Source organism: Haemaphysalis longicornis, unplaced genomic scaffold, assembly GCF_048455015.1.
Source record: "Haemaphysalis longicornis isolate Haplotype H1 unplaced genomic scaffold, Haemaphysalis longicornis Haplotype H1 scaffold_5, whole genome shotgun sequence".
Classification (NCBI taxonomy): Eukaryota; Metazoa; Arthropoda; class Arachnida; order Ixodida; family Ixodidae; genus Haemaphysalis; species Haemaphysalis longicornis.
In genome coordinates, this window is record NW_027526385.1 from 70,706,536 (window position 1) to 70,778,333 (window position 71,798).

The window sequence follows — 71,798 nt, forward strand, 5'->3', positions numbered from 1 at the left end:
AAACCTTGAAGCTTATCCACCGGGAAAGAGGCTGCTGCCCCGCCTTTCTTCTTTAGTTCATCAAAGCTGGCCTCTACGCCATCTGCGTATATTCGGAAAACAAACACCCTGCAGCATCAAACACCCTCAAATCCACTTTGCGGAAAGCGGGGAGGGCTGGAAAACAAGTGGGCATTACAATGAGAGCGCCAAATGTGCTTCAACAACACGAATCAAGAAGGCCGTAATAAAAATTCACAGAGAACCCTGAGCCGTCAAGCCTTCATCGGCTGTATTGGAGGGAGAAGGGGGGAAGGGGCTTCAGAAAGAAACTGGAAGAGGGGCTGAAAATGAACCGAATTGCGGGAGAACGAGCCACCCTTACTTCCTTCTTGCCTCACTGCGCGCAACACGTTGATGAACCTGAATTGAGCAGAACTCGGCTGCCGCCGTCTCCCCTCGTTCTGCTCGAGTGAGGAGGCTCCGGCCACTTTTGATGCCTTCTCCAGTCGGTTTTTGTTTCTTTACTTTACGGCGTTTTTTTTTACGTTTCCTAATTCGAAAATCAGCGCGTTTGGCTTCCCTTCTAGACTTATTTTCTTTGTTCCGGAAGCAGTTCCGCTTCTTTAGGAGGTGCAGCTGACTCTTTTCATCATGCACATGTGTTTCTGGTGTCAGTTATACACTGGATATTCCCAACGGTAATTGTTCGCCGCTGTTTGAGATTACTGAATCCGGTTATCATATCATTGCCTCTTAACTGAAAACTACAACTTTGTTCGTGCAGCTTCAACCATTGCCAGGCAAACTTTGAGGGCAAGTGTGCACCACCAGTGAGAATGCTATGCCTCCTCTAAATTTTACGCATTAAAGCTGCTTTTCCGGACGAACAACAGTCACGGTCGCAGGATGCATGCCTTAGTGAATTCTTTTCGACGAGAAGGTTACCGAAATATTCAACCACGGCTTCGTCTTTTATTGTGGATGCCACGATGGTGTAAGCTAAGAAAAAATACGGACTGGTAGAGAAGAGAGAAGAAAGCTTAATAGAAATCTTTTGCTCTAATAAATACCTTGGCGCCGGAAACTGACGTCCTTATTAACGGTTCGTTGCAAGCGAAGATCGTTACCTTTCAGTGTACTTCATTGTATAACGGTGATTTTATTGCAACGGTGGTTCACCAAGCAGCTGTACTGGTTACTTCCCAACACAAATGGTCAGTACAGCTGTTCGGTTAAATAGGCCCTCCAGATGGCTCCGGCAAGGGGACACGAGGGAAATGACGGAATGAAACACCGCGAATATGAAAGCTAAAAAAAAGCACGCAATGTATTAAACTTGGCGAATTGTAAAGCTGGAAGTTCTTTTCAAGCAATTGCGACAGAAGTATCCCCTGTATTGACTCTACAAACGCATCATCACACCCTCATTCAGCAACACCCTATTTCGCTAGAACGGACATATTTGAATTCTCTTACTTCCCTAGCGCAATAGCTGAATGCAGTCCCCTTACTGATCCCCTATATCGTCCACAATGATTTTGTTGCATTGTTTCACTGCATTCATGTTCGCATTGTATTCTTTGCTTTCCATACTATATAAATACCCACCCTGCATGGACATTCAATGGTCTGCAGTTTGTAATAAATAAATAAACAAATAAATAAATAAATAAATAAATAAATAAATAAATAAATAAATAAATAAATAAATAAATAAATAAATAAATAAATAAAACAAAACTTAACAATTCAGAAACGGCGTGCACAGAGCGTTCTCCCGAAAGAAAAGAAGCTCTCCCTAGTCATTTTAGATGCGACGCATCTCATTGACTCACCTTGTCCCTCCATCCATCCGTAGTCCGCACGCCTCTCCCCCATTCTCCTCGCCACGCCGGCTGCGCGGTAACGCCACTCTCACCGCAGCGCCATCTTGCGTTAGCGCTCGCTCCCCTCGCCATGCCAGCTGTGCGTCAGCGCGCGTTAGCGCTCGGTTAACACATGCGCATGCGCTTCTCTCTCTCATTCCCTTCACCGTTAACGCGCGGTACATATAGACGCGATAACTGCGCCGCTCCGCTCAGTCGCTCCACCACCGCCGCTCCGATGACATCCGATGACCACCGATGATTTGAATGGAGACTAATAGGTCTGCTGCCGCGATGGTCGGTGCAACCGTAATAAGCACCGCCAAGATGCGTCGCATCACCCCATGGTTTCACCCCGCGGAAAAATGTGGTCAATTTTATTACAGCGCTAATGCTATTACTCCGATATACAACCATCCTAGGTTGGGTTTTGACTATGTCTTTTATTGCTGCTCTTCTCCAATGGAAGACGTGAAGCTTTTGAGGTTTTCGTGAAGTGTGTTTTCAGGTTATGTAGAAACACTATAAAAAATAGCAAAATAACCGAGAAAAAAAGAATTATGACACGTGAATATTTTGCAGCTTTATTTGTAACAGCCAGCATTCAAGCCTTTTAAACACAACGGTGTTCCACCAGAAAAGCTTATTAGAATCATAAGGGGAGAGCAGAAAGTTAATTTTATTGGTACAACAACCACCGGAGGCAAACACGGGCTTCCTACCTGCTGCTTTCAAATGCGGTAATGGGACATGAAACAAAAGGAGCAAGGGTCTAGATACCAAGACGAGATCGCGGCCATTTGCAAAAACACTTGCCGTAGGAAGCTAAAAAAAATACCCCCTGATAATTCGCAAAAAAAGGAAGGTAAAACAATTAAGCATCGAAAATAAAGGCCTAATATAAACGGGATGTAGCCCTTTCGCGATTTTTCGTTGTCAATTGTACGGCTTATAAGCATGAATCACCAAGATTTGACGTGGCTTGAGGCACTCCCCAAACGTCTTCTTCGACACGCCATCAATGAAGTCATATATGAACTTCCAGAGCTCAGCTTTTTCGTCGTTTTCTAGTAGTCTATAGATGATATTTGAAGAAGTCAAGTAATCTGCGCAAAAAAAACACACATACAAGAATATAGCAACACATATTTGCGCCACCCTTAAAAAGTTCGGCTAATTTTTGTACCTACTTGACGACTTCAAAGTAGCACCCATAGCACCCAAGAAGCCCTTACGTCTAGACGTTGCGCTAGAGAAGACCTTGACTACAACAAGTAAATTCTAATCCACCTTAATAGCAATGCCGCCATTGGTGTAGAAGAGAATTACCCTGAGGTGCAAAAATTGTAATCACCTTACATGAATAATCAAAGTAAATTGAAAAAGCACACAATGTAAACTTACTGAACACAAGTAACGAAGTCTGAGACTGCACATGTCGACGGACTTAAAGGGGCACTGACACAAAAATTTTGCATCTTGTTTTTTTTGTTGCGATAAGTAGCTAGTGACCTACTTATAACCTGTAGAAACCTCATTTGCTTCAGCGTGCGACGGTTGTTTAATTAGAGGCATTTTCAATGCGGCCAGTCGCAGTTTCGGTTTCAGCGAGTGCCGCGAAACGATGGATTTTGTGGATTTTGTGTGAACAAAGCTGACCACGTGACCGTCGGAGGGATATCACAGAGCAGAGCCGCCGTAGCACTGTCGAATCCGCATCGACGGCAGTTTCTGCGAATGCCCCCACGTACTGATCTCGTGAGGCGCTTAATTAAAAAGTGACCGTGGATGTGACGCAGGCGCTGCGAGTGCAAATGCTACCGCGGCTGAAGAACGACGCGCGACGCTCGAGAGGGTGGGTGGCAAGACGCGCGCTGGGAGCAGCCGGCCGGTCTGCCTACAGGTCCGCCTACAAATGTGTTCGGCTCAGCACTGCGGCGGATATTCGAGTGCCGCTCTCGTAAGCGGTGCAGATGACAATTTTTAATGCAACCCGCCATCGCATCATTAACTCCTTTCTCACGTAAGCCACCATGGTCGGGACTTGGGGACAATTTCGTGCAGCGGTAACAAGCTATCGCTCGAGCTACCTGCGCCGGCCTGGGCCACTTCGCGGCCGTGGCCGCCGCCTGCACAGCGACCATGCGGCTAGCTCAGTGAGCTTTTCGTGCCTCCGGCGCGTTTTCGCATCCAATGGTAATAAACAGTAATAGAAACAGAGTGCCTGGAATCGCTGTAGAACTTTGGTCGCGGCCAGCTGCCCGATTAGCTGACGAAATCACGGCGCCTCCGCCGCCAACGATCGGGTCGTTCGTTCTCGAGAGCAGAAGCTCCGCCCTCCGGCCCTCCGATTGGAGCGGCGAGCCGCGCGAGCCGGCGCAAAACGCCGGTAGTGCGGAAGCGGCAAACACAAACTCGTGACGTGTTTGGATGTTGTTTATTTACAATTGCGCGTGGTCCTCTGCTGGCTGCTCGGTTGCGTTTCGCACACTTCAAAACTGATTTTAAATATGTTCTAGGCTGTATTCGCCGCTGATATTTTGCAGATGATGTATGTGTGTTCCCACCAATCTATCTCCGAAGTTATCTCGCCTTCAAAATTTTGTGTCAGTGCCCCTTTAAAGGCCCCAAACACTAAGCCGCAGGACCGCAAGAACAGTGTACAAGGATGTGCACAGCTTGATCATATTTGTGTGGCAGTGCGTCTAGCTATCCGTACATATAATCTTTAATCAAATGTGCGTGAACTGTGCCCCTTTGCTGCAGTTTGCACAGCGAACTAGTCAGCACCTCACACAGCTGCAAAGCGGGATGATAGTTCCCGACGAAATTCTGGTCTTGGGCGAAACAAAAGACGCGAAGCGACAGCTGCGCCCCCTAGTACAACCACTTGAAAGTGGTTGGTCACTCTTATTGGGCCGCGACGAACGTGTTCTGCAACGAAACAGCTTAACTTCTGAGGAACGTATACGACAAAGCCGGCGAAATTCTAGGTCTTAAGAAACACGACCATCCTAGAAAATTATGTATGTTGCAACTACCAATATTGCGCGAACCATGTAGGGGTTTGTTTATTTATTGTTTGTTTTTAATGCCCGGCCGCACCCGGCTCTGTTATCTGTGTCCCATGCGAAGCGCGTGTTCCATTCTTTATTTTTATGCCGCACGGGCTATCTCATTCAGATAAGCAGAGTGTTTCGCCCTAACACCGCTAGCCCAGAATAATCTTCTGTGATCTACAATGTTCTGGATGCGAATCGACGGTTCCAGAAACTCTCACGCCGAAAGATAAAAGCATGCACAGCAGACGCCGGGGCATTCGATTCTGCGACGCTCGCCGACGCACGTACGTCACTTTGTTGACCGCTGCTTCGCCGCCTCTGTATTCTTTTCAGTTGTTAGGGGAGCACGAGTTCGCTCTAATAAACTTGTTTCTTTTCCAAACAACTGCGTCGTCCTTGGCTTGGCTTTGTGACAATATCGCAGCGCTCTAGACCCCGGCAGAAGTAATTACATCGGAGAGTTCCTACCTGATTAAGCTGGCAAAAAATATTCCCTAAAACTTGAACTCCACAATGGGGGTAGCCAAAGAAAGCAGCGATTTCTAAATGCAAAGTGTGGCCTCTCATTGCAGACGTTCCTACCACTCGTCCTGCACGCAAGAGAATTTCGTCCTTTATGTTGCCCGAAGAGTTGCTTTGTACATTGTTCTGATGCAGCAGCAGCACTGCTGCCAGTGAGCTATCGTCAGCTAAATTCTGTCTTGGAATTTCCCGTGTCAGTAAGAAAATGCTGCGGCTACTGCCAGGCGTGAATTTTCATTCACAGCGTTATACTCAACCTGTACAGAGGACCTTCGTCTTACACTTTAGTATCACTTTACATCTTTAAAAAAAATCATGGTATGCTTTAGATAAACAGTTTGTTATTCTTCAAAATAATGTACTCCTTTATTGCCTTAGACTTAGGATTGCGAGAAGTCTTCGGTTGAACCGCTTTAGTAATGCCTATCTCGAGCGGCTGGCAGATCTATAAAAATATGTTTTTGCAACTAATGACCAAAAAGTTTTGGTCTGACTTCCCCTAAGTTTGCCGGTTCCATCAGCAAAATGTGATATCCCGCGGGTTCGATTTCCGGCTGCGCGGCCGCTTTTCTAATGGAGGTGGAATGGATGTTTTCGTTACTCTTTGTAAAATGAAAATGGCAATTGTTACGAATCAGCGCGCCGCTGTGTTTCAAGCTTTGTGCAGCACTCTTCGGCATTGTGGCGAAACCTCCCCTACGTGCGCCTTTCGAGTGGACGCCTCTGTGTCGGTCACTCAGGTTTGCAAGAAGAGCCAACGGATCCCAACAAGGCCCTACATGCCTGGGAAAGGCCGGATCGCTAGCACCTCGCTGTCTTGCATGATTCAAACTTCGGCGGCGGCAACGCGACGTGTGGCCAGGCCGATGTTTCTTTTTCTAGTTTTGGTTCTATTATTGCGCTCCTAGTGGCGCTGGGCAATACTCCTCCTGTCCTTTTTTTTTCTTTCCGCTTCTCTCTGGCGCGACTGGGGGCGCGCATGCGGGAAAACGGTCACCGCAGCTGCTGCTAAAGCACGGCGAGGCGGCGAGGCCGACGCGCGTGTCATGCAGTGGGAGTTTTCTTGCGTGTGCTCGCTTGGACATTACGGTGCTCCAAAAAAGACGCTAAGGACATACGTATGAATCGTAACGCGAAGTCTCCTCTAGTGCTGTTAGCAAAAAGGTCACAACCTTGCTCGTATGCCGTGAAGCATAGCTGAAGGATAGGACTTGTGCCGTGCGTGTACTACGCTAGATGTCGGACAGTCTTGCCTGTGCTGTATTGGGCATCGGTGCTTGTCGCCGCACGTCGCCTTCGCGCACGTAACGCGAATAAAGCGTTCAAGTGATATTCGAGCTAGCGTCGTTACTGTCCAAGCGGCCTACCCCGGGCAGCGTAGCTGCGCAGGCTGCGCGCCCGTCGCAGCACTGCGGCGGTTGCCGGGTGGAAAAGGGGGAGGAAGAGGGGAGGGGGGATAGATGGGGCGGATTCTTAGTCGGCATGAGAGGGGGAGACCATGACCTCTCCCCCATGCAAGTTCCGCCCCCTCTCATTTTGCCATGACAATTATAACGCCTTCAAGGCTAACATGGCGGTGTTGTTGCCATGGCAATAATCACGCAATAATGTTTCCCCGGGCTCACCAGGGGAGAATATGGCGCTAGTGCCACAATTACCCGGACGCTGGGTTGAAGGCTAAGAGACCACCTCCTAGTGTGGATACATGCCAGAAGGACGCAGACACCGTTGTGGAGACCTCCTCTCTCCCCTCTCTCGAACTTAGCGTGCGCCACTACTACCGACCCCTCACGAACTCTGGAAAGACTGTTATGTGTGTCTGTACCATGTCACGCCGTATGCAAAAACCAGAGGGAACGTTTGTTTGACCGTTAGCGCTTTGTGTATAAATAATAGCCCCTAAGCGCTGAAGTTCATTCCTGTTGGAGCAGTGAATCAATGCTGTCACTCTAGTAGAGTTTTGTGCTGTAACCTCGCCCGTCGGCGCAATGTGGGAACGTACACCATCGTCACGCGCACTCCCCCCTCACGTTTTCGCCAGCGTCGCGCGGACGAGCGTCTCGTGCGGGTACAGCATACTGCCTTTCCGCCCCCACCGCACACTTTCGGAGAGTGCTCGCGCCGCCACGGTGAACCGCCCTCCCCTCAGAATTTCGCGACTTCTCCTCCTTACAGCTTCCTGCCCTCCTCTTCCACCGCACACTTTCGGAGAGCGCTCGCACCGCCACGGCGAACCGCACTCCCCTCACAATGTCGCGACACTCTCCTCCTTTGCTTTCTTTCACTATACGGTATTGCCATCGTTCCTGCCATGACGGCGACAAGGCTCAGCCAAGAGACGGCCGCCAAAGGGCTGAGCCCTAAATGAAAGCCACAGAAGCAAAGCAGGAACGGAAGGCGTATCCGCTGCGACGAGCAAAGCACGCATTTTCGCTCCGTGCTGGCGATAACTATAGCCTTCGCAGTGCTTCCAGCCGCGAAAGCGCTTATCGCAAGTGTTGCAGACTCTCTTTAATACGCCAACGAGTGTATCTGTGAGTGTTGGCATCTTTATTGGGGTATTGCGCGTCACGCCCCACTGCTGGAAGTGCCAGGAAGATTTGTTCCCGCAGCAGCTTGTTTCCGCAATTTTTCTACCGTGTTCATTCATTTTACTGTTTCACATCAGCCTTGACACGGCACACATGCACTCTAAGACTATCCTATGGTTCAGCTTAAAGGAGCCATGAAGAGAAAACAAAAGTTTGTTTTATTCGAAAGATTAGGTGTTTCACAGTACCCTAAGCGCTTTCTCGGAAGCAAATGATGCTTTATTCACTGAAAAATAAGCCAATTTAAGCCAAAATTTTAAATCTCCAGCTAAATTGCACATTTCGTGACGTGAACAATGGCGTCATACGAGCCGGTACATGAAACAGATACTTAGTACGTCGACTCCATATAGCACCCACACGCGGGAATCAAACAGGAACCGGAACTCGTGCCGAAACCAAGACGGCGGCCATTTTAAAAATACTAGTAAAACCTAGTGCACCCGCACCCCTAGTCATGGAATCGCCTGATCCGGAGAACAAAACTCTCGCCGAGAAGCTCGGGCTTGCATTTAACAACCTCACACCACTTGAACGCTCAATGCTTCTAAGTACACGAGCGGCAGGAGTTGTGGGATACGCGGATGGACAGGAAAGCGACCATTCCGCGATAGCCACAACAGACGAACGCCCAGCCGTCGGCACCGCTGCCTCGTCAGCCCCGTCGCGACGGACGAATAAAGACTGGTACGTACGTGCCGTATTTTTATTACGGTTAATAATAGTTCAATTTCAGTAGCAGTATCGCTTATGCCAGTTGGCCGGTGCCGTGCATGGAAAGCCGTTCGCACGAACTCTGCTCCGACCAGAAAGATACGAGCGTCAATGCGCGGTGTGTACGGCATTTTTCCCCCCAAGGTACGAGCGCTTTGACGGCGATTTGACGAAGTCGGCGACGAGCGCCAGCATGTACCAGGATTGAGCCAACGTAAGGGTCCCTGCCGTAATCACTTCCTCGGAAATGAAGCGAGCACACTTGTACTTCCTTTAGCTCTCTTTCTCCTCCGTTTGCAAAGTTCACAAAACGCAGCCACTTGCTTCGCCGAGGTTCGTCGTTGGGCAGCACATGAAAGGAGATCTCCTCACCGGCGGGGATGCCGCACTCTCTCGACGATTTGCCCGTACTACATGGGCATTTCAAAACGCAGCAACGAAATTTCATTTAAAGTACTCGAACAAACAGTTTTCAGTGGTTGTAAACTGGAAACGAGCGCCTAACAACAACAGCCAGCCAACACCACTCCGAAACTTCTGCGACGACTGTCACTATCTCGTCGCTGCTTGCTGTTCCTTACTCCCCTCGTTTCTATTTTTACCTTTGCTGGTTGGCGATATCACGGCCAACCTCCTGTGAAGGGATTACGATACCAAGCAAGGTCGCGGCTGTGCGTGCTGGGATGGTTCGTTGGCCCCGAAGAGCCTCGAACACGAAAATTCGTCTGCGCGACGGTGGCCACGGCGAGATGTCGAGTTCGGCTGGCGGTAGTTTCGTACGCATTAGCTTACACGCTTGCGTGTTTATTCGGAACTTCAACCGTTTACTCCACCGTTCTTAGTGTCATAAAATGAATGTGCAGTATGTTTAACGGGCATATAGCTCACTATGAAAACTGGTAAGCCCTGCCTAACTTGCGTTTGCTTTTGTCGGCCTCCGCCAATCGCAGAGCATTCTCATGTGACATCATAGGTTCTGTTGCGGGAAATGAGCTGGTGGGTGGCATGGTCATTGCCTTTTTTCCTAATTATGTAGTTTATTTGAGCGAAGATGGTGTTAAGAGTGGTGTCAGTATGGTTCTAATGAGGCAATCTTTCGAATGAACCAAACGTGTTTTTTTTTTTCATGGCTCCTTTAATTAACCCTGTGCGCTCGATTGACCATTCTGCGTTTTGTTAGTGGTTATCAGGAGCACAGAAAACTGGCTCCCAGCGAAGAAGGGTCATCGGTTTATTGAACGATCGTGCTTTATGCATCGTAGAAAATGGATAGATGGTGATGAGCATGCGCAGTAGACTACCTCTGCAGGCACGTTTCGTTTGACGGAGTTAAATTCCATATATTCGGCAAATATATTTTGGGGAAATATGACGCCGAGCATACGATTTGACTGAAGCGTTTGTTCCGCTGCGACATCACGGAGTGCAAGCGAGGCGTTCTGCACTGTGGAGTGACACAGCACAGATAGCATTTCTTTTCTTCCTCCATGATTTCTCAGTCTATACTTGAATACCACTCAAGAAAAATGCAGCTTTTTCTCATCAAAGCACCCCCATCCAGCCAATGATGTCTCCGTATCAACGTGGCGTCGCCGTAGACCGGCTCCACGCCACGCTCACGGAAGAAATCACAGAACATTTTCTTCCGCGCTTACGGACTTCTACAAAAATGGCCTCCTCCGCTGTCGCGTCAAACCATCGGCGTCGTCGGGCTCTCTGAGGGCGATTTTTAATATCGTTCAAGCATGTTCCTTGTTTGCGTGTTGTGTGCGGTGTTAGTAATATGCTCGGTAACGACAATCGCTATGGTGTTTTTTCTTCTGCTTTGTGAGCGCTCGGCGTTGCCGGTAAACAGCTACCGCAGCCTGCAGTTGCTCAATCTGTGTATACGCTGTAAGATACAAAGCGGTCGTCATCATCCTGTGCGGGCGTTTGGTCTTGAGTGTGAAAGGCTTCTCGTTCTACCGTTTAGCTCTTCCTGTGTCTGTGCCACCCACGTTATCGCAACAGTGTCTCCGACAGGGGGCGATAACTCCTTGTTTCTTTTTCGTAGATTACGCCAGTCAGTTGTAAATATTACTGTCATGCATAGAGCACGACGTTAACGCCATTGAGAGTTATGCACGGACCGAAACGCAAGCAGCGCGATGTCATGCGCTGCATTTAGCTAGAGCATATATGTCGAGCCATGGGTCCTAAGTTGATGCCGGGCGCAAGCGTATTCGCCCAAATTGTGATCAAGTCACCAAATACACGAAGCTGAATTTTCGCACTTTTTAACCGTGAGTGCGTACGAGCTGTAGCTTAGCTGCGTGACGTGATTTAATATGCCACCTTTTCTATTTTGTTTCTCTGTTACGCTGAGATTCCATTGTTAAATGTGTTAATCAGAACTAGTTTGTCTTGGTTGCCTGTTTTTTGTTCTAGTGGTTTAAGTTGTCGTTTCGGACAAAAACCTTTGTGAATTAAATACGAATAGGGATCTGCTTTGAGTTTGCATTGTTGATGATAATAAAGATTCCACATGAGTATTAAAACTGTCAGTTCAATTTCATGACCCGCTTATGCTTCGTGAATAAGCTGTGCCTCGCGATAGTGACATTGCATTAGCTAGATTTCACCCGTACGACCAGCTGCAACAATGCATGTGAAGACATGAAACGCAGCACTGAAATCAAATAAACCACCGTTCAGCTTTTTCTACACATGCGCATGCATATTGTGCACCAAATCAAATTCTTGAATGGGGGATGTGCATTATTGAAGCTTTATAAGCACTGCTCGCCTTGTGTTTATGTCACTTATGTAAGAATCTGCTGCTGAGATGGTCATTTGCATGACGTGCTCAGAATGGTAAATATAGCATTCAGGGTGGAAACACGTGAGCATTTCACCCATTCTTACTGTTGCGTCAAAAGTGGTTGCGGTAGCGAGAAGCTCGCTGCTCAAGCAGTGCTCAACATCTTGGATGCGAAGTCAAATAGAAAGCTGCTGCTTGCCGCAGCACATTTCGCAACTCAACACTTGCAATGTCTACACATATATTAGGAGTGTAAACCACAATGACAGCAACTCCATTTATGCCCACTTCATAACGCAGGCAATAAAGTACGTTTGAAGGGTTACTTAGTGATCTGGGCCATAAAAAGTTATATGCACTGGCTGATGCATGATATGTCGGTTGAGTGGATTCATGGAAGCACACATATGGTACACATTGCTGCACTCATACTGGTAAATGCATATCATACTTTTCTTGTTACGCAAAAGCCAAAATCGGGTCATATGTTCAGAAGGAAATTTATTATTTTGCCAAATATGACTAAATGAAATTATTCCCATACATGGGAAGATCGATTGAAACCAACCCTGTTTCCCCTTCCCAAAGCTTTTGGTATTGTTTTAACGTTGTGCTTCAGCATCTTATCCACTGGAGTATACAACAGATAAAGCCTATTTATTCTAATTTCTGCGTAAGACAGCAAATAGCCAAATAGAATCTAAACAGAATCAAATCAGAATTAAAACACTGAATCAACTTTTCTCCTCCTCACTGCTGTATCCTCAGTTAGATTTGGCTCAGACAGCCAAACAGATGCACTGCTGAATTATGCAAAGCAAATGAAACGAGAAATAGGACACTGAGGCAGATTTATTTATTCTTAACGCTCTATAAGAAGGCAACTTGACTCAGCCAGCCACACGGGCACACAATGTTCAGTTATATGCTTTCACGCAGGCATTTAATTTGCAACTTTGTTTCTGCATTCAATACGTGCATAAGTGTCCGAACAATGTAAAAAACTTGGGGTGAAAACTCGAACTAGCATCTTTTCCTGTAGGTTAAACTGGCATTTATCGCCATTTACATAGTGTCGCACAAAGAGGCCTAGAGCCACACGCTGCAGAAATGATTCTGCTTGAAGTGAATTTGTGAACTCGCTTGACTCTGCTTGCACACACCTCATGCTATACATCCGAATAGCCATCTTCCCTGTGCAGCGAAACCTATCGCAATGTGCAAGCGTGGCCTTGCTTCCAGAAAATAGTTTGGAACAATGTAGGTTTTCTCTAGCTCGAGTTGTGCAGTTTCCTTTTAGATACATCTGCCACGCAGTGTCGTGTCAGGACTGCACTCATTCTACCTAATTCCTTTACCACACTAGCAATAAATGAGATCAAAAACCAAGCACTGCAACAGGCTTTTCTCATTCTCATAGCTACATATGAAGGCAACCAAGCCTGAGCCAGCACCGCACAATACACCGCTCGGTTTGCTACAGCAAATGAGATCATACATCGATTGTTGAACTAACTTCTGCCACCCTCACTGTTATACTTGAAGATCCCTGTTGGCTCTACGACACAGCTCACAACATTGAGTAATGGCAAATGAAATAAGAAACCAAACACTGCAATAGCATCTTCTGATTCTCATAGCTACATATCAAAGCAATCGACCATGAGCAAGTTACGCACCACACACAGGCTTCTCTCTTAACTCCAGAAATAAGTCTTAATAAAGCACACAAACAGCATCTCTGGTCTTCTCTGCTGTCTGAAGGAGTTGCTTGCTCCTGCAGGTATGGAAACACACCTACTTAGGCTAAATGGCGCAGTCCACACTAACTGAAAGGGCCAAAGGCGGCACTGGCGAATAGCTGGCCGCCTTAAACATCTTCAAAGGACTCGATACCAGATAGGTCACTGTTGGAGTCCATGTCATCTTCATCCAGATGGAATGCAATAAGTTGAACGTGCGCATTTGCTCCACAGTCTCCCATGAACTTTGTTTCAATGTTGATCGCACGCTGAACAGCGTTTGCCCACTGTTGAGCTGTTACCTTGGCAGCTTCTTTCTTGAGGAGCACCTCTATATTTTCCAGCTTAAACGTGGCATTTCTGGCTGCGACACCTCCTTTCTTCTGTTTTCATATGAGCTCAATGGGATTGAGCTCACAATGGTAGGGTGGGAGCCTAAGCACAATACATCCTGCCCTTTCAGCTGCACCGTCAATGCGATACTAGATGTACTGTGCCTTTACAGAGGTTACAAGGCTGAGGAGCTCCTTGTTAAGCATTTTTTCATCCCAAGCAAGTCATTTGGGCGTCAGCCAGTCCTGAACGACCTGCTTGCGCGAAGAAGTCGTAGGCACTGCTTCTTCCAGCCGCGAGTGGTACGACGCATTGTCCTTGACAATTACACTACCTTGTGGCAATTACGGCAAAACGGCCCGAAGCCAACTTTCAAAGCGGGTGCCATCCATCTCGTGGTAGTCGCCGGTTTTCGCACCCCGAAAGATATCCAAGCAACCACTGATGAAGCCGTGCTCGCTGCCGATGTGCGTTACAATCAGGCGCTGTCCTTTTCCTCACGGCTGCATCATACCTGTCGTTAGACCACACATGAAGGCGTCGTGGGGGGAAGCAACCGGCGCGACCGTCCAAACAGTCGATAGCGTTTGTCCCGCATTCACCCAGGTTTTATTAAGGTAGAAGATTTGTCGATCTTCCATCCTGTACCTGGCGATGTCGTAGAGCCACTTGAGCTGCTACACGACCATGTCGTCCCGCTCGATCAGCAGCGAGTTCCGGCCCCTCTTCTCATACCTGAACCCAATGTCATTCAGCAGGCGGCGCACAGTCCATGGCTTGAGAAGAGTAACATCGCCGCTAGCGTTGACATCCGCAGCAATTGCCTTCACTTTCGGGATCTCCTTCGTGTGATAAAAAGGATGCAGGGACGCTCACAATGCGCATTTCGTGAAGTCGTCGTACACGTCTGTGCGTCGTCTCTTTCCGGCGCTTTGCGGGCGCTTTCGGGAGGGCGTCGCAACATTTCCATCGTCATTTTTCATCTTCTTCTTCACGTCCATCATCACGCTCACGCTGACTCCAAAAAGATCGCTCACTGTCGCGGCCGTTTCTTCAACGCGGCGCTCTGGGTGTAGATGCCGCAAGCAAACGTACGCTTTCCGCATCATCTCCCATCCGCAGCTGCAGATGACACGGCCGCTTTTGTTTTTCTCGTACCATCGGCGTGGCGTAGATGGCAACGCACTTGAATCCTCAGACTTGTTCGGGATCCATGGTGGGTAATGGGGCTGGCAATTCATAAAACCAGAAGCAAGCAGTTGAGAGAAAACCCGGAAGAGTAGAAATTCTCCATCAGGAATATAATTGAAACTCGCTACTGCACCTGACGATAAGTTCTTTCATGCGTTGCGTTATAACGGGCAAATAAAAAAATTTAGCTCAGGTTTTTATCTCCGCTCAAAATGAAAGTGTCCTGAAGAGCTACTTTTCGGCACGGACGAATTCAAGAAAGCTTGGCTCCGAGCCCTGCCTGCAGGTTCAAGGCGGTCGGCCGCTACGTCCCGTTGATAGAGCGGCACCACTGGCTGGTTGGGGGGCCTTTTACTGGGCGATGCCGCTTTTTTTCTTGACCTGTATTCGAGTATAGTGTGACCGTCACTGCAATATGCCGAAGTCGCTTTGAAGCTAACATGGACTGCTTAATCGACTGCACTTGAATCACGGGAAGTTCTCAGTGTGTAGAAGCGCACCTAATCGTAACCATGACACTTCAGAGATGCGGGGAGGTTTGGGAGCGTCTTTTGGGGGCAAAAGATTTAATTTCTCAAGTGTGTAAAATTCTGTCTTTTTTTGTGCGGCACACGAAATGACCGCCACTGTAAAGAGCAACTAAAAACTCATTTGCGATCCTAAGGGATTTGGACGCGCGCATGGACGGTAGAGGCCCAGTGCGTCACCACTGCTGAAACTCCGGATGGTCACAGTGTGGAAAAAAGTTAGAACGGTGAGTGCCCCGTGGCAAGTGAACGTGACGGCGCGGGAATAAAACAGGTTTACCTCAACAGCGCTTTACTTTATTCATGGAGAATTGATTGATTGATTGATTGATTGTAGGGTTTAACGCGTCGACGCAACGCAGGCGATGAGGCGCGCCGTACCACCTGGGGATCTTTATCGTGCGCCGAAATCTCGTACACACGGGCGTTTTTGCTTTTCGCCTCCATCAGAAAAGCGGCCGCCGCGGCCGGGAATCGAACCCGCGACCTTGTGCTCAGCAGCGCAACGCCTTAGCCACTGAGCCACCGCGGCGGGTTATTCATGGAGAAGCTGTGACTGTTTATTGTTCTGCCTGCTGTAGTATCTCACGCCGAGAGAAAAAAAAAGAACAAAAATGAAGCAAGAGACGCAAAAATGGCGTAACAGTACAAGTGGAGTTGATAAGCAGCGCAGGCATTCCTCTTTGGAGCACGTAAGCAGTCTTACAGGGTTAAAGGAGCCCTGAATAGGCTTTTGAAGACCGCCATTTAAATCGCGCAATCGCTTGAGTACCCCTTCACGACAACGGATACCAAATATTACACATCTGCGTAAATTAGGAGCCGACAAAACACGCCGAAAAGATATTCCTCTCTTTCCTCGTTTACCTACCGATCCTCGTCGCCATTGCGCCGCAATCTGACGTAAATTCATACTCTGACGCAGCCTCTACGATGCACGAACAGTACGACGCCGCTATTCATGGACGTCTTTAAGCGGTGTAGCCAATTAGCGTTCCCGGCTCTGGGGGAAACGCGGGAGCACGCTTTGGTGGTTCCGGTGAGGGAAACTCCGCACCTGCGTTAAACACAGCTGTTGGGCAAGTTGGTGCATTATGGCTGAAAAAAAATTGGCCGCGTATCTGCTCCTTTCGTTGCAAATGCCGTCAAAAGACGATAGTCTTTATCGGCTTTTGCGAAGTAAATGCCTCCCTTCGCTTTACCGCTCACCTCTCATGTTGTTCCTCTTGCGTCGCGCTCCTCCCAAGGAAAAGACGCCAAAGCTTTCCTTAAATAATTTTAAATTTCCCGCGTTCCACTGCTCCAAACCGGGTGTCTCGATGCGAACGCTGCCGTACGGCGAAGACGCACGTTAATCGAGGCGCCTTACTTCAACGTTTATAGAACCGCGTTTCCGTTGCAAGCAGAACGTGGAACCTATCTAGTGGAACCTTGCGTAACCGTTGCCGGTTGATTTCTTAAAATGGCGCCAGAAGCTATAGTAGCGCGGGCGACAGCAGGCGACGGCGGAGTGAATTCTTTTTCTGCAGTTGATGAAGTATTTAATTTCGCAAAAGTCAAGCATGTTTGATTTTTTTATAAAGGAACACTGCAAATATCACTTCTATATTGATTTGTTGTCTCATATTTGCGTAATGTCTTGTTTTTCTTCAACAATGTTGACAAGTATGAACATTACACCGGACATCGACGGGTAGATTTAGCTGTGACTATATAAGACTATTGCGCAGGCATTATTTTGCTTTGGCCGGGTGGCTGAATCGAGTCACAGACAGACAGACGAACAGACATACAGACATGCAGACAGACCAAAATTTATGGGTTTAAGTAGCCCAAGAAAGACTATCGTCTTTAAAATAGAGCGCGACTTGGACAACGAGCGCGCCTGTCCCGTCGTTCTTCTTTGTGTCGTTGTGCAACTCGCGCTCTATTTTTCAGTCAACCGCACCTGCGGCATGGCGTATCTTTTCGCAGGGACGAATGTCGATTGTCGCCATCCGTCACACGAGCTTTAACGGTTTTAACGGCGATGTTTTTAGAAACATTTCGTCTGAAATACCTTCCACCGTCGTTTTCGTCTTCCCACATGGTTCTGATACCGAAAACAGAAGAAACTGAAAAACTAAAGTTTGTAACGGCGTACCGGCCAATCGCTTTGCCGAACGTTGATTACAAAATATTGATGAAGGTGCTAGCGCAGAGGCTACAAGCTGTGATCACACTTCTTGTAGGGCCACACCAGACGTGCGGCATCAAAGGTCGCACAATCACAACGAATATACACACGGCGAGATGTGCGCTTGAGTGCTGCGACGCCGCTGGAGGCACCACCGCGCTTCCCCAGCTTGACCTTGAAAAGGCGTTTGATTGCGTGTCCCATGATATTCTGTTTTCTGTTCTTGACAATGTAAATGTGGGATCTGTCATTAGTGAGGGTGTTGGCCTGGCGTACCGACGGTGCACCACGCGGTTGATTGTAAATAATTCACTGGGAGCGCCCATTAGCGTGCAACGTTCGGTGCGTCAGGGTTCCCCCTCAGCCCTCTGCTTTTTTGTATTTACATAGAAACGTTGTGTTTAGCCATCGTACAAAACCACCAGTTTCGAGGATTTCGTGTACACTCTTCTGAAGTCAAGCTTCTCGCTTGTGCTGATGACGTTGCAGTTTTCTGTCCAGACAAGTAAAGTGTCACTCTTGTCGTAGAAATCGTGAAACGGTTCGGTGTTGCAATAGGTAGCTTTGTAAACTGGGGAAAGTGTGTGGGATTCTGGCATGGTGATTGGCTGAAAACCCCAGGCATTTTCGCCAATGTCACTTGGGTCACCCATTCAGTGAAATACTTGGGTATTCCACTGGAGTTTTACAGAGACAGTGAGCCCTACTGGCGTGCGCAAGCTCAGGAGCTGCCTGAGAAAGCGAATAAATGGAGAGCCAATAGTTTGTCTATGTTTGCTAGGGCAACTGTGTGCAACATTTTTCTGGCTAGCAAATTATGGTATGTTATGCAAGCGCTGCATTGTTCTCGGGTAAATATACAACGACTTCACCGCGTGTTCGCTTTATTTGTGTGGGCTTCTACTTGGGAGAGGACCAGTCGAATGAATTTGTTTCGACGATCCCGCGATCGTGGCTTAGCGCTGACGCACCTTTTTGTAAGACAGCTTGTGAATCGATTTTTGTTTTTGCGGGACGTTCAAGACCCTTTTCTGCGCACTGCACTTCAAGTGCGGCTAATGCGGGCTTTGCCCGAATTCGTAGTTTCTACGAGTAGTATGACAGGGGGCATCTATGGATACTTTAAAGAGATTGTTGAGTCATCCCGTTTTTTGTTTGCTCGATTTTCGATGCACTATTTGGCTAATGTCACGCGAAAAAAATTATATAAGGATGCCTGCGATGTGGTCATACCTGTACCAATGTATAGAGGTTTATACTGTGCAGGCCCAGGACAAGATATTCTAAAAAGGGTTAAGCGAATGGAAGTATCACCAGGAGCGAAGTCTTTCTTCTTTAAACTACACACGGGCACGCTTTGAGTTGCAACAAGGATGGAGGGTAACGGGATTTCTATGCCATGGGGAACTGACTGCTCTATTTGCAAACAACCGGAAACGGTGGAGCATGTCTTTCTCCATTGTTGGCAAGCAGTGTTTCTATGGGATGTCCTCCAAAGGACACTGCGAAAGGACTTTCCACTGAACCCCCATTAAATACGGTTTTTATGTATATAGAGAGAGGATGGGGTGCCGTACGATCTCGTAATGGTGTTGGGCCTGCACAGTATTTGGAGGTCGCGCATGGCATGGCTCAACTGTGATGTAGACGCGAGGCCCACGCGACAATATTTTTTCGAAACTGTTTAGAAGTTCGTTGAAATTCAGAGAGCGAAGTTTTCTGTTCCTGAGTGGTTGCCAAGGGTGGAACCCCTCGCCATGCTTAGAGAATTTTAAATGACAATGCCAGTCCACCATGACATGGCGGCCTTTTTGTAGATTGTGTGTTTTCTGTAGTACCTTTATGATGTGTTGCACTGTCGAAGACCGGCAATAAAGAAAGAAAAAAAAACAAGGTAATAATAACGCTGAAAAACAGGGAGAGTCCCTGTGAACAGAAACGCCGCTGCAAGCGCGACCACGGCGAGCATCTGCCTACATGGCTGACAAGGTGCCCAGTGTGCGGTGTATGCACGATACGGCATCCACCGAAGCAGCTAAAACTTGTCACCACCCGACAGAGAGGAGCTATTGCTGAAAATCAGTTTATGACTGCGTGAAAGGGGTTGATAGGGCGGTAAAAGATTGCGCTCGTGATCGTCGTCGGCGATGCTTCATAAAGCGGTGACTAAAACTGCGGCGACGTTCGCCGCGGCGGAAACGCTAACGGGCTGCTGGTCATCGGTGGAAATCTTGAGTTACTGTCGTGAGAGAGCATGTTGTGTTTGGGAACCCCCCCCCCCCCCATCTGGCTTTCAAACGCTCGTTTCCCCTAATCTAAAACTGACGTTCCGACTCGAGCATGCTCGACGCGAGGAGCACAACCGCCGGGCCGTAAGAGCGGGTCGACTGCCAACCGGCCCCGCTCTGGAGTAGTGGGAGGAGCTTGCGCGTCGGCTGGAGCCAAGTGGAGCCAATGGCTGCGCACTTTTTCACCGTTCAAAGGCCTTGCCCTGTTTTTCTTGGTGGTCTTGCGCTTGGTCGGTGACGGGATAGCTTCCACAGGGATTTGGAGGCGCGATGAGAGGGAAATCTCCAGGCCTAATTGCTGGCCCTTTTTAAAGAACGATAACTCGGCCTATATTCAACGCTTTTAAACCATTTTTGCGGCAGGACGTTCCTTGGATAGTACTCTAGCAATAGCGCACGTAAAATTACAACCTTTGGAACCTTGTCTAGGGCCCCTTGGCCCCTTCAAAGGGACACTGAAGTTATTTGTAAACATTGTGGAATTACTAGCGCAAATTGTAGTCTGGAGTCTCTAGGCTATGTTTCGACCACTCTCGCTGCGTTTACGCAATTTTATTCAGTAGAAAAATCAATTCTAAAATTCTACCCTCCTCACTGCATCCTCCTTGCCTATTTCCTATGACGTTTCGCATGACGTCAAAACAAGCTGGCTTGGCTTGACTGCGGTACTGCACGGCTCGCCGACCCTCCCACAGAGTCGGTAGGCCCAGTGCTTAGTAAGCCGGCGGCCGGCAGGTCGTCGCAATTCGTTCGCTCGGCTGAAACTAAGCAACGGCACGTTTGTGCCACGAAGAGTGTCCCTTTAGTTTTAGTTCGTAGACTCTGTCTAGCTCTAAGTCCAAGTCGCTCCATACAAGCGCACATGCGACACTTCGCTGACTGGTACGCTAGTAGAAAATTCTAAGTCCAAATAAAGGCAGGAGAACAGGCGAGGAAGTTAATATAGGTACGAAAGAATTAAAATCAGCCGAAACTTTTATCGTACACCGTAACAACAGTGCTCAGAAAGCCCTTTTTGCGCTGGGTGAACTAGCACAGCTGTCAGCAGCACGACCACACATCTGCGAACGCCTTACCGTCAAGGGAGTGTGGTCGCTAGACATGAGATATTGTGGGAATTCGAGGGACGGTACACGAGCTCTATGCAAGAAATTGTCATCTAAGATGCTTGAAATGCTAAACTGAATAAAAATATAAACTGGTTATACATTATATACTCCATATTTCCGCCGCCGACATCGGTGGCTAATGGCCGAGTGGTCTGGAGCAGTAAATGTACTGTTTTTCAAGTCGCAAGTTTCAATACCTGATAGTGCATGTTTTTTTGAAGATATCTAGGTTTTTTGTGAGGAGGGGGGGGTTTTCTATACTGAGTTCGCCATTTTTTCGCTGTAAAGTTCATTGCTCCCTGAACGAGGTCACAGAAGGCGTCCAGACTGACACTGACCCGCTACCGAGTTCGTGGCGAGGTGTTTCCATAAGCACCGACTCCTTGCGGGCGCAGTCCCGATTAAGCAGAGCCTTGGCCTGGTACGAACATGCCTCTTACGATACAGACCCGAGCCAGGCAAGCTCCAAAGTTAAGGGAAAAGTGCCTCGCACTTGAGCGTATGCGGTAACGCGAGGACGTTCATCCTGTACGCAGGACGACCACCCACCGCGTCGCCGTGTCTCTTAAAGCGCCAGCATAATTTTTTTATGTTAATATTTCGTCCTTTCGTTGTAGAAATGGCTTGACGTCCCCGGATAGGCCCTGCAGGAACCGAAATGAAAACAAAATGCGTTGCCAATTTTCTGAACTCTACGACGGGTCTGGAGGTAACCTGAAAAATTAGTTACCACTTTATACCTTAACGTTTAAAGTGCCTGGACAGCGAATTCCCAACGCGCGGAACAGGTTTAGATGGGATAACGTTCGTGTTCCTCAACTTCGTTGTGACTAAAATAGGTTTGATTTTGGACATGCGTCCTTCTCAGTTAACACAGCAGTAATACAGAACAATCGCCTGATGGGGAACGCGTAATGAGATCCCCTGCACCTTTGGTGTAATATTTGGAGCCAGAGTTCTATTACTCCTTGAGCAAATCCGGAAAATGCTTCGCTCCGCCAATTCCTAGTACCGTCAGTTTGACCCTCAAGCTCGCCCAGCGTCTACAGCGGTTGCACACAGCGAACACGTCTAATGGCTCGTTCCTTGTAGGGCTGCGGAAAGGGGGACGCAAGAGTAGTAAGGAGTAGTGCCAATAAAAATGATACACTTAGGCGCTGCCTACAGCCTTTTTAACTGCGCCTAAACCGGCCACTCTGCCAAGAAGCATTGCCGGGCAACGGTGCGCGCTCTCGTTGCACGCTCTCGGCGCAAAAACTGAGCTCTCCCTTGTCGAAGTTGTTTCCACCGCGTTCAATGACGGCAAAGGTGATTCCCCCAAGATCATGGCGGTCCGCATCGACTACTTCCACCTAAATGAATTCAATGCGTGCTTTTTCTTGGTCTGTCATTACTTGCTACTGGGTCATATAAATTTCAGTTTATGCGCAAGTCCTCCTTACCGCCGCCTATTATTTGCTAAAATCAAACACAAACAGGGCCGCCTTCATCACGTACCAGCATTTTCTTTGACGTTACTTGTCTTGACTGTCGGTGTGTGAAACACTTCGCAGGCCAGTGGGCACAGCTTCGCTGCACGAACGAGGCTCGCGGCGTGCGAACGCAAGGAAACCTGGTCCATAGCTCGCGTCGGAGGAAGGAAGCTTTTCAGCAGCTGTAAAGGGCGGAGGAAGGCACCTTATCAGAGAAGGCATTCGGAAAAAAACTCAAGGCTACCGTAAGCGTCCGAAAATATCCACAAATTAAAGCCGCACACCTTACTAGGCATTTTTTTTTTGTAAAACAAACAACCATTTCATAAACGCTCTACAAAATGTTCAATAGAATGACACGTCCACTTGAATATTGGGGAGAGAGAGAGAATGGTTTAATGATACTGACGAGGTTTGTCCTGCAAAGAGCCTGACATGCTACATCAGGTGAAAAATGAAACGATTGAGAAAAGAAAAAAAACAAGAAAAGAAAAATAAAACCATGAAGGGAATATAGAAAGACGGAAAAATCAGAAAAAGAAAACGCATGGTGACAATTGGAGTCGCAAGCAAGTTCAGGAATTTGGTAATAAAAGAAAATGTTGAAGTATACTCGAGGAAACGTTCGCTTCAAGTTGAAGAGAGTTCTGAGATCACGGAGTAGTCTCACTGGAACGCGGCACATTCAGCGTTACCATCGCAGCCATGATGAAGACATACACACGCGAAATGTTCACTTTGACATTCCACAGAGGTTAAGAGTTTTAATATGAGGAACGTGGTTCTATATCACACGTATCACCGATGTTCACTACTGTTAAAGAGTGTTGAAGAGACCTGAACTACGGAGGAAGCTGAGAAAGGCTTTCGTTGAATATTGTTTACCCACTTAGTTCATCAGGAAATTACAGTACTAAAGTGTGACACCTACTGTTTCTACTTACAAGTTCTTTGTTTTGTGTGCTTTCGTACGCTCCCTGCGGGACACACATGATCGACTATGTTTGCTAATGTCTAACGACTATCCTTTGCGGCCTTCTCCGATGTTGACAGTCCTCAAGAGGAACAAAAACTCAGATACGCTCAGGTAAAACTGGCCGCACATGAATAAAAATTCATGCTTGTTAATGCCGACTTTTTTTGTCCTACAATCATGGTTCGATCCGTCAATAGCAAAAGGCGGCAACGGCATCTCCCATCCTGTGAAAAGGAATCCCCCATTCTGCTTACATGACATTGCCGCGAAGCATGCATTAGCTTTGTTTATGTTTGGGCTTTGCAACCCGGCTGCGCCAGGCTGTGTTTTTCGGTGCTGTCTGTGGGCCAAGTTAAGCGCGTGTTTTATTCTTTATTTTTATGCTGCATGTGTTATCGCCATTGGTAGGCGCCATGTTTTTATCTAACGTCGCCATCCTAGAAAAATCTTCTTTGATCTACAGTGTTCTCAATGTAATTCGACGGTTCGAAAAACCCTCGCGCCGAAAGATAAACACCAACAGAGCGGACGCAGCGGTATTCGACTCGCCGACGCTCGCCTGGGCACGTCACTTTGTTGACTGCTGCTTCCTGCTTGTGTATTCTTTGAGTTTTTAGGGGAGCACAAGTTCCCTCCAATAGACTTGTTTGCCTTGAAGACAACTGCGTCCTCTTTGGCTTCGTGACAATATCATCACAACCTATTCGTCGTTAAAATCAGCAATGGATAGTACAGCGCTCTTAATTACTAACCTTACATTAGTCAGGCGCGCCACGAATTACTTTAGAGGAGTCAGGAACATCACCTTTTGGTATCAGCTCTTATCACCATTACGTGTCCCCCTCAATATATGCGGAAGAGGAAGTAACGTAACGGCGGTCACTTCACCCGCTGCGCACCTTAGTTAGTAGATGATCTATCATCATTGCACTTCCGGAAGTCATAGTATTCTCGATCACGTTTGGTGTTGACCGCAAAGAATTTCGTTCGTACACAGTCCGACCTCACGTATGTCTTGTGTAAGTGAAACGGACATGAATGGACCTTTTTCCAGCACCGGTAATCTTAGTGGTCCCCACGGCGAACTAAAAATGGCAGTAAGGCACTCCATCCAAAAGTCTGGCTTTCAGGGGACTCATGAACACAATATTCTGAACCTGCAGTCCCTCCCTCCGCCGCCCACCCGTCACCCATACCTTTCGCATGAATGCCACGGTAGCAGACTCCATCCCCGTGACTAATCTGCAGTCGTCAAAGCGCCCCTTTTTCTTTACCTTTTTGTTTCATTTTTGTTACTCCATAACTGGCAGCCATGAGTTCGCAGCGTGGTCACCCTCAAACGTCGTTTCTCCTTTCCTTAAAACTACTCTGTTGTGTGTACGTACGAATCCACCACGAGCTGTCGAAACAGAACAAAATAAAAAAGTGTAGCCCTAGAAAGCCTAGCCGCTCCCCAAGCAGAAAGCTGAAGGGTGCCTTCTGGCTTATTCTGCTGGATGCGCCTGCAAAGAATGCCGGACCGGCAGCCCGCGCATGCGTAGATCGCTACTTGAAAAAGGTCTATTGCTGACGAGGAGCGACACCGCCTTCAACTTCTGATGATAGCGTCCCTCGCCATTCCCCAATCCGCGTGAGCGCGCGTGCGCTGATAAGGAGAGGGGATTTTTTATGGCGTACGCCGTGGTCTCGCAGGTTCGCACCGAAAGGGATACCACCAACTCGCTGTAATACATCACCATGTTCGCAATAAAGACATTAACGAAATCGGCAGACCTTCTCTGTACGAATATAAAACTTTGTGAACAGTATTTACCACAATTCACGTTGTGCTTGTTTCAATACCATCATCTCATTTAAAAAGAACCTCAAAGGAGACAAGCTCTAACACAACACCATCAGTACACATGCTACGGAGTGCAAAGCATTTGATTGTTCTGTGTTTTGGATTTGTAGGCTTCGTCATTTGTGAAGGTCTGTAGGACCAGTCGACGCACCCACGTATTTCGGAACAATCAAACTCTGCCGCGACCAGCATCGCTTCGGATATTATAGTTTATTCCAGAAGCTCCCTGTAGCACTGTGGATGCTAAATTGTTGTCAACAGTCCACCCACTTAGGAGCCTAATTCACCGTGAAGGGGGCCTTAAAAGGACATTTCCTTCTCCCGTCTCGGCACGTGGAACCGCAAGGCCCCGGCGCGTTTTGTCGCTTTCCTTCACGGGGTGTTAATCGCCGTCAGTGGGCGGACTGTCAACAATGTAACCTCCATAGTGCTGCACCTAGCTTGTGGAATGTATTATAGATACGCACCAGGGGAGTGGGTTGAGAACAGCTGCATGGTAGAGAGAGTCCAGCTGAGGACTGCACACTGAGCAAGCCCTCTTTGTCACAATATTATAGCGAGACCTTTCCTAGGGCAAAAGACTTGTAAGTAACGTCGTTTTTGATGAAAACCGGTCGTCAACCCCCTTTGTATAAAAGAAGATTCAGGACGGCTCCACAGAGTGTAAGGAAGTAAGAACGACCCAAAGCATTAACGGGCCTAGTTTTTTGCCAGAGTGAACGACTACAAATTGAATAAGATAAATGTGTGGAATAAAGAAATCAAAGTGAACTTACATTATTAATGTGAATTATGATAGATCAAAGTAATTAGGAAAGATGGATCAAAGTGAAATATCAAGAGTCAAAGTGAGTTAAGGTGGATCAAAGGGGAATCCAGAGAAAAAAGATGCAAGGGGATTCACAGGAATCGAGGTCAAAAAGGGAGTTAGAAAGTGAAATAAGGCACAAGACATGAAGTAGGATGACTCAGAGTAAATATTGTGAATTGACAGGAATGAAAAGGAATTACAATGAATCGAAGTGTATTAGAAAGAAACACTAAGTGCGTGAATGAGTGAGTGAATAAACTTTATGTAGACGAGCTTCAGGTGCTGATGGTTGGAATATAACAAAAAAATAATGTAGGAAGACGAATTAAATTAAATAAGAGAAATCGAACTAAATTGGGTTGGATGAGTAAACTAATTACGTATAAAAATTTCATTCAAGGCTTTGAAGTGAATTAAGAGTAACAACGCAATATAGCGGATGACTAAGCGAATTAAGGTATATAAATCTGAACCAGGTGGAATGAAGGGAAATAAGAGGAACCACACTGAAATAATGTGTTTGACTAGATGAATGAACGTATAATAAAGCGAACGAAAAGAAATAGGAAAGAATTAAAAGGAATCAAAACGTATTTAAATGAATTTAAAGGAATCGCAGCAAATTTAGGCAAAAAAAAGGATGACTAGCTTTTTCCTTCAACTCGCGTTACTGCTAAAATAAGCGACCATGTTATTTTTCGTTCCGATAGACAGCGAGATACCACGATAAGGGTTGAAGATAACGTGCGAAGTAATTTGATGCTGTTGTTTCCTTGAGCTCTCCTGGCCAAATTTTCACCCCGACCTGTCAATTCTCAACCGCATTCCTGCAGGTCATCATCTTTCGTAAAGCACTGATGCTGACTTCTGTTTACGTGCACAGGCATTGCCTGAGTTGCGTAAATGAAGACACATTCAATCTAAGAGGTTATTCTGGAAAGGAAAAGCTTATTTTATTACAGCTAGCGCCATCATGTCATTAAATGTTTTTTTAAACATTATACCTATATTTTTAGGAGATTGAATTCTAAAAGCTGCAAATAGTAATCATTCGGACTAGTTGGTTTATGATAGTAAGGATTCTGAAGCAGCTTTACTATACCTGCAGCCTTTTGCAACATACTCGGCCTCATAATTTGGCCCCTTAAGCAGAGACTGTCTCTAATAACAGGTTTTTTATAGCCACTACTAAAAACCCTGGCATAAGTCATCTGACAGCACAAACTGATTGATTGATTGTAGGGGTTTAACGCGCCAACGCAACGCAGGCGATGAGGCGCGCCGTAGTGGAGGGCTCCGGATTAATTTTGACCACCTGGGGATCTTTAACGTGCGCCGAAATCTCGTACACACGGGCATTTTTGCTTTTCGCCTCCATCAGAAAAGCGCCGCCGCGGCCGGGAATCGAACCCGCGACCTCGTGCTCAGCAGCGCAACGCCTTAGCCACTGAGCCACCGCGGCGGGTGACAGCACAAACTAAAATGCTGCAAAGAAATAGCGAAAAGATCACGAAGCGAGAAACATTCGTACTGCGGAACTCACATCGGAATACTTTTGCCATCTGGGTGATTGTGCTAGAGCGTCGTAGACGTCGAACATGATGATCGAGTTTAAGAACACCACGAAGCACTCTCCACCCGCAGCCATGAGCGCCTCGATGTTGCACATGGCCCGTTGCTGGTCGGCTATCCAGTGCAGAGTGGAAAACGAGTACACCCGCTGGAAGCGTCCCTGCTCATGAACGAACTTCGCCACTTGGTCATCGACCGCCAGGTCCAGGAGCTGGTGCTCGATCTTGGGGTGGACGTACTTTTCGCGTGCATAGGCAATCATCGCAGGCGCGTTGTCCACAGCCACGAGACGCTGGCACCAGGGTGGCAAGGAAGGCAGCAGGTACTTCAGTGTGAAACTGCGGTGTCGGAGCGAAATCATTGCTTAGCACAAAAACGGAGATTGGGAAACTTGGATGGCTAAAAGTTCTTAAACGATACTGAATGGAGTTGCATTTTGGAATGAGTTGCCATCGGCGCTTTCTGCAAGGCCCGGTGCATTGATTTAGATTTATTACATGAAAGTTCATCTCCATGATAGTGGAGGGAGCTTGGAGAAGCCTCCCGTCATGGCGGACGTGTTTAGACGAAGATGCGCGAATATTACAGTTTCGTCAGGAAACCTCACACGTAACTTCTAATCCGTCTAATCTAAGGATGGCACTCACTATCTCAGTGTCCTCATTAACAGCGACACTCCAATATATTTGCACAATTCGCCCACAAAGCCGCTCAGGCGCTCGCCGATGCGCCCGGCCCATTGAAGGCCGTGGCGAGAAACGCGTCCGAAAAAGCCAACATTGCCCAGTGACGTTACATTGTCCAACATGGCTGCGCCCAACTCTGTAAATGATGGGGCTCTTCGATTTACAGTCTCGGACTTACCGCGGATAATCCGCGGGTAGTCCGAGGATTCCCCGAAGCCACAGGGATACGTGGGAAACTCGAATGCCGGACTGCTTCTCGGGGAGTCCGCGGTGAGTCCGAGACTGTAAATCGACGAGCCCCCGTGTATACTACATCACTCCTGCCGATATTACGCCACCGCAGCGCGAAATTTGAAAATTGGTGATATTCGTTGCATTGCTTCTGTTGCAAACGTCTTCTGTGAGTCGAATTGAGCCGAGTGAGTTACCAAAGGCTAGTGCTTTCTAATTGAAGAAGGTTGTATTTTGTCTTCATGGGGCATCTCAATGGTCTCGCTCATGATATTGGTGTTGATCACGACAGTGTTTCAGTCTAAGGTGGTGCTGTAAACTGGGAAAAAATACGTAGACCGCGTGGTGCAAATCTGCGCCTCCTAATACCGGACGTAAACTGCACGCACGGGCACCCTGTGCAGGCAATGCAATAAATCGTCATAGTTTCATGTGATTACTTGCTTGATTTCAAAGATTGTAGTATGATAAGTGTGACATCTGCAATAAAATCACGCACGCTGTAAGAACGAGATTTTGTCATTTAGTTGTTCTTGCCCAAAATGCAGAAGGAAATGTTTTGCATATATGCATTTTACACCTGTACCGCAGCTTCCAGTGGAAGGCCAGTGGAGCTCGTTCTGTGCAGTCTGCGTCGGATATATGGAGTTACGTTATAACGTAGGTTACTTTACGTTAGCCTGTCGTTTTATTAAGATGAGACCTTTCTTACACATAGACCTGCGCTACACATATATGTCTAGCGCCGGTCTTAGATTAAAAATACGACAGGGTTTGAGTTATGCATACAATAAGCGTTGCATACAATTATGCATACAATATGCATACAATAAAAATCCCTTGCGCTTAGCTGACCCGAGGGTGCCATCGCTTTCCGGCCTGCGCCCCTACGCAATCATCCTGACTCGTCCGTTTTGTTTTGTATAAACACCCATGCGAAGGACAGGCCTTGAGTCGCGAAGGTTTTGAACAGCGGCACATTCGAAGGATATGGACCTTGATTACAGGCGACGTACTAGGCATGACAAGCAGCACGGCGCCAGCCGGAAAACTTTCGCTGAAGCCCGGTCAGCTCCCCCTGGCGACGCCACTGGGAGTGACTGACACCTGTGACACAGCAGCAACTCAGTCCGGCATTATACTATTTTGTGTAATTGTAATCCTTTTTTGTATATATTATAAGGAGTCTTTTTACTCCTATATATGGTGCCCTGGTTCAGTAAAATTCAATTGGAAGTTAGCGCCTGTCCTCGTCTTCTTTGTCCGTGTTATTTTTGTGCGCTTCAGATAAACGTTCTTTACCCTAGTTGCACCCCGTAGCTGAGGTCCTTCCTGCAGCCCGAATGTGGTCCGTTGTGGTGTCTTGAGGCATTGTTACCCTACATACGTGGCTTGAAGGGATCCGTCAGAAGAGTCAGATCCTTCTTCTGTATTCTGTACCGTCAATGCTTCTCTTCAACCTGCGGAAACCTGTATCGCCATTAGGAGTGGTGCCCGTTAAAACTGCTCACTACCAGGAGCGGACAGCCCTTCGCGATCATCCTGACTTCGGCGAAGAGATCGTCAAAGCCGCAGTTACGCCTTTGAATGGGCTAACTATACATGTTTAAAACAAAAATGCTTTCATCTTTCCGCTTACAAGATTATCGTTTGATCAGTACATAATCTAGCTGCATCGACCCCGTCTCGTGCCGCTACACTGTGATGTTCCATTATACCAAAGTGACGAGCTAAATATGGTCCCGTCGCCCGCATACGACTTATAGCCAGACTACTGTATCGCTGTATAGCTGTATACAGCGTATCAGCGTATACCTGTATACAGCGTATCGCTGTATCGCTGTATAGCAGACTACTGTATAGCCAGACTACTGTATTGTTTCCAGACTACTGTATCGCTACGACTTCCGGATCATGCCCGTTGGTTACTAAAGACTGAACAACGGCTCGTTTGCGCGAGAAATTCCTACAGTTCCAATGCCAGGTTGTCTTGTGGTACTAGGCTATCTATGAACATTGAATTTCCTGACGCCCCCCTAGTCATTCTCTGTTTGCGGCATCAGCATTCATTGGCTACACCAACCGCTGAGCCAAACCGTGGAGCAGCTGTACGTCTTGTTCAATTTTGTTGGAACGCTGCTCGTAGTTGCTTCCTATGTCCACATCCTTCATCGTTTTCCTTTTTGGAAGAGGATCCGCAGCTGGTGTTTCCCACATTGATTCAGATACCGCTTTGTCGCCCTTGTGTTCTCCCTCATCTATATGCACTTATTTACCAGCAGTGTCATATGCTTTATCGGTTCTATATTTTGTTCGTGTATGTTGTTGTGTTGCGTCTGCATGGTTCTTTTCTGTTCCTGCTTGAGCCTGTTCGGTTGTTAGGAGCCTTTACCATTTCAGGTATCCTGAAAGCTCCTGTCCACCCACCCCACCTTTGAGTTCGGCTGTGCACTCCTTTCCGAGTGTCGCTCGGGTAGAGAAGAAGCTTTTTCTGCCGTCGACGGTGTAAGATTGGGGCACGACGCCGAATGGTCTCTGCGCGCTCTTGCATCTCTCGCGAGCACCGTCGCGGCGGCTGAATCGCGCCTGTCGCTGCTGCGTTGTTTTCCGCGCTTTGTCTCCGTCCGATTCCGCTGAAAGCTTTGCCTCCAACTGTCATTTCTGAACAATATAGGGCGTGGAAAACAACACTCTACACTCTTAATCTCCACTGAAACGATATTTGCCGTGCAGAAGACACTTCTGCACGCACTGGTGGCCCTGCGGCGGAGATCGCGTACCAGACACACGCCACGTGGTTTGTGGACTGTTGCGAACGTCCCGTCTGTGGTCCAGTTCGCTGCAACGATAGCACACCTCGTAGCGTTTCTTGTACAGGAAATGCTTCATGATCATGCCTAAACACACGAGCGTACGCGGCACTTTTTCTTCCGCGTAGGTAATGATGACCGTGTTAGATCGGTTAATTCTTCTGACCCTGAGAATACCCGCATTCTGTTTGTGACCGGCAAACCTTCCAGTATCACCTCCTCAGTCAAGCAGATGTCCATTTCATACACAAACTCATTTCCACAGTTTTCAGGTGCCGTTATGTATGCGGTCAACTCAGGGTGTTTATATTCGATCTTTAGAGTTTTGATGCTCACGCCCTCCGCTCGCGCCAAGTCCAGCCTTGACGCGGCCTTACGCACAGCTTCACCGAGTATCAGTTCTGAAGAGTTTTGAAGAGTTCTAGACTCCCGGTTGGCCTGATAAGCACATTCTATTGGTCGTGGCTCGTCAGGTAGGTTTGGGAGACGTTATGCCACCGGCCGTTCCGCTGTATTCATCATCACTGCATTATACGCCTGAACGCTGTCACTGTTTTTTTCTCCAACTTTCTTGCCACCGGCTGCCTTCCCGCCTGCGCTGCGCGCCGCCATATTGGCGTCTGTCATATTGCCACCGGCTTCCTCTCCGCCCGCGCTGCTTGCCGCCACCTTGGCGCCGCAGACACCTTCTAGAACGTTCCAGCCTCGGCGATTTTCGCCATCCTTTTTTGGCTTGACCACCCATTCTTTTCCCTAGACCTCCTTCGGCTCGATGTCAGATTAAAGGGGGATTGAAAGGAATTTTGAACACAATAAAGGAACTAGCACAACTGTTAGCTTGAGTGGTCAACCTCTTCTGTGCAAAGTTTAACATTTTTACGTGCACCGGAAAGCTCATACTTTCGTTGCAAAAGCTTTTCTCGCACTTCCAGCGAAGTGAACCGTCGTCTGCTCAGCGTCGACGGGTCGCGGTGGCGCCTTTGGTTAATTAGGGCTTCTTGCAGCACGCCTAACACTACCGTGTTGGTCCATATTCATCTAAACACGCTAAGGTGCGTTAACGCGCCTTGGCTATCCGACACGACGATGACACGACCGACTTCCGAGTTGGCAGATCACCTTGTCATACGACGCCGACGGCGACACGAACACGTTGGCCGATCGAAAGTCCACGTGGTGTGACTGGCTCGCTGTCCGAAGACGCCGACAATGCGATCGGCCGAACGGTCGTCGGGAATCGGTCGAGAAGCGAAAACTGCGCCCTGACAACATTCGTGCCCTAATCAACGCAGCTCTGTTTTGTTGTTCATAGAGTGTAATAAACACAGTAAGGTCCCTGAAGTTTATGCAGCTCAACACATGCGATCTGTATTTTGTCTTACGACGCTTCGGCCGATCGCTTTGGCGAGAATTTGTTTCCCGGAGTTGTAAACTGCATATTCGTATGCGACCAGCAAGGATTCTAGAAAATACAACCTCAGTTAAGAGCAGAAGAGGAGTTACGGAAGGTGTATTAGGTAATAAGGAATCAATATCGAGGAAAGTTTTCAGCGTAAAGCGTAAATAAAATGCACGGCGAGCACTATTCCCGCCGGGCGAAATCGCAGTCGCAACCGAAACAGTGCTGTTGCTGGAGGTCAGCTTTGGTGGGGGATATGTGGAACCTTACTGTGCAACTGCTATTTTAGAAATCTCCCTTTAACCATCCAGGAACCCTTTGAATCAATTAGAAAACATTGATGTGACACAAAGGGTGGGTCTCAATTTAGTATAAGGTTATTTCCGCGGAGTCTCGAGTTGCTTTTTGGCGTAGTGGCCTCGCATCCGCTCAATCAAAGTCCTGTGTTCAAATCCCGTCAGGGTGTTGCTTCCTTTTTTCCTGCTTTCTAAGTGGCATGGTTTACGAATCATATTGGCAAATCTAAAACAAAAATTTTGGTTTTCAATTTTTCAATTTGTCTATTTCCACTCCAATGAGCAGTGGGCTCGGAAATAAAGCTCCAGCGAGCTTGACAATATTTCCGAGCCCAACAGAGTGCGGCAGTATTCATTTATAATAATGCAATCACAATCCTCCCGGTGTTGCAAAAAGAGAATGGTACACAAAATTATAACAAAGCAAACTAGTAAATCATTTACACAATGTTAAAAAAAAGAGCAGATCGGCATAACATATTACATTGTGAAATTGTATGTACAAATTGTACATAAAAACGAGACATGGCTAGAAGCAGTGATAATATCCCTCTGTACAGCCCATAAATGCACACATCACCCCGCGTGTTGAGTTGCCAGGCTTCACATTGCGCCATTTGCGACGGCCTATCTGTACCGCAAGAACTATACCTCTGAAAGGCGCAAATGTTGGCTAACTATTCCTTGTCACGGGCGTTCTGATATCTAATCTTCCTACCACGATGACACACAGTGCGCCCATGCTGGAGTTGTCAAACGTGCAAGCACCTGCGGTTTTAGTACACTGACGCGGGATGTTCACGTTTGTAATGAAGTGCATCCTTTCGTGCCTCGACTGCCAGCGCCACAACTCCCCGCCGCAACATCTCACCAGCGCGCAGCAGCCACAAGCATGTCCGGCACGCCCGCGGCAACAGCAACGAAAGGTTCCACTAGCTGGGTTCCATGTTCTGCTTGGAACGCACGTGCAGCGCGGCAACGTGTTTCTATAAACCTTGAAGTTGGCCGCCTCGATTCACGTGCGTCTCCACCGTATTGCAGCGCTGGCATCGAGGAACCCGGTTTGTAGCAGTGGAAGGCGGTAAATTAAAATCGCCTTGAGCCAACCTTTAGTGTGTTTACCTTGGGATGAGCGCGACAGAACAGGAACAGCATGAGAGGTGAGCGGGAAAGCAAAGGGGGGCATTTTCTTGGCAAATGTCTACAAAGACTATCGTCTTTTGACGACATTTGCAACAAAAGGAGCAGATACGCGGCTAATTTTTGTTGCAGGGGACCACCCTTCGAAATATACAGAAACAGCGGCAATGCCGCCATCGTATTATGCGACGTTGCCCCATTTATCCTTCAAAGTTTTATCCTGCACCACTGTTTATCCAGCGACCTCAATGACCAGGGAGGCGTCTTTTTGTCCGACTTTGTGCAAGCCCTCTTTGCTTAATGCCAAGTTCATAAAAGAGTACGCGTATCACCCACACCCACACGTATCACCCCCTGATAGTAGCATCTCCTTGATTCGCCAAGCATGGATTGTTCTCTGATAGGAGGGGGTCGAATTGTAATAAAGATAATGCGATAATGCGAGCACAAAGCTTCCCCTTAATTGGGTACGTGCCTTGCTTTGTACGAGGCAAGGAGAATGCCTATGTGCGCATGTGCTTCGAATCTAGGTTAGGCAGTCCCATCGAGTATGCGATGCGCAAGACCGGCCCCGTAACCTCAGAGTTCGCATACAATAGGGAAAAAAGGCTTTGCTTTGCGACCGCCTTCCAGTCGCCTTGCCAATAAGCCTCACAATAATATTGTCACGAAGCCAAGGACGACGCAGTTGTTTGGGAAAGAAACAAGTTTATTGTAGCGAACTTGTGCTCCCCTAACAACTGAAAAGAATACAGAGGCGGCAAAGCAGCCGTCAACAGTGACGTACGTGCGTCGGCGAGCGTCGCAGAATCGAATGCCCCGGCGTCCGCACTGCAGGCTTTTTTATCTTTCGGCGCGCGTGGTTCTCGAAACGTCGATTCGCATCGAGAACATAGTAGATCCAAGAAGATTATTCCGGGCTGTTCACGTTAGATCGGAATGCTCTCCCTATAACAACAGATAACACATGCGGCACAGAAAGAAAGAATGGAATACGCGCTTCCCTTGGCGCAGAGAAAACACAGACGGGCGCAGCCGGGCGGTAAAAGCAAAATACAAATAAACAAACCCAATGTACGGTTCGCGGCATTACCCCCCCTCTAAGAGTGCATCGACCCGATGCTAACATAAGCGACAGTCCGAACAAATGAAAATAAAAGTTCGTCATCGTCCGTAGAAAGGTTTTAAGCGAACCACGTGGACGACTTCAGGCCGCGTGCGTTGTCGTGATGTGCCGGAGTCACCATCGGGGATCACTTCGTAGGTAAGTTGGCCAACACGTCGTAGAATCTGGTAGGGTCCGAAATACCGTCGCAGGAGCTTCTCACTGAGTCCGCGTCGTCGGATGGGAGTCCAAACCCACACATGATCCCCTGGTTGGTACTCGGCGTCTCGGCGTCGGAGGTTGTAGCGGCCCGCATCCACCAGCTGACCAGCTGCTGGTCCGTTATACGAACTCGAGCGAGCTGGCGGGCCTCCTCCGCACGTTGAAGATATCCGTGGACGTCGGTGTTGAGGTCGTCATCTTCTACGTGCGGAAGCATTGCGTCGAGCATCGTAGTCGGCCTTCTACCGTAGACAAGCTCGAACGGCGTCAGCTGCGTCGTCTCCCGGAGAGCCGTGTTGTACGCGAACGTGACGTACGGGAGTACTTCGTCCCAAGTCTTATGTTCAACGTCAACGTACATTGACAGTATATCTGCGATTGTCTTATTCAGACGTTCTGTTAGTCCGTTCGTTTGGGGGTGGTACGCCGTCGTTCTTCGGTGATCCGTGTTGCTGTAGCGTAATACTCCTTGCATCAGCTCCGCAGTAAATGCCGTTCCGCGGTCTGTGATTAGGACTTCCGGGGCTCCATGTCGCAGCACCACTTGGCTTATAAAGAACTTCGCCACTTCTTGTGCAGTCCCCCTCGGAAGAGCGGCGGTCTCTGCGTAGCGCGTCATGTAGTCTGTCGCTACGACAATCCACTTGTTCTGTGATCGTGACGTAGGGAACGGGCCTAAAAGGTCCATTCCAATCTGTTGAAATGGTCTCGATGGGACGGCGATCGGTTGCAGAAGTCCGGCGGGTCTTGTCGGCGGCGTTTTTCGTCGCTGGCAGTCACGGCAGCTCCGGACGTAGTGGGTGACGTCAGAGGTAAGGCCGGGCCAGTAGTACCTCGCCTTGATTTTTCCAATAGTGCGGGCTGTGCCCAGATGTCCGGAAGACGGGTCGTCGTGGCACGCTTCCAAAATTTCGTCACGAAGGTCCGCGGGGATGACGAGAAGGTAATTCGCTCTTGTTCCGGGGCTGAAATTCTTCTTCACGAGGACGGAGTTTCTCAGGCTGACTGCTGGTAAGCTGCGTTTGAAGGTCCTAGGAACGGCAACGTTGCATCCCTCGAGGTGCTCGATTATGACGCGTAAGTCGGGGTCGGCACGCTGCTGGGCGGCTAGGTCGCTCTCCGTCACGATCCCGAAGAACGCGCTGTCTTCATCAGAATCTTGTAGTGGTGGGTCGACGGGGGCGCGGGACAGGCAGTCGGCGTCGGAGTGTTTCCTGCCGGATTTATAAAACGACTGTAACGTCGAACTCCTGCAGGCGCAAGCTCCACCGCCCAAGACGGCCAGACGGGTCCTTCAAGTTGGCGAGCCAACACAGCGCATGGTGGTCTGTTACAACCTTGAATGGCCTTCCATACACATATAGGCGAAATTTTGAAATAGCCCATATAATAGCCAGGCACTCTTTCTCAGAGGCAGAATAGTTTTTCTGCTCCTTCGACAGACCACGACTGGCATAGGCGATTACCCTTTCGCAGCAGCTTTGCTTTTGGACAAGGACGGCACCCAAGCCTATATCACTGACGTCCGTGTGCATTTCCGTTTCGGCATTTTCGTCGAAATGAGCGAGCACGGGCGGGCTTTGCAGGCGTTTTCGCAGCTCGCAGAATGCTTTTTCTTGGTCGTTTTCCCAGCTGAAAGGGGTGCTATCTTTCGTCAAGCGCGTGAGTGGCTCTGCAATGCGTGCGAAGTTTGCGACGAAGCGCGGGTAGTATGCGCACAGCCCGAGAAATCTTCGCACGCCCTTCTTGTCTTTCGGCCTTGGGAAGTTCGCAATGGCTGAAGTTTTTGCCGGGTCAGGTAGGACTCCCGCGGCGTTGACGACGTGGCCCAAGAACTTGAGTTCCCCGTATGCGAAACGGCACTTTTCAGGCTTTAGCGTCAACCCCGACGTACGAATGGCCTCGAGTACAGACTCCAACCTTGCAAGGTGTTCGTCGAACGTCCGGGCGAATACCACTACGTCGTCGAGGTATACCAGGCAGGTGTGCCACTTAAGGCCAGCTAGCACAGTGTCCATGACTCTCTGAAACGTCGCTGGTGCTGTGCACAGCCCAAACGGCATCACCTTGAACTGGTATGGGCCGTCTGGGGTTATAAATGCAGTCTTCTCTCGGTCTCTCTCGTCCACTTCAATTTGCCAGTAGCCGGTCTTCAGGTCCATGGATGAGAAGTACTTCGCGTGGCAGAGGTGGTCGAGGGCGTCGTCTATTCGGGGGAGGGGGTACACGTCCTTTTTCGTGATTTTGTTCAGTCGCCGGTAGTCAACGCAAAACCTTATTGTGCCGTCTTTTTTCTTTACGAGTACGACGGGCGCCGCCCAGGGGCTTTTCGATGGCTGTATAATGTCGTCGCTGAGCATGTCGTCGACTTGGGTCCGGATGGCTTCCCGTTCGTGTGAAGAGACGCGGTACGGTGACTGTCGGTTAGGTCGGGCTCCATCTTCGGTTATTATTCGGTGCTTCGCTGGAGGGGTCTGACGTAGTTTTGCGCTCGACGAAACACATTCGCTATAGCGACGCAGCAAAGCCAATAATTTGTTCCGTTGTTCTTGCGGTAGCGCCGGATTCACGCCGAAGGGCTGCGGGAGCTTGAAGGTTTCTACGGGTGTGCGTTCAAAGTCGGCGACCGCGATCACGTCACTTGCTTCTTGCGTTTCACGGAGGAATGCAATTGCCGCGCCCTTGTTTAAATGCTCGTACTCCTCGGTGAAATTAGTAACCAAAATGTGGGATTGGTGTTCCTTGAAGCGCGCAATGCCTCTTGCGACAGACACACCACGGTCGAGAAGCACCCTTTGATCAGTGTCTACGATAGCGTCGACGTCAGGAGCAGCATCTTCACAGTAGACTGCGACCATCAAGCTTGCGCAGGGTGGCAGGGTGACATGATCATCGGCAATCCTTACAGCAGCACGTCGTTCGGGGTTCGGTTCTGGCGTCATGGAGTGATGGGGGGAAAAAGTTATTGACTTAGCCTGCAGATCGATTATTGCACCGTTGTCCATCAAAAAGACCATTCCAAGAATTACGTCGCGGGAGCAGTTAGGCAGAACGACGAACGCCGCAGGGTACGTTGTGCCGTCTATGGTGACGCGCGATGTGCACGTTCCACTTGGCATCACGAGGTGGCCTCCTGCTGTGCGTATGTGCGGACCGTCCCATCTGGTCATAACTTTCTTCGGTTTAGACGCAAATGGTCCGCTCATTACCGAATAGTCAGCTCCCGTGTCTACGAGGGCGACTACGTCAAAGCCGTCGATGGACACCTTGACGTCAGATGCAGTCTTCCTCGAGTTCCGGGTTCGTCGGGGCGTCGTATCTCTGCTTATACGTGTTGACGGTCGGGCACTGTGCATCGTCGTTGTCGTCGTCGTCTCGGTCAGGTCGGGTACGCGTCGCGCCGTGTAGCTGTGGTCGTGTTCGGGAGTCTCGTCAGGGTTAGGTCGGATCATCGGGATGAGGGCATGTCGTGAATCACTCTTCAGCGCGTCCTTGCGTCGTTGGAGGGTTTCCAGTTTTTCGCCGTAGAGCAACTTCACCTCCAGAAGTTGCTGCTTTTAGTTTCCCCCGCGTGGGCTGGGGGACCTTCCACGTGCAAAATCAGCATTGCTACGGCGGTTAGGCGACTGGTATGGGTAGGGCGACGGCGATCGGTGTGAGCGGGCTGGTCCTCGGTTGGTGTTGGACAGGCATTCGTCGATCTCGGTAGGGCGCTGGCCGGGTCGGGGGCGTGGGGCGTCGACGGAGAAACCACGCAGTCCGAGTCTCTTGTATGAGCAGCGACGGTAGATGTGGTCAGCCTCTCCGCAGTGGTAGCACAGAGGACGGTTATCGGGAGTTCGCCATACGTCTGTCTTCCTCGGCGTCTGGTTTCGGGCTACAGGGGGTCGGGCGGGTGACAGCGGGCGGCGGTACGGCGGGGCCTCTTGACGGCGTGTTGGAGCAGGGCGGGGTCGACGAACAGCAGCGGAGTATGTCATAGCTTGTGGCTCTCGGGGTACCTCGGATGGCGTAGAAGTTCCCAACGCTTGTTGCACTTCTTCTCTAATCACGTCGGTGAGGGAAGTGACTTGGGGCTGCGGCGGCGTTGGGAGAAGTTTCCGCAGCTCCTCTCTCACTATTTCGCTGATAGTCTCGCGTAGGCTGTCGGCCGGGATCCGCGTGCTGCCAAAGTCGTTCGCATTGGCCGCGCCAACAAAGTTGCGGTCATACTGCTTAGCACGCATTTCAAGGGCTTTCTCAATGGTGCTGGCTTCGGTCACGAATTCGGCGACGGTTTTGGGCGGATTTCGGACAAGTCCAGCAAACAGTTCCTCCTTCACTCCGCGCATTAAGAAGCGCAACTTCTTTTCTTCCGTCATTTCGGGGTCCGCGCGGCGAAATAGCTGCTTCATCTCATCAACGAAGATCACGACGCCTTCGTTGGGGTGTTGCGTGCGTGTTTCCAACAAAAGGGCGGCTCTTTCTTTCCGCACGACGGTAGTGAAGGTCTTAGTGAACTCGCTTTTGAACTGAGCCCAGTTTGTCAAGGAGCTCTCGTGGTTCTCGAACCAAGTGCGAGCCGAATCTTCCAAGTAAAAGAAAACATGGCGGAACGTTTCTGCGTCGTCCCACCTGTTGAATTTCCGGACGCGTTCCAGTTTCTCCAACCATTCTTCTGGGTCTTCTGCGGGGGCTCCTCGGAATGATGGCGGTTCCCGTGGCTGCTGCAGAACGACCGGAGGATTGGCTTGGTTGAGCATGGTGCTGGTTGCGACGTCTTTCTTCTTCGTCTTCTCCGGTAGTAGACCGAACTCGGGTGGTAAATCTTGCACGCGGAGGCTGGCTCTTGTTGGACTGGATTGGCGGCTTCCAGAGGTTGTAGTGGGCATGAAGGGTGCGTACCCAGCTCCTCCACCAGATGTCACGAAGCCAAGGACGACGCAGTTGTTTGGGAAAGAAACAAGTTTATTGGAGCGAACTTGTGCTCCCCTAACAACTGAAAAGAATACAGAGGCGGCGAAGCAGCGGTCAACAAAGTGACGTACGTGCGTCGGCGAGCGTCGCAGAATCGAATGCCCCGGCGTCCGCACTGCAGGCTTTTTATCTTTCCGCGCGCGTGGTTCTCGAAACGTCGATTCGCATCGAGAACATAGTAGATCCAAGAAGATTATTCTGGGCTGTTCACGTTAGATCGGAATGCTCTCCCTATCACAACAAATAACACATGCGGCACAGAAAGAAAGAATGGAATACGCGCTTCCCTTGGCGCAGAGATAACACAGACCGGCGCAGCCGGGCGGTAAAAGCAAAACACAAATAAACAAACCCAATGTACGGTTCGCGGCAATATGTATGTATGTATGTATGTATGTATGTATGTATGTATGTATGTATGTATGTATGTATGTATGTATGTATGTATGTATGTATGTATGTATGTATGTATGTATGTATGTATGTATGTATGTATGTATGTATGTATGTATGTATGTATGTATGTATGTATGTATGTATGTATGTATGTATGTATGTATGTATGTATGTATGTATGTATGTATGTATGTATGTATGTATGTATGTATGTATGTATGTATGTATGTATGTATGTATGTATGTATGTATGTATGTATGTATGTATGTATGTATGTATGTATGTATGTATGTATGTATGTATGTATGTATGTATGTATGTATGTATGTATGTATGTATGTATGTATGTATGTATGTATGTATGTATGTATGTATGTATGTATGTATGTATGTATGTATGTATGTATGTATGTATGTATGTATGTATGTATGTATGTATGTATGTATGTATGTATGTATGTATGTATGTATGTATGTATGTATGTATGTATGTATGTATGTATGTATGTATGTATGTATGTATGTATGTATGTATGTATGTATGTATGTATGTATGTATGTATGTATGTATGTATGTATGTATGTATGTATGTATGTATGTATGTATGTATGTATGTATGTATGTATGTATGTATGTATGTATGTATGTATGTATGTATGTATGTATGTATGTATGTATGTATGTATGTATGTATGTATGTATGTATGTATGTATGTATGTATGTATGTATGTATGTATGTATGTATGTGTGTGTGTGTGTGTGTATGTATGTATGTATGTATGTATGTATGTATGTATGTATGTATGTATGTATGTATGTATGTATGTTTGTATGTGTGTGTGTGTGTGTGTGTGTGTATGTATGTATGTATGTATGTATGTATGTATGTATGTATGTATGTATGTATGTATGTATGTGTGCGTGTATGTATGTATGCATGCATGCATGCATGTATGTATGTATGTATGCATGCATGCATGCATGCATGCATGCATGCATGCATGCATGTATGTATGTATGTATGTATGTATGTATGTATGTATGTATGTATGTATGTATGTATGTATGTATGTATGTATGCATGCATGCATGCATGCATGCATGCATGTATGTATGTATGTATGTATGTATGTATGTATGTATGTATGTATGTATGTATGTATGTATGTATGTATGTATGTATGTATGTGTGCGTGTATGTATGTATGCATGCATGCATGCATGTATGTATGTATGTATGTATGTAGCGAATAAGAATGGGAAATGTGGGGCTCGTTGAAAATAAGACCGAAATAGGAGTTGGCAGTCAAGAAAACCTCGGAAAGCAAAGGGGAGGATGTGGTAGGTCATTGAAGCAGATAAAAAATATGGAAATAAAGAAAGAAAGAAAGTGGAGAAAAAATGCCCGCCAGGTGGGATCCGAACCCACGACCTCCAGAATACCGGTCTGGTACGATAACCACTACGCTACCGGCGGGGCGATTTTCCCCTCCACTTTCTGGGGTATTTATGTTAAGGTATTTTTTGTTTCCTATGCTTTGGGGTGGTAGCCAGCGCCACTCGGACTACTCGGGGTGAAGGGGACCTTCTTTTTAACCCCCGGGCCGTGACTCGAGTGTCTACGACATGTCGAGAGTGGTCGACTAGCGTTAAACCCTCCTAAGCTTCCTACGCACCAAGACTGCCAGAACAGAGGCCCACGCTATGCATGTAGCGAATCAGAATGGGAAATGAGGGGCTCGTTAACAATAAGACAGAAATAGTAGTTGGCAGTCAAGAAAACCTCGGAAAGCAAAGGGGAGGATGTGGTAGGTCATTGAAACAGATAAAGAATTTGGAAAGAAAGAAAGAAAGAAAGTGGAGAAAACATGCCCGCCAGGTGGATCCGAACCCATGACCTCCAGAATACCGGTCTGGTGCGATGTATTCGACATGATTACACTGTATGTGCCGATGTGCCGTCATGATTACACTGTACCGAATAGGGTCTGCGACGAAACTGCTGTTTCCCATCGCTGTGTTTCAGCAGCCGGTTGGTTGCTGTTCTCGCCACGTTCTCTTAAGTCGCGCTCATGTTTATAAGTTCCGCTGTTCCGTTTCTGGGCAGTTTTCTCGCTCTTATAAGTTCCGCTGTTCCGTTTCTGGGCAGTTTTCTCGCTGTTACCTTCTGACAGTCGCGTGCTGTTTTCTGGTGGTACTCTTTTGGGGCGCGATGATTGTCGTGTGCTGTTCTGTCCCCGTGTTTTTTTTTTTGTTGTTGGCGCTGTTTTTCGTGGAACCGTTTTGCGTTCTCAGCAAAAATAGCAGACAATATTGTTGAAGAAGGAAAACCCGAATGCAATAAAACTGTGGAAAAGCACAAAGTATTACGATTGCACAATAGGCGGTCACATGTATACCCGAGTGGTCAAAGCACTAAGTGGCATTATACAAAGGCCACTTAATGGGAATATTTCTTGAGGGAATGCTAAATCCCACGAATAAATGGACGCTCATAGGAGTTTCACGCCCTCGAAATTATACATGTTTAAAACTTGAGATTATTACGACTACAGGCGGTCAACATGGGCGCGATGTTTTATCGTTGTGTTTCTTTGGTGGGTGCCGTTTACAAGCGTGTTGTTTCGTGGCTGTGCTGGCACGCTATGTTTATGCCCTTTGTTTTCGTGCTCGTTTGTAGTTTGCTTTTTTGACGCCACCCCCACACATTCAATCTAGTTACGGTTCAAGATTAGATCAAATATGCGAATCATGGGCACAGAAGGCCTGCATGGCTGATTGCTTCCTGCATCTGAAGTTTTCATTTTGCTTTCCACCCGCACTACCCCTTCATAAAAGAGAGAAAATCTTTCATTGTGTGCAGTAATTGAGAATCCAACGGCAGCAATGGAGAATTTCAGCCCGAAGATTGATACAATAGCGCTTGGCACCTTTTCATAAGAGGTACCACTTCTGAATTTCCGAAGCGCAATAGTTTGCTGGCGCCACCGTTTCAATTTTTATTAAACACCCGTTCCACTTTCTGAACTATGGAAACATACAAACCGAGGGTTTCCGGGAAAGAAGGCATCTTTTGTGGTCACGCAGACAATAAATGCGTTATCTCGGACCGGCAAGCTTTTCCACGGCAGTAAAAACTGTTTCTTATGAACACGACACTACCTTCCCTATGAGGTCACTGTAAACCAAATTCATATCGTATCTGGCATCATTAAAAACAACTCACATATCCGTAAAAATGACGGTGCCGTGTACAGGAACAATAGTCTGATTTCACTAATGCTTCTTCAGGACTTCATGGACCCTAACGGAATGCTGAGTGTAGGAAATACAATCGAAACTTCAGACATTTATCCCAGCTTTTGGTGTACGAAAAACTGAGGGTTGCGAGAAAAAAAGTGATGTTATATAAACTCTCTATTGGCCTCGCCACTGGTACACGTCGGACAGAAAAGATGCATGGCTTTACACATGACGCAGCATTTATAATAAAATGAAATTGCACATTCCCGACCGCATTGTGCAGGTGGGTGATCAGATCGAGCACATAGAGTATTTACTAAAAAATTGCATATAGGCGATCCTGTCATTATCAACTATAGAGAAACGGAATGGTCTCGTGTGGCAGAAAAGCGCACAGGACGCGGCTCATGACAAAAGTCCGTATTCAGAAATCTGGAGTATATGTATCTCAACATCACGAAACCATATTTTTCTGCAACGGTGCAACGCGTGTACATCAAGCGTACTAACTGAATGTTGTTTCCTACGATGTGATATGGGCACAAGGTGCGAAAGAAAATTGTCATTTCTTACAGCCATTTTTTGTAAAAGCGTTCCAGGCTATACTGAGGTAGCTGATCCGCACATGTAATCTTCAGTTAAGTACCGTAATTACCCGGTTCTAACGCGCACCTTTTTTCCGGAAAAATAGGTCGAAAAATCGCATGCGCGTTAGAATCGAAACCGAAACTGCCGAAACAACGAAAATTTCGTCGCGCCCGTCGCCATCTCAAGATGGCGCTAAAGCTTTTAGCAACATTTTTTCGGACGCAGGAAGCATAGGTGCCCAGGCTTTTCTATCGGCGTTCACACAAATCGTCAAATCGTTCCACTTGCGCACTTGATAACAGCAATGGCAGCAGCGGCTCCCGCGCGTTCAAAATGAGTGGTCGGCTGAAGCGTGCGCCTCTGGAGAAGTTCGCAGGATGGGCGTGCGAGGCGTGGGCCACGATCCCACCGATCATGTTTGAACGTTCGTTATAAAGTGTGGCTTCGCGAGCGCGCTTGACGGCACCAAGGACGAGATGTAGTGGTCAGCGGAGAGCGACGAGGAGGGAGATGGGTGAGATTACTTCGAAAAATAAATTGCCCCTTTATCTCGCATTCGTTTTTCTTGCTCACAAAGTTCCGTGCGCGTTACAATCGGAAGTGCAAGTTTTGCGGTTTTTTTGCTAGGAAAATAGGGTTCGCGTTAGAATCGGGGGCGCGTTAGAATCGGGCAATTACGGTAATCTCAGTGAAGGAAAATTGGGCTTGAAAGTGAGTCAAACGGAACACTCTCTACTGCACGTAGTATTTTCCTGTATAATTTCAAAATAGTTATGTTTGGCGGTGTCGTGTCGCCCCAGACCAGAAAGCAGTAGCACGTGTAAATTAACATAGACGAATAATGCAGTCACGTTATCTTTCATGGGCACAGGGTACTTTTTACGCAAAATGAAGCCAATAACGCCACTGCAATGCCAAATTACGTACATATTCTCATGAAAAGCTTACGAGGATACGTTGGTGTTTTGTATGAGATGTGAATGCGAAATAATTAAGGCCCAATTCCACACCCCACAATGTTGCTTATCGTGGGTATTTCGGTGTAGCGGCCAGTAGGAATAAGGGAATTGGGCTTGAGCCACTGACGGCTAATACCTTCGTCACTGTGTAATTCCTCTGAATGGGTGACAGAGAATTTTCGGTGGGTATGTTGCCGTCTATGCCTAATGGGAAATGAACCTGGGACACGGTTCAAATGAACCTGGGAATATTTCATCACGCGCCAATATACCAGAGCGGGTATGTTGTTATTCCCGCATTTATTCTTAACCGGCGGTAACTTAATCTTGAGCCTAACTATGTGTCAAGTGACGTCAAACTCGACCTGCGTGTGCTAGGTGTCGACGTTTTCTACGTCGAAGGCTGCAACGCATTTAGTAAGTCTACATCTATTCAGTTAAAGCCATGAAGGCGAAGTTGTGTCGGTATCACTTAACGTTCCAAGGGCCCTTGGTTTGGTTCTTACCGGGCCTTCATTTGCTTTTCAGCTCCAATACTTTATTTTCTCCGTCTTTGTGAGCCCGGCAATTTTACGGGCCATTTCGCTGTTGGAGACTCCGGGTGGATGCTTTCCAGTTCTTTGCACAGTTATTGAAGGACGTCTGCGGGAAACAGCGCAAAGAAACGTGCACTAACGCTGAAGGGATACAGAGAGGAGCGCTCACAAATATCTGAGAAATAAAGTACGTTTTTTTACAAAGAGGACAAAATACCAGGACACAAAATTAAGAGATACAAGGAAGCTATCACGCAGGAAGTATATGAAGCGCTTGAGATTGCTAAGACGGACGATAAATGCGCTAGTATGCCATCCATAACCTTAACTGAGAAGGGGATAATGTACTTGGAGGGGGAAAGAGGGCCGAATTGTAAGAGTGTAGAGATGTGTGATTTCGTTCATTTTAGTTATTGTTTCTGTGAATGTGTTTTTGTGTATTTTTTATCTGTGGTTTTTTGTGAAAAACGTATTTATTTACGTGCAAAGATGAATATCCTCATTTGTTTGTCAGCGCTCGTCGGTGTATTCCTTCGCTGTTGGTCCTCGTTTGTTGCGCTTTTTCCCTGAACAGAATGAACCAATGGTCCCCACTTCACACGTTAATTTCGTTTATTTAAGAAAATTCACACTTTCCAGTGATGTATATGTAACACACCAGAGTCCGTGATTATTACATCCTAATTTATCTACTTGGGGTTTTTAAGCGATGTTACTCGCCAACTTGCCAGAACTGCATAAATGCTCAGTTTATGGTGCTGGATAATCGACAACGGGAACGAACAAAATTTTTTTCTCTAACTAATCTACCTTTAGGGCGGGTAAGCTTTGTGCTCCCCAGATGACGTTTGTCTACCAAATTCGTACAAAATCGCAGGCCCTCCCTGATACCATGTTTTAAAGTCAGCATCAACAGCAGATATAGTATGATTGAATAGAAAGTAGCGCTGTGGTCTGCTATGAAACGCACCTGCCTGGTCCGCAGCCAATTTCCAGACACTGGTTCCTCTGCCGTCCATCGTCGTCTCGGTAAACCGGTGGCTCCAAGGGATGCAGGAACGCATTTTTGAACTTTTCCAATATTGCAGCGAGGGTAGGCGCGGCGGCTTGCATCCTGATGTCATACTTTTGGACGCCCTCGGCCGTCTCTGCCCAGTCACCTATCGACCGGCTGTCACCTGTCTTTGTTGCATTGGCCATACTGCTGATACGCAAAAAAAGGAATAGAAAGAAGTTGTGACTCTTCCTTCGCGCAAACGGTTTCACATCTGAGAAATATTCCACTCTCACCAGCTTACAATGATAGTACATTGGAACTTATCTTCACAGTTCTAGTTATTCCCTCTTGTTCGCCGTGCTCTTTTTGTCTGTTGATTTTTTTTGTAGTTGACGTTGACTATTACAATCATGACCGCAAGTGCATTATGCAGCCTGGCCAAAAGACCCCTTCAGAACGGAGGCTACTGCCTTGGACTTACAGCTGCAGCTGTTTTGCACCATTCGAACACATTCGTGCTCGATATTTCCGTATCTCAATTCTGCATTGAGTTTTTGTGTTTCCTTACTTCCAGGCGTGTCTCGAGACGCTCATTCTGGCAGCCTGGTGATCCACCGGTTGTAACTTCTCCGCATTACTTGTTGAGCTTAACTCACCTGCATTTCGAGAAATTTCCGCAGGCGGGCCTCGCCACAACGCCCCAGAAAGGGGGAATCAGCGTAACCGAATGTACGAATTTCGCGAATGACGAGGTCCAGCAAACTATGACGAGGTCCAGCGGCTCTTGTCCCACCGCAGACAATATTTCTTAGTCTGATCGTAAGCTGGGCCTCGTCATTCGCTGAATTTGAACATTCAGTTTGCGCTGATTCCCCCCTTCCTGGGTCACTGTGGGGACGCCCACCTGTGGGGATTTGTCAGACTTTTTTTCTCGTAACTTGCGCTACCGTGATTTCCTCCACATTTTGTTACCTAATCAAACGCGCTCGCTCGATTACTCAGCAGGCACTTACTCCTCACGGATTTTAGAAAGAAGCCCCTTAGGGGCTGTGGCTGTCGGCGTCTGCTGTCATCGTCGTCGTTTTATGTAGTCACTGTACTAAAACACCGGGACAGTCATTTTACAACACCTCGCGCTAGAACGTAACGCGTGCTAAAAGAACACACCGGGACACTGGTTTTCCGACGCCTCGAGCTAGAACGTTTCATCTCCATGGGTAAAAACGCGTACTAAAAGAACACACTGTGACACTCGTTTTCCAACGTCTCGCGTTAGAACGCTTCATGCTTAAAAGACACGAGGCTTTTTCAGGAAAGCTGTATACCTCTACCCCAACAGTTTCATCTCCATGGGAAAAAACGCCAAGGCGCCAAGAATGCACTTATGCACAGCATGCTTCACCCCTCCCCAGGTTTCACGTTAGTGGAGATGGCCCTGTTTTTGAAAATGGCTCTTCGGGCCAACCTAAAACTTCTTTCGAGGAGCTTATACTGACATCCAGTTTCAGTCGCCTCCTTCAATCCTTGAAATAGCGCGTGTCCTTCCTGGGCTTTTCTAGTGACAAAGGAAGCGTGACATTCTTAACATCAGCGGGTTTGCCAAATGCACCACGCGTGTACTTCTACTCATTTCCATCTCCTGTGTTCATGACGATGCTGCTAAAGTTAGAAACATAGTAATATTCCTCTACCCGCGCTTGTATACAGTTAACAAAGCTGTGTTCTGTATTATTGCTCCGCAATCCACATACGACGGTCGGGTCTGGGTTTATTCCTCATGCATTGTTCAGGGTTTTTTTCTCGAATAACTGAAAAGGGCATGTCATCTCCAAATCACCAGTAGTTGTACTCGTATCATTGACATGTCACAAGCAACCTGCATAAATTCCCTCCCTATACCAACTGCAAATCATTCCGGACAGATTGTGTATCAGTGTCAGCTACTCTTGCAGATAGGGAACTTCTCGCACATGTTGTGAAAGATGTTCATTCCTGTACTGGTTTTCTACTGGTCCCCCAATAGTCTCATGTGAGCCGTGCGACTTATTTAGCAGATGCCGCGTCAGGCCTTAATCCCCGTACTATGCACGTAGCCAGCATTTGTTTTCGGGGGGGGGCAAGGCCTCATTATTAAAAAAAAACTCTTAACGGCAAAAAACGAAAAGAAAACTGCCTGGAAATTTACATAGTGCTTAATTATTAGAAGAGAACGAGAACGCAGTGGAATGCAGCACAATATGCGAGTTATTCCGAGATGGAAAGCAAGTTTTTGTCGCTGCAATAGAGCTTGTGCGTGTGCAGCAGAAAGAATACTTTGCAACCACATAATCTCTACCAAGAAAGGTCATAGAGAGTGAGTGACGAAAGCAGGAGTGACAAGAAAAGGGAATGCAAAAGAATGAGGTGCCCACTTACGGAGATGTGCGGCAAAAAAAAAAATTGTCGGGCACTTACTCTAACGAACTTTTCACTCACTGTTTCAACATCAGGCCTGCGAGAAGAACGTCGGCGATTTTATGGCAGCAAGTCTTAAGAAAAAAGCAGACATGTTTGAGAAAAAAACTTTATTTAACACCAAAGAACCAAAACACGGATGCTATCATGACGCAAAAGACGCAGAACGCTAACGTTCGTTTCTACAGCGATCAATTTTAAAGAGTGGCATTACGAATGGTTTTAGAATATTGCCTCGAACCATGAATTGGGTTTGTTTGTTTTTGTTTTGTTTTTACCGCCCGGCCGTGTCCGGCTGAGTTATCTGTGTCCCAAGCGAAGCGCGTGTTCCATTCTTTATTTTTTTTTTTGCCGCACGGGTTATCTCACTCGAACAAGAAGAGCGTTTCGCCCTGACATCACTAGCCTAGAATAAAATCTTCTTTGATCTACAACGTTCTGGATGTAAATCGACGTTTCGAGAAACACTCGCTCTGAAAGATAAAAGCCTGCAGAGCAGACGCCGCCGTATTCGACTCGCCGATTCTCGTATGCGCACGTCACTTCGTTGCCTGCTGCTTCGCCGCCTGTGTATTCTTTGAGTTGTTAGGGGAGCACAATTTCGCTCCAATAAACTTGTTTTTCCTTCAAGACAGCTGCGTCGTCTTTGGTTTTGCGACAATATAGTAAACGTCAATCCAAAAAAAAAAGAAACGAACATGTATATTGATCGAAAATAGCGGTTCACGCTGCAATTTTTATACGTCATAGTTTCTCCAAAAACACAGCGATAACTTCGTCGACACTGACTTGCATCCAGTGAATGGATATGAGCCAGGCCATTAGGCCGCTCTTCAGCCATCCGGTTCCTCAAATATGTCGTTATTCTTTTGAGTGTCGAGAACCTGCGTTCTGCAGCATCTCTGCCTAATGGGATACATTGCCAATATCTTGAGGAGTGTGTGAACGTTCAGGAAGAGGGCTTCATCGCATTCAGCTAAGGCGTCCTTCGCAGAGCGGGGAACTTCTTACTCTTAGATGGCTTGCCATTTAGGTTTCCGTATTTCCCATTCACCTTTTATTATAAGGTTATGCACTGTTGTCAAATCCTTGAGGTTAAAATCGAAGGCCGGATGCAGAGATTCAAATTTGCTCTCGGAGACGTGCTTTACCAATTCGAATTGCCAACTTTTAAGTGTTTTCCGATGGTTTGCAAAGCGCTGTTTGAGGGGTGCTTTAAGGTCATCTATGTATGGAATAAACATGGCTCGCCTGTAGTACTCTTCCGCGTTACTACGAGTGTAGTTTTCCCGGTATCTCTGTGTTCCTACCACTCATGGAATCTTGCACTTCACATCGAACTCCGCCGCTCTTTCTTGACATCGAAAAAATATTTTGTGCAATTCTGCCTCTGCGTTTGGCCATCTCTTCAAGTTTAGTCTTTAGCCCTTCTCTTCAGCACCAGGTTAACCTGCTCCAAGGCGACATTCATGTCAATAGATGGGCTCTGCAGATACACAGGAAAGTAGCATGTGAGTTTTTTACTTTATGTTCGAATTAAATATTGCCATAGGACTAATGCCAAGTTTCGCTATCACAAGCACCGTAAATAAAACAGGCTCCGTGTATCTGTACATTGAATACATTTTAATTTTCGCGCCATATGTGCCTGTCTTAGCGCTCGCTGGTGTACACTGGATACAATCGAATCGAATACAATCGAATGCAATCAACAAAAGTTTCACTGGCAACAAAGTGTACATTCATACAGAAAGCCTGTCCTACATGGTGCGAGCTTTCCTGAGAATTCGCTGCTATTTTTCTCGCTGTAGCAATATATCGTTCTGCCGCACGATCGGCGCCGCCGAAGCAAATCCGCTGGTAAATTCTCCCCATGTGGACTGGGAAGGGCAGACTAGTCCGAAGTTGTTAGCCCACTGGTTTCTAGTGGAGGCCCTGGTGCCACCGAGGTGCTGAAGCAGCCAGGCCTGCGGTTTCGCCCACGAGTCTCCCGTAGTTTGTTCTAAGCAGCGACTCTCCTTCACATCGCGGAGCGCGAGCTCGCAAAACACCCCCGTGGATGAAGGGCTTGCATAAGTGTTGGGCATGCCAGGAAAGAAACGAGCTACCAAAAGAGAGTAGGTGCGCTTTCCAGACAGGTTTGCTGGAGTTCTAGACAAAATCCTAAGATGGTTTCCGGTGCGAGGGTTGCCTTGGTCGCCGTGCATGACAACGCGACAAAAGATAGGGGAGGGGAGTGTGCTGAAGCCGCATAAGCACCTCCCCTCCCTGCACCCCTGAAGTTTCTTTGTAAGTGTGAGTTTACCCTCGTGCGTGCGTGAGATTATGTGAGATTCCACTCGTGCGTGCGTGAGATTACACTCAATGTGGCCTTGACCCGCGAGACTTTTGTTGGAGACTGATCAAAATCTGTGAAGCTTTAGCTGGGCATGCTGCTGGCATCTACAGGAACGGGATGTCGTGCTGCAAAGGTTCTGGTTACACTTCGTCGTGACACTGGAGTGCAAACTAAGCGGTATACACTCATTTATACAATCATTACGGCTGCCTGCCTGCCTGCCTGCTAAAATGAAGGTTTAATACCACCTTTACCCCATCCGGCGAAATACGTCCGGCGGCTTGTCTGCCTGAGCTCGCACATTCAATACAGAGTTTACTATCTCTTTTTTAAACTCCTCACCATTTTTGTGCCTCATGTAGACAAGCGGGAGTGGTTTGGAACCATGGGCAAGCTTCCCACGCCCGAGCGCAGTTCTCTAATGACTCACTCCTGCTCCTTCCAGAAGACCCACGACCAGATCAACAACCTCTCCAGACCCGAGCCCACTTCGCATGCTTCGTCTGGCACTGCCTAGAGCGCATGATGTTATGAACGCTCCTTTACCTGAAACCGTGCATAAAAATAGATGACTTTGTTATTTCCACCTCTTCCCGCGAAACCTTTTGTTATGGTAGAGGATTAAACGCAGCTAATGGTTAGCTATCTGCGCTGTTTCAAACGGCGATAAAAGACAAAAGATGAGACTAGGCGCCTACAGTCCCTGCTGCAAGAGTGCTGAGTAAAGCCATGCTTGGTGACGCAAATTACACCGTTTATACAAGCTTGGCTTTACCTGTAGTTTATATCTACATGCTTCCTTTAAGCCAGAATTTTTGTCTACGCCTTTCGAGTACTGTAGTGCCTACAGAGCAGTGTAACGGTTTGCTCTATACTCGTCTGTGCAGCGTTTTTACGGATAATATTTGTTTAGGGTGGCAGAAGAGAATACAAGGGATAATATTTGCATGCACGAGGCCTCATGAGTGTGCTCAGTGAACAGCGTGCCGCCTATATCACCATGCTTGCGAAAGAGCTTGCCCTCTTCGGGGCGTGCAAGCGGGCCAATGGTGAGGGGCCTTGAAACGGCTCTCTGGGAATCGCCACGGTCAACATACGTGGACAAAAATGTCCACGAGGAGCGGTATGCACCATAGCGGTCTCTTTATATTCCTTGCGAAAACAGCACAGAGACGCTACTCTCGAGCCCTATATTTCTCAACCTAACTATCCAAGCATTGTGCCTCCCACAAAACAATGCCATGCAAGCCACGGTAAGAGAGAGAGAGAGAGAGAGAGAGAGAGAGAGAGAGAGAGAGAGAGAGAGAGAGAGAGAGAGAACATCTTTAATGAACACGTGAGGTCAGCCAGGCGGGGCGCCCGACTTGCTACACCAAATGGGGGTGAAGGTGTGATGAAGATTAATGAAAACTCTCACTTACACATGAATACTCAAACACACAGACGCACACAAAAAGCACACACACAATCAGGCGATATAATCATTTGTCTGAGAGTTCATAGCTCACTGACAAGTCCAGTGCTCCGGAGGAACGTTAGGAGCACTGTTGTTGCGCGACTTGCCATGCCGGTTGTAAGCCAGGCCCAAGGAGGTGACTCGAAGAGATCTGGGCGGACGCGGGCAGGTCCAGAGAAAGCTTTGCTGTGGTACGCTCAAGTTCGTAGCGAGGACATGCGCAGAGAACGTGTTTCAGGTCCTCGCGAACGGCACAGGTAGGGCACAGAGGTGAGGAAACTCGACGAGTTTAAAAAGGAAATGCTTAGTGTGCGCCACATTCAGTCGTATTCGATGCAGGACAGCTTCATCTCGCTTGCACAGACCGCTTGGCATCCGAAATCGACACTGTGGGTCTATTGTGGGCAACAGATCGTAGGTATTATTTGGGTCGGTTCACAGCAATCGCTGAGAACTCTTGGCAAGCGATGACACCAGAGTCGCTCCGTCTCGCCTTGTGAAAGGCACTGGCGCAATAATTGGGCTGGAATGCGCTGATGCAGCAGCTATGTCGGCTTCGTCGTTGCCAGCCACACCGTAGTGAGATGGAAGCCACTGCAGAAGAAGGACGTGGTGGTTGTTTATTGCCTGCGTGTGCAGGCCACTAATTTCCTGAGCAAGCTGCTCTTGTGGCAGCACCATGAGGTGCTGGAGGGCTGCTCGAGAGTCGGTGAAGATTGTCCATGCCTGAACTGGAGCAGTTAAAATGTGTTCCAATGCAGCACGTAGGGCCGTGAGTTCAGTAACCATCGACGAAGTTTTGTGACCTAGTTTTGCGGTAATTTTTGTGTGGGTTGATTGGATCCATATTCCGATGGCAGATGACGTATTCATCACTGATGCATCCGTGAAAATGTGAGTGTAATTTTGGTAGGTAGTAGCAATGTGCTCCAATCAAAAAAATTTAAGAGCAGGCAGAGCCACGGTAAGTCTCCCTAATGTGCAAAGGTGTTTTGACCTGGTTAGAAAATGATGATGAGGATGATTGTTGGATGTTTTTGGCGCAAGGGCAGCTAGGGCAAAGAGCGCCAAAAAAAAGTGGTTATCACAAAAAAGTAGGTGTTAAAACGTATAGGCCAGACAAATGGTTTAATCAATAAAAGGCAATGGTGATGGCTGGTGTATAGGGCCAGTCCTAATTATGCGTGATAGGAAATGAAGTTTAAAAACTTAACATCTGACAATGGTTGCAAAATGTGGCGCGACTGCTGCCACTATGCGTGAGTGGCTAGGCAGCACCTACACTTACGGCAGAACACTCAGGTCCCGATTTGGTAATTATATAGTTTGTGACTAAAGTAAAGCAGAGGCGTATTGTGCACTGTGCCACGCGAATTGAGTAGTACCAGGAGTAATTTTAGATATAGCGACCTCAGAATAGTAACTCATAAAAAGGTGTAGCCGTCTTCGCCACAGTTTGTTTCGAAGTTCAATATTGAAGTTTTTATCAGTCAATAAAATATTTGTATTAGGCATCATTCGCAATACAAGGCGGAGCATGGTCCATACTCGGCCCGCCATGGAAGTGGCACTTCAGAAAAAGAAGTATTCGTCGAGTTTAGAAAACTTCTCTCAGAGAATGTAGTTGGTGAATAAAAAACACAATCAATGTACACAGTACTCTCTATTATTTGTCTGGACGTTTCTGCATCTGAATATTCCACTCCAAATATTATTTCGCAAATGCTCCTTACCTTTTTGCGAGAGGATGGAACCGCACGAAGCCGCTGTACGAAGCCGCTGAAAAGTTATGAAAGCATATACGCTACGCTCTAGAGGAGAGCGTCTTTTATTTCGATGACTATTATGTTGCACGGAATGATTTCCATGGCAACCGCAAGGCCCGTGAACAGCTGTAACAATGTGATGTGCGCTTATTTAATGTTCAACGCACGTGGGTTCAGCACACACGTCTGGCACCCGGTTCTACAAACGGATGGAGCAGGTTGAGTGACGTAAACGACGTTTTTCGTAAACGACGTTTCTTGCTTGGTTGCTTTAACCCTGCTACACTTTTTCAACCTTGTGCTTAATCCTAAATGCTTTCAGGATGTAGTCAACAAACTTTTTTTAATATTTCGAACTGGCCAAAAATAACTGCTATATGCCCATGAGATAACTCGGAAACTTGCTCAAAAGATTTTCCTTTCTTTCCCAAGTCGTGGTGTTGTTTAAGCGCTCAAATAACGTCATTACAGCCGCCTAGCGGCTATTGGCCGACTTTATTTTAGTTCCAGCAAAAACGCATTCGATAGCCCATTTCGAAAAAGGCACAATGCAAAGCAGAAACGGAAAGCGGATAGTTCTGCTGCGACGACCAAATCACGCAGCGCGCTCAGTGCTATTGATAACTATAGCGATCACAATGTTTCCAGATGGAAAGGAAAGAGTGAAAGTGTTTATCGGAAGTGCTGCAGAGTCAGTCTAAGTAATTTAAGGTATGTTTGAAAGCATTTTTTCAAGCAAATGAATTTTCAAATGGAAGGGGAGTACCGGGGTCCTTGTGAAAATAAAAGTAAATATAAATGGTTTTCGCATGCGTGCAGCACACTGCCTCGCGTAAACTGATTTTCTCTGATATTATCGTCGTATGCTTTGGGAAGAATGAGTTCCAGTGACATAAAGGACATCTTCATTAAAAAAACACGCCAATCCCCCTTGTGAAGGTGGTTGGAAAACAAAGCTGTAAGCAACAACAGCAATAATTACCCATGCGAGGTCACTTGAATTCCCAAGTGGCTTTTCAAAAAGGGAAACCAGAGACAAGTGAAATGCACTTAACCAGATCCTTTATTACATTAAAGAGATAATGTTTGCCAAAATTTAAATCAATACATGATTCATGAATGGTGGTTGGTTGACTTGTATTAATAAAGCACATGAGTAGAAATTGTTTTTTTATGAAATTCTGTTGCACGGAACGATTTTCATTGCAGCCGCAAGTCCCGTGAGCAGCTGTGACTATGTGCGCTTAGTTAAAGGTCAACGCACGTGGGTTTCGCACAGACGTCTGGCATCCGGCTCTTCAAACAATTGGTGCAGGGTCAGTGACGTAAACGACGTCCCTTCGTTAAAAAAAAGTCTGTTCTTTCAAGCCAACTCTTGGTTGCTTTAACAGATTTGCTTGGCTAATTTGCCCTGCAACACTATTTCAACTTTTTTGCTTAATCCTAAATGATTTCAGGGTGTAGTCAACAAACTCTTTGAATAATAAAAACTGGCCAAAAATAACTGCCATATGCCCATCAGGTAACTTCAAACTTGCTCAAAATATTTTCCTTTCTTTTCCGAGTCTTGGCTTTCTCTAAGCGCTCGGATAACGTCATTACAGCCGCGTAGTGGCTATTGGTCGATATTTCTTAGTTGCAGCTACAACGCATTCAATAGCCCTTTTAGAAAAAGCCACAATGCAAAGTAGAAACGGAAGGCGGATAGTTCTGCTGAGACGACCAAATCACGCAGCGCCGTTCGGTGCTATTGATAACTATAGCTATCACAATGCTTCCAGATGCAAAGGAAAGAGTGAAAGTGTATATCGGAAGTGCTGCAGAGCCCCTTTAAGTTATCTAAATTATGTTTGAAAGGATTTTTCCAAGGAAATTAATTTTTCAATGGGTATATAAAAGTAAAAAGTAAATGGTTTTCGCATGAGTGTAGCACACTGCCTCGCGTAAGCTGATTTTGTCTGTTATTACAGTCGTATGCTTTGAGATGAAGGAGTTCCAGACACATGAAGGAAACCTCCATACAAAAACGCACCAATCCACCTTATGAAGGTAGTTGGAAAGCGAAGCTGTAAGAGACACCAGCAGTGATTACCCATGCGACCTCACTTGAATTCACACGTGGCTCTACAAAGAGAAAAAACCAGAGACAAGTAAAGTGCACTTAACCAGATCCTTTAATATTTTAAAGAGATAACGTTGCCAAAGCTTAAATCAATGCATGATTCATGAACCGTGGTTGGTTGAGTTGTATTGATAAAGAACATGAGTAGAAACTCTTCTTTTATGAAATTCTGTGGCACGGAACGATTTCCATGGCAGCCGCAAGGCCCGTGAGCAGCTGTAGCCATTTGCGCTTAGTTAAAGTTCAACGCACGTGTGTTCAGCACAGAGGTCTGGCATCCGGTTCTACAAACGGATGGAGCAGGTTGAGTGACGTAAACCACGTCCCTTCGTAAATAAAAAGTCTGTTCTTTCAAGCCAACTCTTGGTTGCTTTAACACTTTTGTTTGGTTGATTTAACCCTGCACCACTTTTTCAACTTTTGGCTTAATCGTAAATACTTTCTGGATGTAGTCAACAAACCCCTTCAATAATTAGAACTGGCCAAAAATAACTGCTATATGTACATCAGATAACTTGGAAAATTGCTCAAAAAACTTTCCTTCCTTTCCCGGGTCTTGGCGTTTTTTAAGCGCTCGAATAACGTAAATACATCCACGTAGGCGCTATGGCCGACTTTATTTTAGTTGCAGCAACAACGCATTCGATAGCCCATTTAGAAAAAGCCACAGTGCAAAGCAGAAACGGGAGGCGGAGAGTTCTGCTGCGACGAGCTAATCACGCAGCGCCGTTCCGTGCAATTGATAACTATAGCTATCACAATGCTTCCAGATGCAAAGGAAAGAGTGAAAGTGTATATCGGAAGTGCTGCAGAGCCCCTTTAAGTTATCTAAGTTATGTTTGCAAAGATTTTTCCAAGGAAATGAATTTTTCAATGGATATATAAAAGTAAAAAGTAAATGGTTTTCGCATGAGTGTAACACACTGCCTCGCGTAAGCTGATTTTGTCTGTTATTACCGTCGTATGCTTTGAGATGAAGGAGGTCCAGACACATGAAGGAAACCTCCATACAAAAACGCACGAATCCACCTTATGAAGGTAGTTGGAAAGCGAAGCTGTAAGAGACACCAGCAGTGATTACCCATGCGACCTCACTTGAATTCACACGTGGCTCTACAAAGAGAAAAAACCAGAGATAAGTTAAGTGCACTTAACCAGATCCTTTAATACTTTAAAGAGATAACGTTGCCAAAGCTTAAATCAATGCATGATTCATGAACTGTGGTTGGTTGAGTTGTATTGATAAAGAACATGAGTAGAAACTCTTCTTTTATGAAATTCTGTGGCACGGAACGATTTCCATGGCAGCCGCAAGGCCCGTGAGCAGCTGTAGCCATTTGCGCTTAGTTAAAGTTCAACGCACGTGTGTTCAGCACAGAGGTCTGGCATCCGGTTCTACAAACGGATGGAGCAGGTTGAGTGACGTAAACCACGTCCCTTCGTAAATAAAAAGTCTGTTCTTTCAAGCCAACTCTTGGTTGCTTTAACACTTTTGTTTGGTTGATTTAACCCTGCACCACTTTTTCAACTTTTGGCTTAATCGTAAATACTTTCTGGATGTAGTCAACAAACCCCTTCAATAATTAGAACTGGCCAAAAATAACTGCTATATGTACATCAGATAACTTGGAAAATTGCTCAAAAAACTTTCCTTCCTTTCCCGGGTCTTGGCGTTTTTTAAGCGCTCGAATAACGTAAATACATCCACGTAGGCGCTATGGCCGACTTTATTTTAGTTGCAGCAACAACGCATTCGATAGCTCATTTAGAAAAAGCCACAGTGCAAAGCAGAAACGGAAGGCGGAGAGTTCTGCTGCGACGAGCTAATCACGCAGCGCCGCTCCGTGCTATTGATAACTATAGCGATCCCAATGCTTCCAGACCTAAAGGCAAGAATGAAAGTGTTTATCAGAAGTGCTGGAGAGTCCCTCTAAGTTATCTAAGTTATGTTTGAAAGGATTTTTCGAAGCAAAATGAATTATTAAATGGAAGGGGAGTACATGGGCCCTTGTGAATTTAAAAGTAAAAAGTAAATGGTTTTTTCATGAGTGTAGCACACAGCCTCGTGTAAGCTGATTTTGTCTGTTAATAACGTCGTATGCTTTGGGATGAAGGATTTCCAGAGACATGAAGGAAAACTTCAATAAAAAATGCGGCAATCCACCTTGTGAAGGTGGTTGTAAAGCGAAGCAGTAAGCGACGCCAACAATGATTACCCATGCGACGTCACTTGAATTCACACACGTGGCTCTAGAAAGAGGGAAACGAGAGACCAGTTAAATGCACTCAACCAGATTATTTATTGCTTTAAAGAGACATTGTTTGCCAAAGGTTAAATCAATGCATGATTCATGAACGGTGGTTGGTTGAGTTGTATTGGTAAAGCACATGAGTAGAAATTTTTTTATATGAAATTAAAGGAAGCTCAATCCCGGTGTTTGATAATCTCACTTCTCCGTCTCGGCCGCCTCCGACGAAGGTGACGAGATCGGCAGCAGAGACGTAGGAGAGAGAGAGAGAAGCACTTTATTAAAGAAGACCTCTAAGCGAGGGAGGTGGCCGGCTGTCGGAGCTGTGTGGCGACCTTCGTAGCTCGGGCTATGATGATCTTCTGTCTCTCCGGGTCAGAGCAGCTCAGCGCTGCCTCCCACAGCTCCGAGGAATTGATTTGAGGGAGGGGATCATACGGACAGGCCCACATGTGATGTTGCACCGTGGCCTTGTCTCCGCATAGTGGGCAAAAGGGAGAGGGATAAACTGAGGGGTGTATGTGATGGAGGAGGGCCTTATTGGGAAGGGATTCGGTCTGTGCGAGCCTCCATAGTCGTTCTTCTGTGTACGTCAGTGAGGGGTGGGCTGGTGGGTATTTGAGGCGAGAGAGGCGGTAATCAGTAGTTATTTCGTTGTAGCTCAATAGGCTATCTCGGGCTGATCTGGCTCAGTGAGAGGCTACGGAGGTGGCGCACGCCTGGGAGGTGAGTGCTCGGGCTGTCGTGTGTGCCACCTCGTTACCCCCAAGCCCAGTGTGGGCAGGAGTCCAAATCAGCTCAACTTGGATAGTAGGTGGGATTTGGAGGAGAAGTTTTAGGGCCTGGGGTGAGATGGTACCCGCAGCATAATTTCTAATGGCCGTTTTCGAATCAGAAGATATGATTGAGGGTGGTGGACGACTTGCAAGGGCTAGTGCGATTCCCACCTTTTCCGCCATGACCGGTTCTGCCGTGCGGATCGTGAGAGAAGTGTGCGGCGGATTGTTTGGGGCGTTGATGACTGCTATAGCGAATGCATTGCGGTGCCGATATTCAGCTGCATCGACATACACTGTGTCTGGGCGTATCGGGTACTTTTCAGCAAGCTTTCTGGCCCTGTGCATCCTGCGGCCCCGGTGTGCATCAGGGTGCATATTTCGAGGGAGGGGGCGGATTCTGATGTCAGCGTGAATTTACAGTGGGATAGAAGACTTGGAAGCTGTGATGATGGGCGCTTTGAGTTGGAGGCGTTGAAGCAGATGCTGTCCGGGAAGTGTTTTGGTTAGTCGATTCAGTTGTCCAATACGGTGCGCTTCTATGAGCTCCTGTGCCATGTTGTAGGTACCGGTGGCCTCAAACCTGGCAGTGGAAGTGCCGGGTGGGAGTTGTAAGGCAACCTTATAGATTTTCCGTATTAGAGAATTTATTTTCGCTAGGGCGGTGTCAGTCGGACGTCAGGGAGGACGTACGGCAGGAAGTAAGTAATACGGCTGATGATAAATGCTTGGATTAAACGTAGTCGATCAGCTTCTTTAACGCCGTTATTTCGGGTAGCAATGCGTTTAATTAACCAGATGGTTTGGGTGACGTGAGAAGAAAGTTCTTTTATAAAGTCCGTAGTAGTTCTGGAGCGAGTTATAGTGAGTCCGAGAATTTTGATTTTTGAGACAATCGGTATAGGGGTTGACGCAATGTAAACATGTATATTTGGATTCCAATGTTGTCTTTTCCTTGGGGGTAGAAGCAATAGCTCAGATTTTGTGGGGGAGAGAGAGAGAGAAAACATCTTTATTTGTCCTGCAAACGCGACGCGGCCTCACGTCGTGTCAGCCGGCCAATCGGCTTCCGTCACCTACTCATGCCTACCCCCGGGTGGGGGTGACACTTTCGGGCGTTGAAGCTCGAGGGCGCCCGACACTTGCTGGACGGCCATGTGTTGTATGACGTAGTCTTTGCACGCCGCCGCACTGACAAGGTACGGCGGGAACGTCTCTGCTGCACTGGCCTCGCTCGGGTGTCTTCTGCAGTCCCACAGGATGTGGGCCGCCGTGGCCCTGTCCTTCTTGCACATCACACACACATCACTGGGGTACACCTCCGGGCATATGTGTTTAGCTATTACTGGAGTCATCAGCGCACGTGTTTGCAGCTGCCTAAACACCACTGCTTCGCGTCGCGTCAGCTTAGGGTGGGGTGGGGGTAGCGTCCGGCGGTTAGTCCGGTACCACTCCAGGGTGTCCTTGTAGGTGGTGAGTGGCACCACCTCGTCGTCTTCCTCCGCCGCAAGTTGGGGGCTCGGGCTCGCGCCGCGGCTGGTGAACGCGCGTGCCGCCCGGTCCGCCTCCTCGTTGCGGTTCTCGCCCGTGCTCAACGGGCCGGCGTGCGCCGGGAACCACTTAATAGTCACCGATGATCGTCTGGGGAGTAGGGCCCCGCACACCCTCACAACACTGAGGGAGACACTATTCGTAGCGTAGTGCGAGATCGCCTGTCTAGCGTCACTGATGACTGTGGTGCACTCTGGGTTCGTAAGGGCTAAGGCGATCGCCATCTCTTCGGCCTGGTCCGTGCTCTTGGCCCTGACGCTGCCAGCCGTGTACAGCGCGCCGGTGGTGGCTGCTACCACTGCTGCGGCGTACGTGTTGGGCCGGTCCGGGTACTTGGCTACGTCCACGTAGTATGCTCCGGTGTCCATCGCGTGTGTCGCCGTGAGTGCCTTGGCTCTGGCGAGCCGTCGTTCCTGATTGTGCTCAGGATGCATGTGCCGGGGGATGGGTGGCACGTGGAGGTTGCGGAGCAGGTCCCGCGGGAGCGAGGCTCGTTCCGCGCCGTCCTGCGTTCCTTGTCCCTGGTGCCCGAGCCGCTGTAGGATCGCGCGTCCCGCTCTCGTTTGCCTTAGTCTCGTTAGCTGTGCCGTGCGCTGGGCCTCGGCTATCTCGTCGAGAGTGTTGTGAACTCCCAGCTCGAGGAGCTTGTCCGTGCTAGTGTGCGTGTATAGCCCGAGTGCCGCCTTATACGCCTTGCGGATGATGGCGTCAAGCTTTTTGCGCTCCGCCGCCTTCCAGTTGTGGAAAGCCGCTACATAGGCTACGTGACTGACTGCGAATGACTGGACGAGCCGGAGCAGACTTGCTTCCTTCATCCCCGCATGCCTGGTGGACACTCTCCGGATGAGTCTAGTGGCCGTTTCCATCTTAGTTTCCAGCTTCCTGATTGCGAGGCCGTTGTGCCTGAGCGCGTCTATGTGGAGGCCGAGGACCCTCAGGGTCTTAACGTGTGGGATGGCCGTGCCGTCCCGCGTTCTCAGGGTGATGTCCGGTGTTGTACCCTTGCACCTTCCGTTGGGTGGCAGAATTAGGAGCTCCGACTTTGCAGGCGAGCAGATCAGCCCGGTTCCCTGCAACTGGTTCTCGATAACGTCGATCGCCTGCTGCAGTGCGGCCTCAATGTGGCCGTCACTGCCTCCCGTCATCCACAGGGTGATGTCGTCGGCGTAGATCGTGTGCTTGACGTCCGGGAGGCCGGCGAGCCTGTTGGCCACCCCGATCATCACCATGTTGAACAGAATAGGCGATATCACCGATCCCTGCGGCGTCCCGACACTGCCCAGCGTCTTGGTAGGTAGCTGTATATCCCCGACGTTGATTGCCGTCGTGCGCTCGGTGAGGAAATCCCTGATGTAGGCGAACGTTCTCTGCCCCATGTCGAGGCGGGACACTTGCTCAAGGATAGCTGCATGCTTGACGCGATCAAATGCACTTTGTAAATCTAGGCCCAGGACCGCTCGGTTGTCTAGAGAGTGGGTCGCTTGGTCGATCACCTCCTGCTTAAGCAACAACATGGCGTCCTGAGTGCTAAGCTTAGCCCGGAAGCCCAGGATCGTATCGGGGTAGAGTCCATCTTCCTCCAGGTACGACTGCCATCGGTTGAGAAGCACATGCTCTAGCACCTTGCCCACGCACGACGTAAGCGATATCGGACGCAAGTTGTCGATGTGAGGGGGCTTACCCGGTTTGGGGATGAGCACCGTCCTCGCCTCCTTCCATCGCTTGGGTATCTTGCCGTTGCGCCAGCACTCGTTGTAGTACAGTGTGAGAGCCGAGATGGCCGCGTCGTTCAGGTTGCGGAGCGCCTTGTTCGTCGTTTTGTCGGGGCCTGCCGCCGATCTGCAGTTGATTGTCTGGAGCACCGCCCTCACTTCCCACTCCTCGATGTCGCTGTCGAGCCGGGCGTTGACCGCTCCCGTGTAGCTCGGGAGGGGCTCCGGAGGCGTGGACGGTAGGTACTTCTCGTTCAGGCGTCGGCGAACCTCCGCCTCGCCGAGTTCCTGCCGGGTCTTGTGTAGGGTGCGGGCCAGGACGTGCTGTTGCGTTCCCTTGGTCTTGGTCTCATCGAGCAAGTGGCGGAGTAGCTGCCAGGTGCGACTCTTGTGCATCTGCCCGTCGGCCTCTTGGCAGACCGCGAGCCACTGCTGGCGGCACAGGACGGCGCAGTGTTTCTCTATCTCTCGGTTGAGCAGTGCCACTCTCTTGCGAAGCTTGCGGTTGCTGCGCTGCTTCTTCCATCTGTCTCGTATGGAGTTCCTCGCCTTCAGGAGGTGTGCGAGCCGGCTGTCAGCCTGGGGTGCGGAGTCGTCCAGCTCGATTTCGGTGGTGGCCGATCGGGCTGCTTCGTTGAGGGCTTGCGTCCACTTGTCGATGTCTTCGATGTGTTCCGGAATGCCTCCCAGAGCTTCGCGGTACGCGTTCCAGTCGGTGATGCCTTGTGTTCTGGGCGTCGGCGCCTTGGACTTCAGCGGCACGGTGATTTCCAGGATGCAATGGTCGCTTCCCAGCGTCTCCCCGGTGTTCCTCCACCGCGTCCCGGCACCCTTGCCGGAATCCTTGCAAAAGGTTAGGTCGGGGTTGGTGTCCCGCTGCACCGACGTGCCGTGGCGAGTGTGCGCTGCCGGGTCGTTGAGCAGTTGATAGCCCGCGTCCGCAGCGTCCTCGAGTAGGGTGCGTCCCTTAGCGGTCGTCTTGGGGTAGCCCAGGTCCGTGTGGGGTGCGTTGAAATCTCCGCAGAGCAGCGTGGTGTTGTCCTTGGCCAGCTGGCTCGCCTTGTGAACGAAGGTCCGGAACTTCTGCTGGTAGTGCTTAGGGTTACTGTACGTGTTGACCACGAAGGTGCTCTCCTTCCTTCTTCTGCCCGTGACGATCTCCACTGCGCAGTGCTCAATGGCGCTGTTGCTCAGTAATGCGTGCTCGATATAGGTGATGCCCTTCTTCACTAGGGTACACACTCCCTGCCCTGCGCCCCTCCCAACTGTCCTCGCGCTGGGCGGGCTGGCGTGGGAGCGGTACCCCGGCAATGTCGGGGGGGTTTCGCTGTGTGTTTCCTGCAGCAGTATAACGTCCGGTTGACGGGGTAGCTGTCCGATGTACTGCTGTAGGCATACCCGTTTGCTGTGAAATCCGTTCGAGTTCCACTGCCAAATCACCAGTTCTTGATTGGGGACTAATGTTGTTCTGGCCATGTTGGTCGTTGACTGGGTTGCGGGTGGTGAGGTCCGGCGCTGAGTCTTGCGATGGCTGCCTGCATTTGTACCAGCGACTCCTGGATCGCCTGGATACTGGCCTGCATTGCCTGGCACGTTTGCTCGAGTGTCGTGAGGCAGGCGTTGATGTTTGCCGTTGTGGCTTCTAGCGCCGCCAGGCGCCTGTTGGTGGATTCCTCGAACCTGGTGAATCGTTCCTCATGTCTGTTGAAGCGCTCTTCTAGTCTTTGTAGGGCCGTCATTCGTTTGCCATCTGTGGGTGAGTCCGTTGCTCGTCGCTTGGCCTGGGATTCCGACTCGTCCACCTCTAGTTCCCCTTCCACCATCTCCACGACGGTGGGTGCCTCCATTCGTTTGCCGTCTGTGGGTGAGTCCATTGCTCATCGCTTGGCCTGGGATTCCGACTCGTGCACCTCTAGTTCTCCTTCCACCATCTCCACGACGGTGGGTGCCTCTTGCACTGGTGGCTGTGGTCTTTGCTGGGCGGCTATCAGCAAGTCCAGCTTCCTGTTCATCTCGTACATTCGCGCGTCCTGTTCGGCGATACGCTTCTTCAGGCGCTCGTTCTCGTTCCTTAGTGCCATCATCTCGGGGTTAGGTTGCAGCTTAGAGGGCGCTGGCTTGGGAGTCTGCGGCGTGACTATGTCGGCCCACGCGACACGCTCCTTCGATCGTGCTTCCCGACCCTTTCGGCTGGCGCTGCGGCGCCGGCTATTGGAGCGGCGGCGGCTGCTGCTGCAATGACGTGAGCGGCTGCGCCTGTTCGCAGCTGGCTCCTTCGCTTGCGCCGGCACCTGCGCCGGCGCTCTCACGTGTTCCCTCGTCCTCAGCTGCGGAAAATCCGCTAAGCCTAGTGCTCGCTGCTGCTGCTCCACATGCTTTCGTTCCCACCGGCGGCGCGTGACCACGTACGGGACCTTGAACCGGTTCTTGCACCCCGCCGCCCCCGTGGGGTGTGGGCCGTTGCATAGTTTACATCGTGGCTTACATTCGCCTTCGTGGTCGGGGCCGGGATTCGGCGCGTTACAAGCATAACACACTTTGGCCTCCGGGAAGGGGCACACATCCGTTCGATGGCCTATCTTTCCGCAGCACCTACACACCTCGTAGTGCTGGCGGTACAGGCTGCACTTGACTAGGATTGCTCCATACTTGACGCAGTTTGGAACCTTGGTTCCTTCGAACACCACTATTACTGTAGTCGTATTGCCAATCCTGTGCGCGTCCAGTGCCAGCGGGTTGGCCTCATTCACAATGACCTACAGAAGAACATTTTGTGGGGGAGCATTGGAGGCCAGCGAGGGCTGCGCCCTCTACTACAGCTGTCGCACCAGCTTGGAGAATTTCTTCTATTTCGGCGTCACTGCCCCCCTTCGTCCAGAGTGTAATATCGTCCGCATAGAGACTATGGTGAAGATTTGGTATTTTGTTCAGTGCATCCAGGATTTGACGTAGGGCTAAGTTAAAGAGTAGCGGTGAAAGCACTGCTCCTTGCGGGGTTCCTATTGATGATAGGCTAAATTTTTCCGTTTCTAGAGGGCCAAGGCAGAGCGTCGCTGTTCGTGAGGTGAGAAAGGCTTTATTGTAGTTGTATGTTTTTATGCCGGGGGAGATAGTAGAAAGGCCCTGTAATATTGCCTGCTGTGTGACTCTATGAAAGGCCTTTGTAAGGTCTAAGGCTAGAATTGCAGCTGTGATTCGGCCCGCGGTGGTGTGGCTAGGATGTCATGATGAAGCTGAAGATGAATGTCGTTAGTTGAGAGCCCAGCACGAAAGCCAAACATTGTGGATGGGAGAGAGTTCCTTTGATTTATGAGTTTGAGGAGGAGAGAATGTATGATATGCTCAAGAAGTTTCCCTATGTAAGATGTGAGTGATATTGGTCTAAGGTGATGCATGCTCAAGGGTTTGCCAGGCTTTGGAATTAAAGAGATATTTGCGTGAGTCCATGTTTGAGGCAGGGTACCTGCATTCCAATGTTGGTTAAAGAAGTAAGTTTATGTGGTAACAGAGTTGTCGTCTAGATTACGTAACATTTTGTTGGTTACCCCATCTTTACCCGGGGCTGAGTCAGTTTTGAGATTAACAAGTGCTGCCCTGATTTCCGCCTCCGTAATGTCTGCATCTAGGTGCTCATTAGGAACTCCCCGTTAGTCAGGAAGGGGGCGTTGTTCACCACTGGGAATGTATTTTTCTTTGAGAGTTGTAAGGAGCTGTTGTTGTGTACCAGGGTATCTGTGTATTAACTGTGTCATGCGATTAGTTTGTGCTGTTTTGGACTGAGACGGGTCCAGTAGATGCCTAAGCAGGGACCATGTGCATTTCATACTGAGTATTCCCCTTAATTGATCGCAAATTCCTCCCCATGTACGGGTTGCTAGCTCAGTCGCATATTTTTCTGTCTTGTGTGCAAGTTCAGCTATTTTCTTTCTTAGTCGTTTATTGTGTTTAGTGGCTTTCCACCTTTCTCGTAGGCTATGTAGGGCTGCCCACATGCTATGGAGGCGCGAGTCTACCATCTCTGCCTGAATTTCTTGATCAAGTAGCTGATCATGCGCTTTCTTATCACTAATCAGTTCCGAAACCCACGTGTCTAGGGTTGGTTGTTCGGAGGACTGTTCATGGCATTGGTTGCGGGTTATCCTGAAGGAATGCCAATCCGTTATACATTTTTGCTTGCGTTCAGGTTGAGGGGTGACGCTGGATGGGATGGTAAGCTGTATGATATAATTGTCGCTGCCTAAATGGTTATCCGTATTGTTCCAACAGGCATTTTTTATGTTGTGAGTAAATGTAAGATCCGGAGTGGTATCTCTCTGTGCGCTATTTCCTATTCTTGTTGGTATGTCCGGTGGTGTTTCGAGAGTGAGCCTGTGCGAGTGTGTATACTCCCACAGTAAACGTCCTTTTTTGGTGATTGTAGAATAGCCCCATGCAGTGTGTGGGGCATTAAAATCTCCGACTATTAGGAGGGGATGATTCTTCGCTTCTTGTTTGGCTAGGGAAAACAGAGTTCTTAAAGTGTGTTTATGCTCTTTTGAGCCGCTGTATGCGTTAAGTACATTTAGACGAGGAGAAGACGGACATTTTGGATACATGGTAATCATGTCGTGCGGTATGGACACGCTGTCGAAGCGCTTATGGGTTGCCGAAATGTTACGATGTACAAGAGTTGCGGTGTATCGGTTGTTGGGGTCTTGGAATGATTGGTATCCACTTAATCTGACTCGAAGACCAGGTTCTTGTATTGCTATGACAGAGGGGGGTGTAGCAACCGTGCTTATTAACATTTCCAGAAGAGAACGTTTTCAGAAAAAACCTCGGCAATTCCACTGCCAAATACAGATTTCTTTAGGGGTTGGCTTCATCCGTGATGTCAAAGTCCTGGGGTACAGGCGCATTATACGGAGTAACGAATTGACTGAGACAGCCGTGCAGTTCCGCCCTCATCGCCTCTATCGCTGCTTGCATGGCCGCTTGGGCCCTAAGAAGTGATTGATAGAACTGTGTATATCCGGCTTTCTGTTCTATAAGGGTACATTCAAGCTTTTCGAAGCGTGTTTCTGTTTGCGAGGCCCACCGTTCGGGGGGTTTATTGTGCGGTTCCTCTGAGGGTGAATTCGAGAGGACTTTGCACTTAGAAGGAGGCGACGTGGGGTTTTCTCTAGGGGGAGGGTGATGTTTGAGCATGTAGTTTTCTCGTTTGAGAGCTGCATTTTCTTCCTTAAGGGCGGCGATTTCCGTTCGGATGGTTTGTAATTCTCGTAATACATCAGCTAGGGGATTGTTAATTGGGGGGATGACTGGAGGGGGATGGAGCTGTGAGCTGGGAGGCACACGTGAGCCGCTCACCTGTTGCCGCTGTATTCCAGGTGGTGTCTTGGTCATCAGGTGTTGAGAGTTGCTGGAGTGTCGCTCGTTGCTGGCCGTTTTGGATGACGACTTCTTGTGGTCCTTAGTTTGTAACGCTGAGAAGGAGTTAAGTGCTGGAGGGCTTTGTTGTCCCACGACTTGCGCATAGGAAAGCGGTCTGGGCCTCGGTCTGTTACGTCGCGGGCAGTACGCTGAACCCTAGAGGTGGGCTCCTCCGCATACTATGCACTGCGGAGTTAAGGGATGATTTTCGGGGGCGTCGGTGATGCCACATCGGGGACAGCGGGGTGCAGTTTGTCTGTTCGGGCACACATCCTGGCGGTGGCCCGACTGCCAGCACCGGGCGCAGGCTTCGGTCTCCCGGCGTAGAGGCTTGCATCTGTATGTAGCCGCTCTGTACCGAATCCAGTATGGCACGTGTGGCCCGTCGAAAATTATCTGCGCCATGTTCGAGGTGTTGAGGCGGCGAACATCCAGGATCTTAAGGTGAGGATTGTAGTTATAGATACTGTGTTCTATTTGATCAGGAGTGTCCGTTTCGGGGATATTAAAGATGATACCCAGAGCCGTGTTTGCTGGCACTGGTACATGAGTTGCTTCCTAGTAACGTTGCTCACCGATGAGGATGGATGATAATGCTGCGTATTTCAGCGCTCGGTCTTCGGAAGGAGTGCTGACCACAATAAAATTGGATCTTGCCTGAATGCGGATCTGATCTTCACTGTTGGGAGTTACTTGAGCATGCGCTTGGATTGTGTCCGCGAGAGCCGCTACCGGAAGCGTGGCTAAGGCTAGTCCGCCTCGTGGACGCAAGACAATTAACGTCGTTCGGGGGGAACGGCTCAATCGGAGCGATTCGAGGTGTGGGTCTTCTCTGGCCTCGCGACGTCGAGCGGGCATGCTGTACAGAGACACTTACCTGTTGCGGCGGAGATTCTACGTTGCGGATGGCTTTCTGCTTGCGTCGAATGTGCGCCCAACCCTGCGTGGCTAGTTCAGCCGGAGTGATGGGCTCACCCATGACTTCGTTTTACATGGCGTAGGGGCAAGCTAAGGGCGACGATGCGCAGCTGCCAGCGTGGCGAGCAAACGTGGAACAAGGCTGTGGCGGTAGGCCTGGTTAGGCCTAGCTTTGCGAGTGGCGTGGTCCAGTCTTTTGGTGGCTTGTAGCGAAGACATAGTTCGAAGGATGCCCAGAAGAATAATACCCAAGGGGTGCAGCGGTCTTCCGGTGAAACCACAGCAAGCTGTGGAGACGACCATCAACGCTTTCTCCAAATAAAACGCAGGAGAAGTGAGATGCCATGCGTTGGTGTGAGCTCCCTTTTATTTTAGATGCGACTGCATCTCATTCACTCGCCTTGTCCCTCCATACGGCGTTGTTGTTGTCCGTCCACACTCCTCCCCCATTCTCCTCGCCGCGCGAGCTGCGCTCTCCGCCGCTCACCCCCTCTCCTCTCCGATAGCGAACACTCTCTCGCGAGGGTCATTGGATTGGATTCGATTGGATTGGCTTGGCTTGGCTTGGCTTGGCTTGGATTGGATTGGATTGGATTTGGATTGGATTGGACTAAAGTGGATTGTGTTGGATTGTGTTGCGTCATAGCCGCGCCATGTTGCGTCATAGCCGGGGCAGGGGGTTCACGGCACGTTTCACGCGATGGGAGAATCAACCTAACGAAAACAACAACGGTACCCCCTATGCGTCGCATCAACACAGGGGTTCCCGCGAGGGGAGGTGGGAGTAATTTTTTTATAACTCCTAGCGCATGGGCAAGGTGCGCACAGATACGCTTCACGTGCACTGGGCGGAACCCACAGCGGCGCAAGACGTCGCGTGACGCTTTCACGTGTCATTAAGCTAGAACACAGGAGGTACACTCGCAGATGTGCTCGCTGAGTGCACCACCTCTCTCTCTCCCCTCTCCGCGTGGGCTCGCAGCTCAATCGGTAAGACAACGTGTTCTCGCTCCGTTTCTCTATTCATTGGGGTTACGATTGCTGGTGGTGCCACTAACTTATTTTATTTGCTCACGGGAGTGGTCGCCCCAGAACCCTCGGGGGTACAGGTAAAATGCTTCGCTTTAATACAAAAACACTCTTTAAAGCGTTGACGGTGGATTGCAATAAAATAGGGGCAATTTTCGTACATGGTAATATGGACACCAGAGATGAAGTTAGAGGCCAATTTTACCACACGCGAATCATCAAAACATTTTCGCTTTTGCTACTAAGAAAATACAAGTTGGGGGGCAAGAAATTTCAAAAGATAGCAATCGATTTCCGTAAAGCGATTATGTTCTCGTTATGGAAGTCATTCCCCATATACGTACGGTAACCACCACTTAGTACACACTTCCTTCCGTTATGTTTCATTGTTTTCAAGAACTCCCACCTCCCCTCGCGGGAACCCCTGTGTAGATGCGACGCATAGGCGGAGCAACGAAGGGACCGCATTTTATAGCACGCATAACGTTGAGGGGACTGCGTAAGCCGGTCCCAGTCGATGACGACGTTGGTGTACTTGTGAAGCGGCGTGGACTCTAGGTGTTTGAGCCAAGCGTGGATGTTGCTTCGCCAGAGAACGGCACACCGGTTATATGCGCAGCGCGCCCGAAGGAGAGGAAACCGCGGAAGAGAGAGTACTGCACATGCGCCGGCCCCAGCGCGTCTGCAGCGGCTATGACGCAACACAATCCAACACAATCCACTTAATTCCAATCCAACCCAAATCCAACCCAATTCAAGCCAAGCCAAGTGAATCCAATCCAATCCATTCCAATCGAATCCTATCCAATGCCCCTCGCGAGAGTGTTCGCTATCGGAGAGGAGAGGGGATGAGCGGCAGAGAGCGCAGCTGG

At 48.5% G+C, this 71,798-nt stretch overlaps 1 protein-coding gene across 2 annotated transcripts; it reads right to left on the minus strand.

Annotated features, from left to right (window-relative positions):
• Positions 1–2,415: 2,415 nt before the first annotated feature.
• Positions 2,416–55,254, minus strand: LOC144139281 (uncharacterized). 2 transcript variants are annotated; one of them, XM_077671681.1, is made up of 5 exons: positions 55,125–55,254; positions 47,117–47,347; positions 27,548–27,914; positions 22,400–22,556; positions 2,416–2,953 (listed from the first exon to the last, which is right to left on the minus strand). In XM_077671681.1, exons 2-5 carry the CDS (start codon positions 47,344–47,346, stop codon positions 2,784–2,786), a joined length of 924 nt encoding a protein of 307 aa, XP_077527807.1. In that variant the 5' UTR covers position 47,347; positions 55,125–55,254; the 3' UTR covers positions 2,416–2,783. The 2 variants fall into 2 exon arrangements, with proteins under 2 accessions (XP_077527807.1, XP_077527808.1); XM_077671682.1 differs by having other exon boundaries at positions 47,117–47,350; positions 55,125–55,240.
• Between the last annotated feature and the right edge of the window lie 16,544 nt (positions 55,255–71,798).

Coding starts and splice junctions, on each gene's coding strand:
- LOC144139281 (XM_077671681.1), bottom strand. CDS start 47,346: ATGGCCAATGCAACAAAGACAGGTGACAGCCGGTCGATAGGTGACTGG. Junction 27,915..47,116: donor ATTGGCTGCGGACCAGGCAG/GTGCGTTTCATA, acceptor CCGACACCGCAG/TTTCACACTGAAGTACCTGC. Junction 2,954..22,399: donor TAACGTCAAAGAAAATGCTG/GTACGTGATGAA, acceptor TTTTTTGCGCAG/ATTACTTGACTTCTTCAAAT.